At 39.0% G+C, this 72,089-nt stretch overlaps 1 protein-coding gene and 1 long non-coding RNA gene across 2 annotated transcripts; one reads left to right on the top strand and one right to left on the bottom strand.

Annotated features, from left to right (window-relative positions):
• The first annotated feature begins 16,258 nt into the window (after positions 1 to 16,258).
• Positions 16,259 to 18,248, top strand: LOC141648348 (uncharacterized). The gene is made up of 3 exons (XM_074456911.1): positions 16,259 to 16,897; positions 16,999 to 17,142; positions 17,331 to 18,248. Exons 1-3 carry the CDS (start codon positions 16,259 to 16,261, stop codon positions 18,246 to 18,248), a joined length of 1,701 nt encoding a protein of 566 aa, XP_074313012.1.
• Positions 18,249 to 44,490: 26,242 nt separating this feature from the next.
• Positions 44,491 to 67,401, bottom strand: LOC141606255 (uncharacterized). Its single transcript, XR_012526618.1, has 3 exons — positions 66,991 to 67,401; positions 45,297 to 45,352; positions 44,491 to 44,729 (listed from the first exon to the last, which is right to left on the bottom strand). It is a non-coding gene; the product is annotated as an uncharacterized LOC141606255 (long non-coding RNA).
• Positions 67,402 to 72,089: the final 4,688 nt, after the last annotated feature.

Raw genomic sequence — 72,089 nt, 5'->3', positions numbered from 1 at the left:
TTCCGCGATATGGCATAATTGGATTGAGTAAACTAGTTGATAATTGATGTGACAAGGTTAGATTATTAATAGGCTTGGATGATAAAGAATGGTTAAATGTTAGATGAATGCTTAGAGTGATGTGATTAGTAGTTGTATTGTCAAAGTTACAAATGCATGAAAAATTATCTTCTTGAAGTCACAATTGTATGATTAGAAGTAGAAGAAACGTGTTGAAAATATGCATGAAAAAGCTAAAAGTTTAGTCATCTGGTTGCGTAATGGTTGTTATAGAATGTAGTAAAAAGGGTTGAATGAAGTAATATGTTTATAAGTTCGATACGTTGTAATTGTGTAGTAGTAATTAGACCTGGCAAACAGATCGGGTCGTGTCGGGTTCGTGTTCGTGTCACGTGTAAATGGGTCACAATCCCTCCAACCCAAACCCGACCCAATTAAATCTCCTGTCGTGTTCGTGTCGACCCACTTACATAAATGGGTCATAAGGCCTCAACCCTAACCCGTTAATTTCGTGTCGGGTTCGTGTCGTGTTTTCGTGTCACGTCCATATTTTGAAAGTTTAAGTATATTTATGTGATGGAGGATCAAGAAAAATTAGGATTAATTTAGTAAACAGGTCATTCGTGTCGGGTATGCGTTTAGAGAAGTCAACCCTAACCCAACCCAATTAAATATCGTGTCGTGTTCGTGTTGACCCACTTACATAAATGAGTCATTAAGTCTCAACCCAAACCCGTTAATTTCGTGTCGGATTCGTGTCGTGTTTTCGTGTCGTGTCATTGTTTGCCACCTCTAGTAGTAATATGTCGTGAATGAGTATAATAATCTGTGACGATTTCCGAATTTATTTTGGAATCGACACGAGCTGCTATTTTGCAGGAACCGTTACTTAATTCCGTAGTTTTTGACCTCGTTCTTAATCTTGCCCGACCGAGTAGGAGTGTTTACTCCATCGAGTAGATCTCATTCGATCTAGATAGGATGTTATAACGTCGGAAAAGTTGGATTTGCCAGCAGAAACTCGACCGAGTAGCTCCAACTCGATCGAGTAGAGGCCACTCGATCGAGTAACCTACTCGATCGAGTAAGTGAACAGTACCCGGGATACCGCGTGATTCATAACCCTTCTTTTCTTTCTTTCTTCTTCATTCTTCATTTAATCCAAACCCTAACATTCTATATCTCTCTCAAGTGCTCTTACTTTGTGATTTTGTGCTTAAATATTGGTATCTTATTTGCTTAATTCGTTCTCTTTGCTTGCCAATCAATCAAGGTATGAATGTTTATCCTATTTTGATGTTTTTAATTAATTAGAAGCATGTAGGGTGTTGGTAATTGCTGAAAAATCGATTTATATGTGCCAAAACTTGTTTCTAATTGTTGTAATAGGATCTAATTGTTTCAATTTGTTGGTTATTGTTGTTCGTTATGCAAAGATCGAATCAAATTAGGGGTTCATGTGACTCGAAATTTCTAGGGTTTGAGATTTTGAATTGAATTTTGGTTGTCGTTTGTATGAAAAAGGGAGAAAATTGAGTAATATATGTTATACATATCATCTTTAGAGTTGATTTTGATGATTTTCACTCAAAAATTTGCCTTAAAACTACGTCTTAAAAGTGCCCCAACTTGAAATTCGTCTTATATTATTGTGAAATTTGTTTATTTATGAAGTTATGTCGAAGGTATAATTTTCAGAAGTGATAGTAATGATGTTAATTGGTGCCATACATGTCAAAATTTTCACAGCTGTGAGACCGTCTGATAGTAAATTTGAGAGTCTATGCTTATAGTTTCTGGAATGTTGGTTAAAGTGTGTACTTAGTAGCTCTTTTCCATGACCATACATGGTTGTTTTACATATTATCAAGTATATGTGGTTTGTGTATTTAAGTCATGTGTTGAAAACAGATGCCGAGACCAACCATGGGAACCCGTCAGAGTAAGAGGGGGAGGGCTTCTGAGCCCGAGGTAGGAGAGGGGAGTGGACCTACGATCCCAGCAGTACCCGAGTTCCTGTCTGTAGTCTTTGTGGACTTTACACAAAGGGGTAATTTTGTGGCCTTGCAGAAACGAAAGATGAGACCTACCCGTTGTATAGACACAACACTCTTGACTGACTTGGGTATTGAGACCGATGTTAGGCATATCTTCGAGACTTTGGGGACGACTGGGTTATACCGTCTCCGAAAACATTCTTATGCCTTCTTGACCCTTGAATTCATGAGTTCGTTTAAATACGATGCGGTGGAACAAACTGTGGAGTTCCGCCTTATGAACACAAGTTTTCTGTTGATAATGGATATGTTTGCAACACACCTTGGCTTGGCTAAACCCGCCAAGGGAGCCCTCAGAGACATTCCATCTGAGTGTGGGGTTAGTAGTCTCATGCCTTGTCTTACCGGTAAACCAGCTCCTACTTCGAGTAACATATTGATCAACGATGTTCAACATGTCACTTTGAAGATTTTCCTCCGTGCTTTGACATGTTTGCTCTATGAGAGGAACGATATGAGTAAGCTAAACTCACATGAGTTGATGTTGTTGATGTCTTACCTTAACCCCACCCGGTCTCAGCCAGTCACCTTTAGTGCCCCTGCCATGGTGTGTGCCAGTTTAGCCTTGATGGCCTCGTCCGACACCCGATTTCTGAGTTGTGGCGCCATTGCCACTCGTTTGGCAGAGAGGTTGACTACCTTTGAGGCCTCCTCGTCCTATACCCCGATGACTCTTACGGTGCCTACCGTGGACCGAGAGTACTTCCTCGACAGAAATGGTTGAGAACCTTGGAGGGTGGCGGGTTGGCATGGAGAGTGTGGGGTATGAGTTGGATGCGTATACCAACTCCCGAGCACCTTCCCGCTACAGAGCCTTTACCAGCGGCAGTGGTGTCTGCCGATTCTGACGAGGAGGAGGAGGAGCGCCCTGCGAGGCAGTCATACCTCATCGACCCAGATATCCTACATGTGATGCCCGAGCCGAGGAAGGGGGAGCAGGTGAGACCGGAGGATGCCCAGCCTAGAGTGGGGAGGGGACCACGCCGAGTGAGGGAGAGGGTGGCTGAGACTCAGCCAACGCAGCCGGAGCAGCCAATGCCGCCACAGTACCAGTTTCCTGGTTACCCTTCTTTCTATAGCCCTGAGATGAGAGTGAGTGAGCTCACGGAGAGAGTGTCTTCTACCTTGACACTCAGGAACCTTCACGAGATGGCTTATGCACAGGGTATCGGGACCACTGGAGCTCAGCTGGTGTGGTGGAGAGGTGTCGGGGACGAAAGTGGGGTCTTCCACTCTTATGGTGTGGATAGGTCTACGTGGGGAGAGCCTCAGTCGTATCCATATGGTTGTTTGGCGCCTTGGCGCATGGGAGCAGATGCTGGTGTTGGTGGTGATGCGGGTCATGATGCGGCTGGAGCAGGCACATCTGGTGGTGGTGGTGGTGATGAGTTCATGGACGAGCAGCATGGGGAGTGATGATACTCCTTTTCTTCTTCTTTTGTTTCATGGTTTGTAGTGGATATTATTTTTTTTTTTCCGGTAGATACTTTCTTGGATCTTTGGTTTGTACGTTGGCCATAAGGCCGTATTTTGAGTACCTTTAGACTTTTATGCAGGATTATAGGGTCGGGAGAGCATCCCGACTCGTGATTATATAATGGTGTGACTTATATTTAGCTTTTGGGGGATTCCTGACCTGTTGGCTGCTCGATCGAGTGTCCTTCACTCGATCGAGTAAATACAGGTATGGCAGTGGAGAAGTATTCTGATTTCAGCCTACTCGATCGAGTAGCTGATGAGCTGGATCGAGTAAGGTCAGCTTGATCGAGTGCCTGACCAACTTGATCGAGTGTCACTGTTACAAGACCTTTTCGGATTGAGACTTGTTTGGATCATCATATTTTTGGGATGTTTTTTATATTAATCCTTATTGCGGGTGTTTAGTAACATTGTTTAGCTTCATCGATGGTTATATAATTGGGTGTGGTCGTGTTATATATATATATATATATATATATATATATATATATATATATATATATATATATATATATATATATATATATATATATATATATATATAATTGTCATGCTATGTTTACTAGTCGGAACGATAAATCAATTTGCTACAGGTAAGCTAAAGTGTGGTGGTGTTGTCCAAAGTTGACATAATTTCATATATATATGTATCATGTGGGTTATGTTTACGTAATGTCAAGAAAGTGTGGTTGCTGTCATGAGTCGAGTATGCATATTGGTCATTTTGCACAATTCTCGGTGGTATTTGTATAACGTTGTAGTCTATATCAAGCCGAATTGGACAAGTGGAATACGATGGTTATAATGTGGTAGCATAATTAGTATGATCGTATAACAAGTAATTGGTGACTTTGCTGCTAGTTTGTAATACATATCTTGCGGTGTGCTACATAATTTCAGTGGTTTTACGTTTATACGAGTTGTAATTGTGTAATGTCAAAGAGTAGGTTGTGTCAGTGTGAATCAAGCTTGTGTCTTGGTTTGTGAGTAATGTCAAAACGGTATAATATGTATCGGTTTGAGGGACAGGGAAGTTGTTTGATGGTGAACTTTGGGGACGAAGTTCTTTTTAAGAGGGGAAGAGTAATGTCGCAAAGGAAAAATGACGTAATTATAACAATTCTATAGTATTGTTGTGGTATTTTAAAGTATGTGAATGATTGTTTGAATAGCTTTATATGATTGTTATGGTGCAATTGAGTAAGAATTTATAATTGTTGAATAAAATATCATGTTGTATACTTTATTTTCAGTAGTTATTCGTTATGTTGGCTTTAGAATTTGATGTTATTAGCAATAATGGAGTTGCCTGGGGCATTATTGTGTTGTGTGGTTAAAGTAAAAGAGTATAATGAAACATATGTGTTGTATGAAGCAGTAGCATGTGGTGATGAATCGATGGTAGGACCGTTACTTTGTATGTTTCGTAATTAGTAGTCATTGACAAGTAATGGATGAAAGTATAGTCTGATAGTTGTGTTGATGTACGTTTGAATAATAATATGTAGTAAGTGCAAGTGGTAGTCGAGTTAGTCGTTCATGTGGTGGGTATGTGTTCAGTGATTCAAAGGAAAGTTTGTGATTAGTTGAGAGTCGTGTTGCGTATTGTGTGCTAAGGTGGATGATGATGATGTTTGATGAACATACGCAGTGGGATGGTAATTCTAAACAGCTGTGTTGACCTGTGTCGGGTAATCAGTGGTGCTGACCTTGGTTTCCTTGTCGCGTGGTTCAGGAGAGGATGAGTCGAACTTCGGGGACGAAGTTCTTTTTAAGGGGGGAAGACTGTAATACCCGTCCTTTTAGGGACCCGTTGACCGACGTTGACCAACCTTAGACGTTGATCCAGACCTTGGGGACACACCAAGAGGGATGCTTTGTGCCGTGATGAGCCTTGAGCGTGTGGTACTCGATCTAGTCGAGGCTACTCGATCGAGTATCTTGGGTACTCGATCGAGTAGGGGTCACTCGATCGAGTAAGTTAGTTACTCGATCGAGTAGCGTCTTTACAGCGAGGATTTATATATCGTGTTTTGTAAAACCGCAAATCATTTCCGCCTCTCTTCCCTAAACCTAAATGTTGTCTCTTCTTCTTCCCTTCACCATAGTCCCTTCCATTGGAGCCTTTGAGGATGCTTGTGCCATGGGGATGGGTTGCTTGAGTCGGGTAGCGGTCTTGACGCCGGAATACTATGCGTAGGTATGTCATCATCATCATCATTGTCGTTATGTTTTCAGTTAGGGTTGTAGTAATAGTGATAGATGATTGTGCTGTTTGTATAGGTGTATTGCTTGGTTGATTGGTATCATGTGATCGGACGTGGAGTCGCTGCGGTTGGCTAAAGGTAGGTTCGTCTACTCAGTATTGTTGGTTGTCTAGTGTGTCTGTGAATGTGGTTTGGTTGATTAATGTCAGTATGGTGAATTGGTTGAGGTAACTGGTTGTCGTTGTTTGTTGTTGAGTAATTATTGTATTGGATTCTGAGGTGGTGACTATTGGTAGAGTATTGTGATTATTGCATAGCTGTCTGTAATCTTCGGGGTGCGTCCCTGGCTGAGTGGAGTCACTAGCGGGAGTGGCTTCACGCCCTTGATTCGCCGTCTGTGGAACCCGCCACAGAAGGGATGTGCACATTAATTGACATGGGTTTATTGCTCGATTTGAGGAGCGGGGCTTTGGTGGGAACGGCTGCGGTCCCCCACTGGCAGGGCTGGTCCAGTGGACAGTCGGTGATGGTGATTGATTGGCAGTGATGTGGCTTGCGTGTGTTTTGTTGTATTTGTATCGTGTCGGCAGTTGTTGGTGTATTTTCCTTAGTTACTGACCTTGTGTGGTTTTGTCTTCTTGTTTGTTTCTGTTGTGTCTGCCGCGATCCCTTATGGTGAGCAGTCAGTCTTAGCAGGGGATGTCTTGGATGATAGCAGGGACCTTGGCGGGATGAGTCTTTCACGAGTCACGACAAGAAATAGTTCACATAGCTGATTGTAGTTTGAGTTGTCCCTTTTGTATACCTTTAGTTTTGTTAATCATTTATAATAAACTTTAATTGTTCTTTTATCGACATTTGATAATTACTGTCCCCGGGCAACCGAGATGGTAACGCCCTTATATGCTAGGGAAGGTCTTGTTAAGGCTCCTTGGTATATGGGGGTGTTACAACAAGAATGATGACCCTTGTGGAATTTGCGGGTGTATTGGGACTTGATGTATCTCCTACTTGTTCCTCGAAACCTTGGAATAATAGCATAGCACCACTATGGCGAGCCTTGACGGGACGCGATTTTGCAATAATCAAAGAATGCTCGGCCTCTTATATCCAAAGCCCCATCATCCGGCTCACCTACCGACCGGTTCATTACAAGCACTCTCATAGCTCGCCGCGATCCCGCGGTTGTGAAGGAACTTGATCGAATCTTTATGGAGTCTTATTTATAGATACAAGGGAGGAGTGATTATCATTTCAATGCCCCCTTAGTACTTCTTGAGAGATGGGCACAATTCCGGAATGGAGATGATGGTGGTGTGATCCACATTGTCAATGGAGAATTAGTAACAAGACTTGCCAAATTCTTCAATCTCAACTTTAACAACAACAATGAATATGTACCTCTTAAGGGTACTACCAAGATTGATGAAGCACTAATCTTTCGACACCACCATTGGATTACCTTTGAAGGCTTTGAGCGAAGAATAAAGTGGCTCACCAAGGGAAGAACCCCTCTTTTTCTTCTTATGGAAGGATTATCAAGAGTATCACCTGGAAGGGGTCCCCTTTCACAAGTGCCATCCTACCTTGTACCAACTCGTTCAAGCCAAGCAAATCGAATCCCACCTCCCACTCAACCTCAACAAAATGAGCCTCAAGTGAATGAACAAGAAAGGATTGCCATCCCACCTTACCCCTTTCCATATAAATCCTACAATCACCCAAATCCCATTATCCTTCCTAGAGATGACTTTGCAACGGGTCTACTCCAAGATTTACACCGCAAGCAATATGAAGAAAGGGTGGACAATTACTATGCTCTTTACCCTCAATTCCACCGGTTGGCTCATCAAGGGCACATCAATGAAGAGGGAATGCTTCTCTCTTGGGCTCAAATGGAAATTCTCTTTCCCAAATCGGAGCATGCCAATGGTGGAGCACATGGAAATGAAGAAGGAGGAGTGGGGTCTAGTGGTGGCAACACGGTGGAGGTGAATAGCGATGGGGATGAATTTATGGATTTCTATGAGAGCGATGAATCACAAGCACAATGGGATGATAATCTCGGAGGAGAGGACGACGACTAATGAAGATGTTCATTGGCTTCGTGGAGCGGGCATGAGGCACCCACCATGGCCTAGGTGAAGCTCTTCTATTCCCTCTCATTTTTCATGTCAAATATTTCATGCTTTTCTAACTTGGTTTATGATTAATTGTTTCAAACTCTAGAAGTGTCCTTGTAAAAATTAAGGACTATTTTTCCACCTTAGCAACATCAAGGCGATGATAAATTTATTGTTCCCACCTTGAAAATCCAAAATGGCAACTAGACTCATGCATTGCATCCTTGCCTTGTGCATGAACTTCCCTATTTTGACACTAGAAATAGTGTTTTGATTGGTTTGGGGAAGTTCAAACACAAGGAATGGGAGTTAATTCAAATTAGCTCTCCAACCAATAAAATCATGCATCATATAAGATAGATTAGAATGCATCACTTATATATATGTCATATAGTTTGCATATTAGTGTAGAAATCATGCATTTTCATTTAGTTTGCATTGCATAATTTCCTATCGTTTTGGCCATTGATGACAATGCTCATACTAGTGTGGGGATGGGAAATTCTAACTTAACTTTTAAAATAAAAATTGATAAAAATTGAAAACTTTCGAAAAACACAAAAATATGTTCTTTTATTTCATAAAAACAAAAACCATAAAAAATTGAAAATTTGAAAAACCAAAAACATGTTTCTTCCTTAGTAGTGTAGAATTGTATATTGTGTATATACTTGTGTTTGTTTATCCTCCTATCACATTGGATCGACTACGCCACATCCGAGGCATGAGGAATATGAAGACCGCATGGTATGATCTTTCCAATTTCCTTTTTCCTCTCTATGTTAATGACTATGTGGCTTTATTTTTGATGTGACTCATATTTGCGCACATTTGTTCCCTTAATTGAGCCTATTTTGCATATTACTCTAGCGTTCCACAACCATTTCATCCGTCAAATGCCTTCTATTTTGCTTTCCTATTACATTATGTTTGTTTTGTAGGAAAGAAGACAATTAGGCGGAAATTCCCGTCTCTCGTGCTTATTTGGAAGGTCATTGATGATATTGGGTGAAAGAGTATGGAAGGAGAGGCAAGAACTAAAATCAGCAATAGAAGAATAAGAAGCATGTGAAAGGAAGAAGCAAAGCATTCTGAAGGACAATCCGAGCGTCCTAACTTCAAGACGCTCGTCGCCCCCTCAAGCAATCTGAGCATCCCGACGATTGAGCCGCTCGTCTCCCCTGCCCACAATCTGGGCGTCTTCTCCCAGAGACGCACGGATTCCTTGGCAGAACCAACCGTGCTTCAAGACGATCCGAGCATATTGTGGCGGGACTAGCAACGTGATATGCGCATCTCCTTCGAGAGGAGCATTTCCCTACTTAACACTTAGCAATGCTATTTACTAATCTATCCTTACTTAACCTAATGATGCACTACTATATATACCCCATTTGTAATAACCAAGAGGACACACATTAGATAGTAGAAAGCTCTCTTAGATTAGATTTGGAATAGATTAGAATAGATTATCCTTTAATCTTTCCACAAAATCACATATTAATCTTTCCTTAATTATTGTTCAAGCTTATTATTCAAGTTTATTATTGGGAAATTGAAGATTATTGGGTTATTATTGAAGAATTGACAACTCTTCATCATCAATCAAGTTTTCTTCTTTTATTCTTGCTTTATTATTTGGATCATCTCAAGTTTGGTATAATTCCTTTACTCTTTACTCTTTATTGTTTGTTTCCTTAAAGCTCTTATCATGTTTACACTTGTTGTGATGATTGACACCATTAATGACATGTTCCCCATGATAATGGGTGAGTAGTTTCCTTAACTAGGATTAGTGGGTAATTAAGGGAAGTAAACATGGGGAATAATCATGCTTAATCCAATATGTTTCCATAATTAATTTGCTTGCTTGTTGTGATGTCAACCTATGCAAATGTTATGTTTGATGAAATGCTAAGCCTATGAATCCTTGCATTTACAACCATCTCTTATCTATTCAACTTGACTTGTAAGATATAAACCAACTCGAGTCTAGTTAGACCATGCATAGAAGTGATTAGGGGGAAAGTAAGTCGACTTGTAGGTGTTGTACAATCTAATCGATTCGGCTCCGGGACCCAACTCTTCCTAAGAACCGTAAGACATACACCAACTCGGTTCCTTTACAACATTAATTGCTTGCAACTTTGTGAACATGTTTGTATGGTTAACTCCCATGAATCCCCTATGAACCCATGATATCCTAGTAATTTTAATCATTTGTTTACATCCTTCCTTTTATTGCTTGTTTTACTTTATTGCTTGCATTAGTCTAGAATACAACTACAAACCCAAACAAATTGTGACACTAGCATAAATTGAGATAGATAGACTTAGAACCCAAAGCACACCGTCCCATGGACCGGCCTCGACTTAACCACTAACTAGTTGTTTTGTTGAGAATATAAATGTGTTTGAATGGATGTGTGACGACCAACTCTTGTCCATCAATTTTGGTTGATGCGGTACAAACCAATGTGATCTTAGGAGTTGCATGTAATTTATATTGCATACTAGTTGATAGAAGCATATGCATTAGGTTGTATTAATGTTAGTTGCATCATAGCATGTAGTTGCATTTTAGGAAAATTTTTGTGAAAACATCTATTTGGGAAACTTGACAAGCGTATATAAGGCCCTTGTAGATACTTTTTCTTCTTGAGACTTTGCTCATTATAATACCTCTAAAACACCCTAGGATGTGTCATGCTAGTATCGTTTGACCCATGGACTAAGGTCTAGTCAAGAGTACCTTGTGGTGTGATAACTCCTTGGCTACCGTTTATTCCAAGGTGACCCTCTAAACAATGCAACCATCTTCCATTTCTATCACATCTTGTCAATAAAAAGGGAATGGGCACAAAAATTATCGATTTGAGTTCAAGCATTCAAAATGAAAAAACAAGAAGTTTGCACAAATTGCATTAAAGAAAAGAGGAGTACAAAAATAAGAACTCCTATGCTTCAAATAAAAGCACCCTCGTTACAAATTAGGGTGACTTTGAAAATGTTCAAAATTGCAAAAGTTGAAAATTGTCAAGCATCAAATTGCCAAACATCAAAGAAATGGCAAAAGAAATTGTTCTCAAAAATATCAAATGCCACAAGAAAATTGGGGGGAATAACAAAATCAAATGCAAACTCCCATCACGAAACTCAAAATACATTGATCCCTTTTTCCATTGAACCCACTTTTGTGCATGGTAGAGAGGGGACGACCCTTCTTCTTGTCTAGGCAAGAAGGGGCATTCCGCGATCCTACAGTGTTTCTAACACCATAGGGAGACTACTCTTGACGAAAGAATTTAGCGATTGAGGACAAAAGGTACCCTAGCTTGACACAACTTGGAGTTGATTTATTGGTATCCTCCTAGGCATAGTGACTTGAAGAAACCACATCTATAATGGAGTGTATACCCTTAGATTGCTTCCCTTCTAGATAATTTCCGCCACTTAGATGAGGAAAGTGGCTATTCATTTTTGTAGATGCATCCATTACTTGTTTTGTGTGCTTAATGCTTGAATGTATCGCCATTTTGACAAGCCCCGCCTTGCCTTGCAAGAAGGCACCCTACCTCATGGATGTCTTGTTGTGAGTTGAAGGGGCGGAGTGAGACCCGCTAATTGTCTCTTATCGGCTATATTAGTAGGCTAGTTTAAATAAAGGTCATAGTTTTAGTCACCTCTTTACTCGGGACGAGTAAAGGCTCGGTTTGGGGTTGTTTGATGTGACTCATATTTGAGCACATTTAGTCCCCGAATTAACCTCGTTCCCATGCTTTCTAGCATATATTAGAGTCATTTCTTATCTTTAGTTTCCCAATTTGCATATTCTTTGAGGTTTTGTGTCCTTGGTAGGAGAGGATCACTAACCTTGCATTTATGGGGCAAATTGGAGCTAAATGGATCGCATCTAATGACCATGCATCGAAGAGGAGACCGACACTAGAGGCCTAAGCAAATAAATAAAGTGAAATGGGCAATGATGAAAAGATGCTTGCATCCCCAACACGATCCTCGCGGATTATTATGGAGTCAAACAAGAGGAGAACCCTGTGCCACCATCCGAGCGGCCTGAGCTCAAGACGAGCGTCTCAGAGGCAGGATTCGAGCGTCTCAGAGGCAGGATCCGAGCATCTTCTATACGATCCGAGCGGATCTCCTTACAGGACCAGCCATGCTTCAGGAGAGGACGAGCGGATCCTGGTGGGAGTTGCAAGAACGATCCGCGCATGTCGCTCGGGTTGAGCAAGATTGTTAAGTTTTCTTAGGGTCTTAATAGTCATTTAAGCCCTTAGTAACACTAATGCTTGTACTTAATTTTAGTATAAATACCCCATTGTACTACCTAGATTATGATGTCATCTTAATCAACTCTTAATATCATCTTAATCCTCTCTTAATATAGTCTTAATTTAGTTGTAATACACATTTCAATATTAATCATATCTTAATCTTTCATTAAACTCTCAATTGTTCTTAGTTTTATTTGGGTAATTAGAAGATTATTTGGGTTTATTGGAGGATTGACAACCTTCCATCATTCATCAAGTACTTCCATTATTATTTGCTTTATTATTTGGATAATCTCCATAGGTATAATCCCTTTTTACCGTTGCTTAATTATTGTTAATCACATCATTTATTCATCATGTTTTGCTTTGTTAGCATGATTGACAACCTTATTAGCATGTTAAACTTGATCATGAGTGAGTAGTCCTTTAGCTAGGGTTAATGGGGAATTAGGAGAAACAAACATGGGGATTGATCTATGCTTAATCTAATATGTTCTCATAATTAATTTGCTTGCTTGTTGTGGTTTCAACGTATGCACATGTTATGTTTGATAAAATGCTAAACTATAAACCTTGCATTTTTTACTCATCTCTTATCTTTTCAATGAGGCTTGTAAGAGATAAACCAACTCGAGCCTTGTTAGACCATGCATAAAGTTGAATAGGAGGAGACTAAGTCGACTTGTAGGTGTTGTATAGTCTAGACGACTCGGCTCCGGGACCTAAATCTTCCTAGGGATTGTAAGATATACACTAACTCGATCCCATCACAACAATAAGTGCTTGCTTTTAATTGAGAACATGTTTGTATGATCTATTTCCATGAATCCCCTATGAACCCATGACACCCTAGTGCGTGCTTTTAATGAATTGTTTACAAACCCCTTTAATTGATTTACCTTGTTTTCATTAATTTACATTCATCTTGTTGATTAGTTTAGATTACATCTCATCTCAACCCAATTTGTGACACCCTAAGACATAGCTACTTGCAATTGGAATCCTAAATCAATACCCGTCCCTTAAGATCCGACCTTTACTTACCTCTTTACTAAAAGTAGTTTGTGAAGTTATAAATATTGTTTTGGTTGATAGCTTTGACGACGAGACTATTTCACGCCACTTGGTTAACAGACACAATCATGAGACATTTGTAAAAAAAAAAAAATGATCTTTGTTTTCGATGGGATATATAGTTGCATAAAACACAATGAGGTGGAATACTAATATGACTCTTGTATAGCATACCTTTCATTGGGAGGCCGTTAACATAGGTTTTCCACATAAAAAAAATTAAGCTTCAAAAGTTTTGTACCTTAGAAAAAAAAATGCAACTTGTAGCTTATCATTGGAGTTGCTCTAAGTTCAACACCTTTGCGGCTCTTTTGCAATACCATAAATCATTTACAAAGTAAATTGAGCAATAATCCAAAAGCACACCAAAAAATATGAATTGTACCCAATGAGGTAGGAGATCATTTGGGAAATGTGGTAATTAACATGTTAAATAATGAGAAACACGAGATTTAACTTCCTAGAAAAGTTTGTCAAGATTTAGACAAATGAAGGGCGAGATTATATCCAGAAAGGAGCGTTGCAGATTGAAGAGACATGTATCCTAGAAAACCCATGGCAACTGCTCCATTCCATCGGCCTATAAATGAAGGGCCTTTTGGTAATGCTCTCATCCCTGGTGTATCATACAGTCTGACGGCTGTAGCTGCTGATGATACCGATGATATAAACAGCACTGCTAGCAACTGTCATTATTCGTCATCAAGTTCATATTTGTTATTTAGACATGGTGACATCAGTATATGCTATAAATCGTAAGATATATTCTAGTCTAGTAAAATCAGGATCTGATGAAGAAATTCTCTTGTAATTTGTACTCCCTCATAATCTGAGTGTTGGTTACTTGGTTTTCCTTTCAATTTTCATGTTAATTGGGTGTTGGCAGCCTTTTCTTTTTTTGGTAAATTTTGTGTGGTCTAAATTCAATTTCATATGAGTAGGATGTTTCATTTCCTTAATTTTGATGCCTAAAAGAAAGAGGACCAACACTCAGACTAAGAGGGAGTATACTTTTTAGGATTGACCTGACCTAAAAACACAATACAAACTTGATATAAAGTTAGTGAGTTATAACTTATAATTAACACATTGTAAATTTTTAACCTATTTAAATAATTGTGTTGACGCACAGTCGCACACGATACGGAATTTACTTAGACCGATCTAGGGTTGAGGTTTTCCGACAAGAACGTAGCACTATTGACCCCTTTTATTCAAAAGATTCATAATCGATTTTTTAACGTGTGCCTTAAGGATATGCATTAATAACCTATAGTGAATTTTGTAAATAACCCCCAATTATGTTCTAATTTTTACAAATAACCTCCATTTATGTCCGTTTTTACTAATTACCGCCTTAAATACTACTTAAACCCAAAAATTACCACCTAATGTTGATTACGCTCACGACTTTTATAAAACCCGATCTATATACGACATTCCGTCTTAAACTTTTACAATATACCTAAACTACCCTTATTATCTATTAACTCCCTTTCCCCCAAACTAACAGCATACTTCTTCATTTACCCCAAATCCATCATCGATGAAAATCCCCAATTGAAATCGACAAACCCTAATTGAATTTCATTTACTTCCTCTCCCAAATCAAATCGACAAAACTGACTCAACTATCAATTGTTCATCCCTCTCTTTATCACAGGTATTTCTTCTGCGTTTTCCCCAATTTAATACCTAATTTCAATTTCAATTGCATTTTAAATCCAGTAATTTCGGAATTTTTGCTTATTGTTTATGTAGGATGTATGATTCTATTGATAATTTCACATTTGATATTAGATACTACCATGGTGGTAAATTTGAGACTAATAAAAATGGGAAAATTGTTTATGCTGAGGGAATATCAAGTTTACAATTTGGATTTGTGTCTAATAGATTCTCCTATAATGATGTAATGAACACTGGGTCAAAGCTTATGGGTGGTCAGCCTTTTGAAACTTATTTTAAGCTAAAAGGTAAGAGCTTGGCAACTGGGATGCAAAGATTGAATAGTGACAGCCAAATGATAAACTTGTTGAAATCGAGGGATAAAGATAATAAACTTGACATTTATTTCATTGGTGCTAGAAAAGGGTCAGTTACAAAGACCCTTAAGACCAAGAATCCAATTTTTTCTTTGGACAGTGTAACTGATCCTAGTGTTCAAATGATGGACAGCCCTATGTCATTAAGGAGAAGTCCTATGTCTGCAACCAGTCCTAACTCACTTAGGAGGTCACCTAGACTTGCAACCTCGCCTATTTTGGAACCTGTTAGAAGGTTAGAAAAACTACCAACTAGGAGAAAACTGACTGAAATTTATGAGAGGGAAAATGAGGGAAGTAATGGTGATGTGTTGTTGTCTGATAAGCAAAAGGTTAAACAAGTGGTGTCTGAGTTTGAGAATGAAGTTGACGAAGAGTTTGATGAGGACTTTGATGGTGGTAATGGATTTGATGATGGTTATTGGACTGAGGATAGTCAGTTAAGTGAACCTGATATTGGCAATAATGAAGTTGGTGGTGATTTTGTGGAGGATGAAGAGTTGTTCACTGATATAATTGATGAATCACTGATTGATACAGTGAATAAGAACCTTAATCAATCATGTGCAAAAACTAGAGAGACAAGAAACAAGGTTAGAAGTAACATTCTTAATGTTGATGATTTGAATGTTCAGGTAGGAGAGGACACTAATTTAGCTTCTGATGATGACAATAGTGTGGGTGGTTCAGATCAAGAGTCTGACCCTTATGACACATTTAACCCTGATATAGACTTTGGCAAACCCATAGTGCTTAGGGTTGGGTTAAAATTTCCATCAGTGTATGAGTTTAGGAAGGCCATAAGGCAACATGCCATTGAGAATGGCTATGAACCTTACTTTTCTCACAATGAGAGTGCAAGGGTGACTGTATTATAAACACAGATGTAAATGCCCTTGGAATGCTAAGAGGTTAAGGTTGCCTAGGTGTACCTGTGGTTATAAAAGAAAATGTTTATTGAGGTTGCATGCCACCAAAATGGAGGATAATGACATGACTTTTCAGATAAAGACTATGAACTTGGAGCACATATGTGTTTATACAACCCAAAACAGAATGTTTACTGCTGAATTTTTGGCGGATAAATACCTGGAAGTTTGGAGGTCTGACCCACATTGGAGATTGAAGGCTACTCAAGATAGGGTAAAATTAGACCTAGGTGTTGATGTTGGGTATCATAAGTGCTGGGTAGCAAGAGCTAGGGCAAAAATGATAATATGGGGTAACTCTGATGAGCAGTATAGTAGGGTATGGGATTATGCTAAAACCATTATTAAATACAACCCAGGTTCAAGCTCATATGTAATGGTTGATAGGGTTGACAGACCACCTCCAGTGTTTCAAAGGATGTATATTTGTCTTGCTGCTTGTAAGGAAGGGTTTAAAAGTGGGTGTAGGCCTCTTATTGGGGTGGATGGCTGTCATTTAAAAGGAATGTACCCTGGGATGTGTTTGGCGGCAGTGGCTATGGATGGGAATAACAACCTTTTTCCTGTTGCATGGGCTGTTGTGGAGGTGGAGAATGCCGACTCTTGGAAGTGGTTTCTTGATTTGTTGGTGAAAGACATAGGCTTTGAGGAGGGTGAAGGTCTTACAATGATGTCTGATAGGCAAAAGGTAACATTCTTTTCGTTCTTATCCTAAAATTTTATTTTTACTTGGCCATTATTTGTCAACTATTTATCAAATATTAATGAATAAGTACTGAATGATGCCAGGGACTTCTTGATGCAATGAATATAATTGTCCCTAAAGCTGAGATTAGATACTGTGTTAGGCACATTTGGGCAAATTTCAAGCTACAATTTGGTGGCCAAGCATTCAAAGATAGTTTTTGGCAAGCAGCATGGGCCACAACAAAGGTAAGGAAATCATTTCCATGGTTACTATCAACTCACTGTGTATGTCAATTTTTTAAATTGATTGACAACAAATTACTATCAACTCACTGTGTAACACAAACTTTGATTGACAACAAAATGCTTATTAACTTGCTCAGTTTGTCTGCATAGCTACTGCATAGCTACTGAAAAAAATTTCAATGTTGTAGGTTGAGTATTTGGCAGCTCTTGAGGGCATCAAATTTCTTAGTCAGCCTGCCTATGAGTATGTCAAGGCCATTCCACCCAAGCATTGGAGCCGACATGCTTTCAGAACCACTTGCAAGAGTAGCATGATTACCAATAACCTATGTGAATCCTTCAATGCCGTGTTGAAGGATGCAAGAGATAAGCCGATTCTGACTCAAATGGAGTGGATGAGAAGATATATAATGAAGAGACACTATGAAAAAAGGGAAGGGGCTAGCAAGTATGAGAAGCCATTTATGCCATATATTGACAAATGCTTTAAGAGGCTTATAGCTGAGAGGAGGTATTGTCAAATCTACCCATCCATAAACACCAATTTTGAGGTTGACTACAAGGGTGGTTCATTCACAGTCAATTTAATAAATCAAGTGTGTAATTGCAAACACTGGGAGTTGAGTGGAATCCCTTGCGTTCATGCAATGGCTTGTATACTTGAACAAAGACACATTCCTGATGATTATGTTGACCAAGCCTATTCAAAGGACAAATATTTATTAGCCTACACACCTGCAATAGACCCTATGCCTGGGGTAGCACATTGGGAGAAAGCCGACCAAGAGGAGCCTCTCCCACCGCTAATGAGACGCATGTCGGGCAGACCGTCAAAGAAAAAAAGGAGAAAAGAACATGGTGAAGGGTCACAAGTAAAAAGGATCAAGAAGTCCAACAAGTGTAGTAGGTGTGGTACACTAGGACATAACATCAAGGGATGTAAGAATTCTTTGTCTGACCCCATCACAAGAAGCAAAGGTGGTAGACCTTCTAGTAACTCAGAATGGGTGAAGGCTGCAAGGAACAAAAGGGAACAGAGGAAAGCAACCAAGGCTCAACACCGAGAATTTCTAAGTCAAATGAGTGGCAACGGAACTCAACTATGAATGTAATAGGACTTGTTTAATTTGTTAGGTGGTGTGATTTGTAATAGCAGATTCGTGGTGAATTGTACATTTGTCGGTACAATTTGATCATTGCAGCTCTTTTTCACTTAATGAACAACTCTCTTTTTCACTTAATGAACAACTCTCTTTTTCATTTACAATCATACTGCTGTGAACTTTAATGCTTTTTGGAGCTGAGTTAAAGCATTTGGTACTTTCAATGCTATGAATGGCAAAATAAAAGTCACCTGAACGTTGTTGTCATTCAATGCTATGAATGGCCTGTGTTTACTGTTGTGAGGTTCAATGACAAAAAATGTGCAAATGAAATTCTTGTCATTCATTCAAAGTGGATTACACAACAGTTACATTGCTACCCAAAAGTAACTAACCATGCTTACTAATACACAAGAACACATCCACAGACAAACCTAAAAGTAACTAGCCTAGCTTACTAATACACACAAGAACACATCCACAGACAATTGCAATACATAGGATCATCAAACCCTTTGCTTGTTTCTCATTTCTCTTAACCAAATCTATGTAAGCCTTGTCCATATTCTTCTTGGATGCTAATATCTCCATGATTACGTCCTTCTCCCATTGCTTTTCTGCTTCATCAATCCACTTGAAATGTCTGCAACCGCGCATATCGGAATTTGCCTTGTAAAATTTGCATCCCTCAAACCTTCTCCCGTAATTTCTTTGTGTATAAGATGTACAAATAGCAGCTGGGACTCCACACTTGCATTTTCCAACACTATAATTTTCTACCTTAATTCCTGACGCCATTTACAATCACCTGAAATGATAACTACAGAAATCAACTGGAGTTATGAATATTAAAGCCATTTCACAACTGAACATGGCCTGTGTTTACATTATGGAAGACAAATATGCTAACTTAAATTAATTCGTGTCAAATTCTAGCTACATTCTAGACCGTCAAATTCGTGTCAAAGTAGCCACACACGCTCTTCGTTGCAATGACAAGGCAACGAAAATAAGCATAAATGATAACTTAAATTAATTAAAAGAGCCCTAAAAATCAACTAGATTAAATAGTCATCCAATTTCTAGCATTGTAAACCCTAGAAAATAAGCAAAAATTCCGAAATTACTGGATTTAAAATGCAATTGAAATTGAAATTAGGTATTAAATTGGGGAAAACGCAGAAGAAATACCTGTGATAAAGAGAGGGATGAACAATTGATAGTTGAGTCAGGTTTGTCGATTTGATTTGGGAGAGGAAGTAAATGAAATTCAATTAGGGTTTGTCGATTTCAATTGGGGATTTTGAACGATGAAGGATTTGGGGATTTTGAACGATGAAGGTTTTGGGGTAAATGAAGGGGTATGCTGTTAGTTTGGGGGAGAGGGAGTTAATAGGATAATAAGGGTAGTTTAGGTATATTGTAAAAGTTTAAGACAGAATGTCGTATATAGATCGGGTTTTATAAAAGTCGTGAGCGTAATCAACATTAGGTGGTAATTTTTGGGATTAAGTAGTATTTAAGGCAGTAATTAGTAAAAACGGACATAAATGGGGGTTATTTGTAAAAATTAGAACATAAATGGGGGTTATTTACAAAATTCACTAACCTATATTTGATAAGATTCGCATGAGCATCTTGTAAGATTTCCAAATTTAAGTTATTAATGTGTATTTTTAGGGGTACTCATCGGCTGTGACCGAACTGGACCAAAGACCAAATAAAGGTAAAACAATGGACCGTGAACCAGGCTGTATTTACATTGGTCCGGTTCGGCCTGGAGCAAATAAATAGGTGGATTAGACCGGACCAAATCATATGGACTAAATAACATATTGCTTATTGGCTTATTATTTTTACTATGAATTTAATTTGCATATTAGCAACTTAGATTTTAGTTTGTATGGCAGTAGAATATGTCAAATAATAAGATAATATTGACAGATCAAGAGAAATATTTTTTTTTTTGTCAGAAGAGAAATATTTGTTAGTGTACAGTTTTAAATATTAATGTTACATAAGTTTGGTACACGGTTCGGTCCGATTAGGTTTGGCCTATGACCAGACCAAATAAAGTATGGTTTAATCTGATCCGGACAAAATTACATGGTCCGGTCCGAATTTTGGTCTTGACCACCGAATTAAACACGCCTAAACATCTTTAAGGCACACACCATAATAGACCATTGTTATATTTATATTTTGTTGTTGTGTCCAAGAATACAAAATGACTATTTAGTATTCATTTCAAAATAACGACTATATTAATCTTGATAAATTTAAAAAACAAAAATATTATATACCTTTTTTTTTTTTTTTTTTTTTGGCAGCTGTAAAGAAAGAGTTTTACATTATAGTGGTACGGCTCACTAAACCATACCTATAAACTACAACATAAAACACCATAGAACTACTAATAACATAAACTAAAGCATGGTAACAATTGCATTGGTAAACAACGTCGTGTTGATGGCGTACGACGGTAGTCGGGACACGCTCTTCAAACTCAAAATCCACCCCAATCTCTAATGGATGAGCAACGCTGGCCAAAGGAAGACACCCATCTTTGCTTGTCTTGATTGATGTAGCTTCAGAGAAATACCTGCAACAAAACCCAAAAAAGGGTCTCGGAGATTCATCTCCTTGGCTGTGAAAATCTTCCTCAGAAAACCAACGAGCTTCCATAAACTCATTTTTACTCGTCTTAAACAAAACAGCTTCGGAGAAATACCTACAACAAGACCCAAGAAAGCGTCTCGGAGATTCATCTCCTTGGCTGTGATACACCTCATCTGGAAACCAATGAGCCCCTTGACCCAACGAGAGAAAACAAAGTGCACTTACGCCCCAAGGACGTAGAAAGAAAAGGCGGAACACAGACCACAAAAATCTGTCTCCAGAGGAGAGTAAACTCCTACACTTTGTAACACAAACCCCGCTGACCAAAACCCCATAGCCAAGAAAAGCGAGTAAATAGGTGGTAACTAAAGGGGGAAACCACTTGAAAATCCCCCTAACCAAAACCATCTCTGAAGACAACAGAGTGTTAGGCTCAACACAGACCCAATGCAAATTACCAGTCGTCCTAACTAACCCGTGAATAAGAGGACAGGACACCCCAAACCACGAGGATTTTATTAAATGAAAAAACAGAAAACACACAAACCACGAATTAAGAAAACGCGAGACAATTAAATTAACCACAGGGAAATTAGACGACCACATACAGGTTGAAAACCACCGTATCCAACCACTCCAACACCACTGCCACCCCAAACAGAACCTACCCAAAACACCCCTCATCCAAAAGAGACCACACAAAACACAGACCCGCACCCATCACCGACACACAAGCCAACAACTAAAACCACACTCTAGCCTGCCACGACGAAAACCACAGAAACGGACCGAAAAACACAACCTTGCACACACCAACAAACCATCAAAAGGCACCCATTTCACCAAACGAAACCTCCCAGGACCACCGCCTTACATGCAACAAGACAAACCTCGAGACACAAACACAAAAAAACAGGACACGGGATCGATTGGTGGGTCTCCGATAAATTCAATCCAAACAGCAATATTGTCTGGAATCACAACCTTTCTTGTACGGAGTTCATGGCCTTTTATTCCAACGAAGGCCGCCGTGTAAGCCATCACAATCAATGCTATACTGAACAGATAACTGCGCCGTAAAATGCATTATAAGAATACAGTTGTTCTTCCTATAGACATGTCATCTTGGTCTTAAGCAATAAGACTACATTTTATAATCATTGTAAAGAAATATGCGATCACTATTGAAAAACAAGTTATCATTAGCTGTAACACCGACGCCTGAAGAAATCGTAATTGGGTTATGAATGTATATTATTATTGATATCAAGCATTCATATACAAGCTGTGTATATATACTAATCGACCAAAGACTAAACCCTATTGGACTTACCTAAAAACGATCCCATATTTACGGTAACTAAATATACATCGTAACACAATAATATTCCATAATATATTCCTAATATTATTTCCATACTCCCCCTCAAGTTGGAGCAGTCGGCAATCCGATGCCCAATTTGAATTGTAAATACTCGAAGGCTTCTCGTCCAAGGGCTTTAGTAAATAGGTCCGCAATTTGCTCATTACTCCGGACATGAGAGGTTGATATGGTACTATTTTGCAAGTGAGTCCGTATGAAGTGACAGTCGATTTCAATGTGCTTGGTTCTATCATGAAATACAGGATTCTTCGCGATATGTAAGTCCGCTTGATCGTCACAATACATCTCCATCGGTCGCGTATGATCAATCCCAAGTGATGAAAGGAAACTCTTTAACCAAAGCAACTCACTAGTCAGGCATGCCATAGCTCGATATTCCACCTCTGCGGACGACTTCGACACCGTCCCTTACTTCTTAGCTTTCCAGGAGATTGGCGTATTACCCAACGCAACAAAATAACCAGTGAGTGACCGTCGACTTAAAGGACATCTACCCCAATCCGAGTCCGAGTATCCATAGAGCTGTAAAGAAGATCACCTATCCATAATAATACCCTTACTCAGACTCCCTTTCACATATCGCAACACTCGCAAAGCTGCCTCCAAATGCTCCTTTCTCGGCTCATGGACACTCTGGGATAGAATGTGCACCGAATATACTAAATCTGGCCGGGTTATTGTCAAATATATTAGTCGAACCACAATTTTTCTATACTTCATTGGGTCCTTTAGGACATAACCCTTTGCCAAAGCTAAATTATGATTTTGTTGCATAGGAATATCAAGTGGCTTAGCTCCATCCATTCCCGCGTCTGCTATGATTTCCATTGCGTATTTTCGTTGACAAAGGAAAAGTCCTTTTGGTCCCGTTGCTACTTCTATCCCGAGGAAATACTTCAAGCGCCCCAAGTCTTTGATTCCAAAATTGGTATCGAGAAAGTGTTTCAACCGAGTGCAAGCTCCCTCATCATTACTCACGATGATCATGTCATCGCCATAAACAAAAATTCCGATGAAAACTTTGTCCTTATGATACGTGAAAAACGAATAATCGGCTAGAGACTGAACGAAACCATACCTCTTTAATGACTCAGTTAGCTTTTCAAACCAATTTCTCGATGCTTGTTTTAGACCATACAACGATTTTCGAAGTCTACAAACTTGATTTGGAGTATTACATTCAAAACCTTGTGGTAGTCGCATATATACTTCCTCATCCAAATCTCCATGAAGAAAGGCATTATTAACATCCAATTGAGTTATGAACCAATTCTTTACTACGGCAACTGCGAGCAAACATCGTATGCTTGGCATTTTCGCAACTGGTGCGAAAGTCTCATGGTAATCAACCCCTTCTATTTGCGTAAAACCTTGAGCTACTAACCGTGCTTTATATCGTTCTACACTTCCATCTTCCTTGTATTTTACCTTATAAACCCATTTGCACTCAATTGGTCGTTTTCCCTTTGGTAACTCAACAATCGACCATGTAGCATTTGACTCAAGTGCATCAATTTCTTTCGCCATTGCCTTCCTCCACTCGACATTTTTCACTGCCTCATGGTAGTTACGGGGTTCCTTTATCGCATCAATTTTCGCCAAGTATGCCCTATAACAAGAAGAAAAACAACTAGTTGTGACATAGTTAGCTATTGGATAACGGGTACCTTTCTTTGGAGATGATGACTGTGACGGGTGATCTGCTTTCAATTGAGTGTAATACTCAACGATAAACTGATTTTTCCCTTGCTTACGTTCGTTTAAATCGCTCTTCCATTGGTGCACTCGGGGTGCGTTTCCGGTTGAAAAGCGTTCCTTCAATTCCTTCCAAATTTCCATAACTGTGCCAGAGAAGAATATGCTGGGATGAAGTTTGACATCAATCACGTTTCTGAGCCAAGCTTTCACCATCGCATTGCATTGACGCCAAGCCACGGCCTCCAAATCTTCTTCTGTGCCGTCAGCAACAACGGGCTTGTTTACGATGCCCTCGACGAACCCTAGCTTGTTCTTCGCGTCGAGACCATTACGCACCGCATCTGCCCATAAATCATAATTCTCTCCACTGAAAATAATTTGAGTTAAATTTAAACTGGGACTATCAGACGGATGAAGATACAAAGGCGACGATGAAGCGATTTGGTCGATAATTTTCTGACTTCCAACACCTTTATCTTTGTTCCCTCCCCCTGAGTTTGTCATGTTTTATGGAAAAAAAAAATTGAATGTTTTTATGCGGAAAAATTGAACCAGGATCTTAGTTCTCTGATGCCATGAAGAAATCGTAATTGGGTTATGAATGTATATTATTATTGATATCAAGCATTCATATACAAGCTGTGTATATATACTAATCGACCAAAGACTAAACCCTATTGGACTTACCTAAAAACGATCCCATATTTACGGTAACTAAATATACATCGTAACACAATAATATTCCATAATATATTCCTAATATTATTTCCATAGACGCTAGCATTGTGATTACATTTAACCATAACATAGTCACATATAGTCGTCTGAAATTTCAGACGAAAAGTGACCATATGAAACAAGAATTTGCGATAAGAATATATGATAGTGTATGAGAAATATACTAACCATAGTTAGTAGTTAGCAGGCCCGTCTAACCCATGGCGCCCTATGTGCAATGGCACTGAGCCTCAAAATTTTGGGGCCCAAATCTTGCCATTACTCATAGTCATATGATTTAAAAAAAAAAGCAATGAAAGCATAAATGCATAATTGCATAAACCACGGCTGATTCCATTTCCTAAATCTTAAAACAATCTCCTTCCCCAAATAATTAAATTGCATCCCCAAAATAATTAAATTTGCTCTTTAATCTTCCCTTCAAACGATTTATTATAATATTTAAGTATGATTATCTCAATATCAATTCTTCACAAATCACTTCAAATTTATAATTAGAGTGTGATAGTATCAAAACTTTACAGTTACAATAATTTTCAATCGTCTATTAAAATCCAGATTTACACTTGAGTTTCGAAGAGATCGAAATAAGTAATTTTTCTTCTTAATTTTAATGGATTTTATATTTCGATACGGTATTCTGATTATTGAGTAACATCATACAACTAAGCAGTTTTTAGTTTTAATCTGAACGATCTTGATCTAAAAAAGTTTTAATTTGAATTTATCTAATAAAAACTCTTGAGCATATATGATATGTATATGGGGAAATGGTGGAATGAAAAAACTTAAAAGGAGAGGACGAAGTTATTGTTAGAATTGCCTTACTTAAATTGAGTAACTGTTTAGTTTTGGGTGATAATGTCGATTTATTTGGAATCTTTTCATTCTTATTATTGACTTATTGTTTATTTGTTTTCTGAATTTTCAATATTATTGTAAAATTTAATTCATTTGCACCTATTGAAGGTGTGCAGCTATTGAAGGAAGGACAACGAGCAAAGAGTCGGAGATTAGAAAACTTTGTTTTTATCGGTTTTTAATTCACGGAATAAGTTGTAGTTTGCATTAATATTTTATATAAACGTACTTTAAATATGTAAATTTGAGGCTATTTTTTTTTTTTGCACCGGGCCTCCATATTTCTTGAGACGGCCCTGGTAGTTAGTTATAGTTTGTATATAACTAACTAATTGTACATACACTAGATTAATAATACAATTTCCTTTATTTACCTTCTCTCTCTACAAACATCTTTCTACATATTCTCTCTATAACTCAAGCTCTTACTATCAACAATGTCGATCATCACCTCCATTGTTGATAGCTTGATCATGATTCCATGTCTTCACATGGTATTAGAGCAGGACTAGTTCCCGTCTCTTGATCGTCGTGCTTCCGCAATTTCGTTCTTCGTTCAATTTCGCAAAAATCCTAAAAATTAGGTTTTCGTAGATTCTTTCGTTTCTTTGTTCCGAATTTCATCGATTTCTTGATGAAATCGAAATCGTTCATCAAATTCTCACCTTACTTGTCAAATTTTGACAAATTCTTGTTTTCGATCAATTTCTGCATTTTTCCCCAAATTAAAACCCTAAAAATTAGGATCTGTCAATTTGCTTCTATATTCTTCTTGAATTCTTTCAATTCGTTCAACAGTGTTTACGAATACCAATTACTCTGCTATCAATAGTGTTACTGTCTACAAATTCAATTTTTTTCAACAAATTCACAAAATCAATTGTTTTTTTTTCATAATCCTTCACGATGTCACAAAACGTTGAGCCAGAATACAAAAATGCGTATGATGAGCCTTTGTTTCTCTCTCAGTCTGATTACTCAGGCATAAAATTACTTGAAACTATTTTCAATGGTCAGAATTATCAGCATTGGAGCAGAGGTATGCTTCTTGCGCTTGGATCAAAGAACAAGCAAGGTTTTGTTGATGGTACAATATCGAAGCCAGCTGTTAATTCATCAAGAATTAAGCAGTGGAATCGATGTGATGCGATGGTGAGATATCGGATTGTGAATACGATTGCACCTGAAATCAAGGAAGCGTATATCTCTGCAAAGTCAGCTTATTTGTTGTGGACCGAGATTCGCGAAAAGTATGGCCAATCTAATGGACCTTTACTTTTTCAGTTAAAGAAGGAGATTAAGAATATATCACAGGATAATGATTCTGTCGCTGAGTATTTTACTAAACTCAAGAGACGATGGGACGATGTAGATGAGATTGAGGAATTTCCTGATTGTAGTTTTGGCGCCTTAGATAAGTGCACATGTAATATTCTTAAAAATATCATGGAATCAACTTCTTGAGAGAAAGTGATTACCTTCTTGATGGGATTAAATAGTTCTTATGAGCATGTAAGGACTAATATCTTGAGTATGGATCCTATTCCTAATATCAATAAAGCTTACTCAATTCTTCAACAAGTGGAGAGCCAGAAGAACATCTCACATATAGATGGCAGTGTTCTGGCTGCTATGAAGTCCCAAAATGCAAGGTCTGGTGGGAGTCATGGTGCTCAGGGGAACTGGAATAATCAAAGTCCTTGGAATGTTGGTAGTCAGGCTAATCAGAATCCTCAATGTTTAGAAAAAGGAAGGCAACAAGGAAGGGAACAAGTTGTAACACCCTGATTTACAAAGGAGCCTCTAGCGAGACATTCCCTAATAAACCTGGGATCATTTATTCGTTAGGCCCGTTTAGCTCGGTCTCGACTCACTGGCCCGACCTTAATAGTCTCGATGAAGTAACCTAGGACCGGACAAGTCTGACTACTATTCAACTATTGAAGAATATTATAGCAAGAAGGCAACTAAATCCTGGAAGAAAAGCCTGATGGTGAGTGCAGAATAGCCTGGCATGACACCTAGGCTGGCTGGATTAAGAAGAAGAACAAGAAATACAGTTATACAAACTAAATGGCCACGTCCTATTTGTAATACTCCGTATTTATATGTCTTGGGGGTACTCTATCGAGTAGCCCTTACTCTGTCGAGTAAGGGCAAGTTGCGAAGATAAATAGTTTTCGACTGTTGGGCACTCGATCGAGTAGTTGGGGCACTCGATCGAGTAGAATACTCGATCGAGTACCTTGGGTACTCGATCGAGTGTCCGGTTTTACAGGGGAGTTTTCTCGGGTTTTGTTAATTACGCGATTAAGGTATTTAAACCAATTCGTCTTTGTTCTAAATCACTTTTTACAAAACCTAAAACCTGTTTAAGAGAGAAAGCAACTTGTCTTCTTCCTAATCGCGTTCTTGACAATTCCGGAGTTGAGACGGTCGGATCGTATCGTAATTCGTGTCGTTGGATTCCTTGCGTCGAGGGTAAGCTTCTAATATAATTTATATCTTGTTTTGTTAAGAATAGTGAAACCCTAATTTAGGAGTTGAGGGTTTTTATGAATAGTAATTGAATAGTAGTATCTATGTGTTGTATGGTAGGAGGAGAGTTCATAGAGGAGGCGTTTTGAGACATTTGTAGATACCGTCTGCGTGTTGTGCTTTCAGGTAGGATTTCCTACTCATATTAGTCCCATAATGGGATGATTGTTGATGTGTTGAGATTGATTGTTTAATATCGTAATTGTGTTGTGACGGTGGTTGATTGTGATTATTGATTAATATCGTAATTGTGTTGTGACGGTTGTGATTGTTGTCCGGTTCTCGAGATGCGTTCTCGGTGAGTGGAGTCACTTGCGGGAGTGGCTTCACGCCCTAGTTTCGCCCTTCGTGGAACCCGCCACGGAAGGGGATGTGCACATTAATGGGACGGGGTTATCGCTCGTATGATGAGCGGGGCTTAGGTGGGAACGGCTGCGGTCCCCCAGCGCGTGTGGTGGTCCAAAGTGGACGATCGTATTGAGATGATGGGAGTTGGTGGTGTGTGTGTGTGTGTGTGTGTGTTTGTGTGTGATTCAATTTGTCTGTTTATCTTATTGTTGATATATTGAATTGTGTGATTAGTATCGACCCGTTAAATGTTTTAAAAAGCGTGGTGATCCATTCGGGGTGGTGAGCGATTATTGAGCAGGTATGAGACGATGCGTATGGGATAGCCGGGATGAGTCACCACGTTGCAGTTTAGAAGTCTTCCATTTGTGCACGATGTTTGATAGTATTTCGATAGCGAGATAGTTTTGAGAACTTGTATTTCCTTTTATCGTTTTGGTTTTTGGCATGTAATCACTTTAAACGTTAATTATTATTTAAATATGTTTCTTTATTGTCTTATGATAATCATTGCCTCGGGTAACCGAGATGGTAGCATTTCCATGCCTTAAGTGGTCCTGGTAAGGCACTTGGAGTATGGGGGTGTTACAAATGGTATCAGAGCCACGATCCTGAAACCTGTAACCAATGAACTTAATGAACATAGGGAGTCAATTAAAATGAACCCGGGGTAAAAGTTGTAGGAGCTAGTGCAAAGGCTTGGGAGACGTCCTAAAGCCGCAAGGGGTCGCCCTACAACTTTGAACCGGTCACGTGGGAAAGTGTTTGTCGAGTCGTATTTGTGTTTGGTTAACTGGTTTATGAATGTGATGGAATGTGTTAATTGTTGGATGTTGAAGTAGAAAGTTGAGCATGTGAAAGAAAATGGTGATATGAGGAAACTTGTTGATGAGATATATAGAACTGTGGTTGGAATGAGAAACATGATGGATGATTCATGATGTGACATAATAATAACATGCGAATAGAAATGTTGTGTTGTATACGTATATTTTGTCTGCATAGAGTTGTATGATAAGTTTATGTACTTGTCCACGATTGTTCATGGGTATATGTTGTAAGAAGTGTGTAGCTGTAATTGATGGATTAGTTGGAAGAGATTAAGTAAGTAATTGCATAAGAATATGAAATTCATGGGTGGAGCATGTTTATGTGGGTAAATCGTGATTGACAAGTTAAATAACCTATGTGCATGATGGATGTTGTTGCTTGATTTTTGAAAATAGTAACGTATGATTACGAATACTGGTTTTATGAGCTTTGGACTGGTTTTGTTTGCTTGGTTGTTGTTTAAGTCGTTTGGGAAGTAAAAATCAATAGTTGTGTTTTTCGTTTATAAAGAGGTTGTCTTTAAACTGTTATAACTTGAGATGCATAAATGATTTTGATGTGATTCCAATTGGAGATGATAGCTTGTCCTTTTACGATTCTAACGCTAGGTCACACGCCCAAATTGACCAAGTAATGAGTGAGTTATGACTGTTTTACGAAAACTGGACAGTGCTGAGAATTAGGGTACTCGATCGAGTATCTTTGGTACTCGATCGAGTAAGGGGGCACTCGATCGAGTACCTCAGTTACTCGATCGAGTAGCCCTGGTGATTTGTTTTACGTGCTTCTGATCTTGACCTACTCGATCGAGTAAGTCCCTTACTCGATCGAGTGGCCTGTACTCGATCTAGTGACCCCTGTTTTGGGTCATATGCTTATCTTTTGAATTCGTTGCATATTATGTTTAATTCAAAGTTATTATTTGGCTCTTTTATGCATTGTTTTACATGTATATTGGTCTTGACGCGTAAGTTACCCAATCTTGTGGTGTAGTGAGTGGCTTTTGTGGTGAGTATGAGTTCGGTGGGAGGACATGAGTTATATGTGTTGTGATAGATAGTGGAAAAAGAAAAGGAAGATTGGTATGGTGTATAGAGACATAGAGCATGTTTTGTGAGATGAGATGAGTGATATGTTTGTATGTTGAGTAACGTAAAAGTAGGTGAATGTGGGCAAAGGATGATGTGAGTCTAAGGAACGTGAGAATGAAAGGATTGGGAGTAAGGATATGGATAGTGACAACCTGAGAGGTGTAAAGAATTATGGAAGGAGGTCGTTAAGAGCCGTGTGGGTTAAGAATATACATAAAGAAAGTTCGTTTTAAAGGGGTTGAGAAGAGTGGTATATAGTGAACTTTGTGGAGACATGTCACGGGGTGGAGATTTGGCTTTTTAAGAGATGAAACTATTGTGGGTTCTCCTTGGGCAATTAGCGGTATGAAAGGAATTTTGATTTCTAGAGATGTAAGAAGGGAGATGCAATTGTTGAACAAGAACGTTGATTTTATGGATGGATTAGTGGCAAGGGTGATTGATGACATAATAAGAGAATATTTGTGGTAAGAAAGAGTGAGATGATATCGATATGAAATAATTAGATGTGAGTTTTGGAGCAGTGAGAACGTAACTGGATTTCAAAAGAGTTAGCTAGAAGGAATAAGGAGTTGAACTATTAATTGGTATTATTGAGTGTAAAGAGAAAAGAAGGATAAAAGTAAGCTGAGGAAAACATTCACCGGAGTCATGTGATAAAAAGGTAAGGAATCATTGAAATGTGTGATAATGTCACGAGGATGTTAGTTAATGGTTATAGAGAAGTTTTGGGACAACATGATTAGTAATGAGTTTCGAGGAATTGAGGAAAGTAAGAAGTTGGTAGAATATTTGCACGATACGAGATTCTTGGCGGAGAGTTAGATGATGATACAATTAAGGATAGTATTGGGAAGAATATTGAGGTAATTTTGTTGATGGATTCGATGTCTGTTATTTGGGATGTCAACCAAAGATAGGAAAGAAATCGTGATGTTTAGAGATAAGTGTAAGAGGTTTGATGTTCGGACAGTGGTAGTGTTATCGTTTGTGGTGTTGTCACTAGTGGTTAAGAGTGATGGTATATTAGAAAGGTAGCAATTCTAAAAAGGTTGATTTGGTAGGGACCTGATTGTTGTGTATGATTGTAAGAGGGTATAAGATGTGGTTAGATGAGGCGGATGCTAATAGTTGAATAGTAAAGGTATGGTTATATTTGGCAGGAAGTGATGGTTGTGTGAATGGGGGAATATGTTATGAGGGGCATATGAGTTAAACTCGGGCGACAGGTAACCTTTATCGAGGGGTAACTTACGTGATCAGGATTGACTGGTTGGATGTGATTATGGGTCTATGTCATATATATAAATGTTCGTGTGAGGTTGTGACCTCACAAGAAATGGTATGGTGTGATAATTATAAGTTGTTATCTGAATTTTCTGTAATACATGTTGGATACGAGAACGTTGGAATGATATCCAAAAAGGTAATAATTTGACTGATTTGGCATGACTAGTTATGCTTGTCTGTATTCATGATACATGTCAATATGTGATATGGTAAGGGGATGATATCCACGAGGTTAGTATCTGTTTAATTCATAAAATATGTTGTGCTATGATTTAGTAAAGTGGATTTGAGTAAGTTTTTCTTGACTAAAAAGTTATCCCGAGTCGGTGTTTATGGGAGTTGTATGCGGTTGTGATGTCTATCGATGTGGTGTGGTGCCTCGGGTGGTGATCCGGACACGATATTTAGTGTTGTGATGCGGGTATTTTCGCACTACGGTGTGGCTGTTGGTGGCGGTGTTGTGATGCCGTCACCGGTTGTGGTGGATTAGGCGGGAGGATTGTGATTCGAGTTTCGAAAGTACATACCAGTTATACATAGATTGTTGTTTTGGTTGATATTGTTCCCTGCGAGTTTCAGTTTCTGCATGTAGACAGTTGTCTTGCTTATTGATGTTCTCTTTACCAGGTTAAGTTAAGATGAGGTAGAGTATGATAGGAAATAGAGTTGAATATGTTTTCGTTGTTGTCATGGTATAGTGATGTTCTATAGATGGGATACGGTGGGGAGAGGTCGTTACAATAATTATGATCTTGTTCTAGTTAAGGTTTCAGTAGACATGGTAATGGCAAGTGAGTCGTAGAACATGTGTGGTAATGACCCGAAAGATGCAGGTGGTTCATAATCTTTTGTTGAGACAGTGAGTGTAGGGTATTGGGAATTAGTGTCATGTTAAGTTGTGTATGAGTTTTGCGGTAATGGAAGAAAGAACTTGATGATCTAGTGTGCGTGTACATAACGAGTGTGGATCGTGAGTTATGCTTCTGGGAGATAAGTGCCTTACATAGAGAGGTATGTTGTTTTGCAGAAATAATGGAGAGTTAGTATGGTGATTCTACTACGAGTTTTGAGGTATAGGTTAGATGGTGTGACGAATGAGTTGAGGTATGAGGAATGTTTAAGTAAGAGAGCCTTGGATATATGCATGGCGAGTGTTTAGATTGTAAGCGGTTATCTTACACATGTGGTGGTAAAGAGAGTAATGAGATGTATTTAGTATTTAGTATTAGTGAGTTACGAGGACGTAACATTTATCTTAAGAGGAGTAGGATGTGATAAAAGAGATTTTGATGGGTGTGCATATGGTAGTATATTTGAAAGTAGAGTGTTGGTGTAGCATAAGATATGGATTTGTATATGTTGTGGTTGATAGTGATAAAAGGCCATGGCCGTGCTTGTAGTAAGTGTGATGCTTCAGAGTGTGAGGATATTTTATATAGTGTTGTGAGTTGGAGGATGATGTTATGAGTTGAGTAAACTTCGAGGACGAAGTTCCTTTTAAGGGTGGTAGAATGTAACATTCCGTTTGATGTCTATGAGTGTCTTGATATGGGATTTGGTAGGGGATGATATATTACGGAGCTAGCAGCGTTAAAGGATGGTAGTTGGTAGCGTATGGAGTTAGTGTTGAGAGAGATATAATGGAGTTGATACGATATCGTGAGCCATTTTGTGGAGGTAGGAATAGTTAGTGGAGTTGGTGTTACGAGTTCATGTTTGGGTTGGAGTTTTGTTTCGAGTTCTTAGTTACGTTGTTGTGTCTTGATCGAGTTAGCATGTTTGTTTTTATGTAAGGGTTGAACTTCGGGGACGAAGTTCTTTTTAAGGAGGGAAGACTGTAATACTCCGTATTTATATGTCTTGGGGTACTCTATCGAGTAGCCCTTACTATGTCGAGTAAGGGCAAGTTGCGAAGATAAATAGTTTCGACTGTTGGGCACTCGATCGAGTAGTGGGGCACTCGATCGAGTAGGGTACTCGATCGAGTACCTTGGGTACTCGATCGAGTGTCCGGTTTTACGGGGAGTTTTCTCGGGTTTTGTTAATTACGCGATTAAGGTATTTAAACCAATTCGTCTTTGTTCTAAATCACTTTTTACAAAACCTAAAACCTGTTTAAGAGAGAAAGCAACTTGTCTTCTTCCTAATCGCGTTCTTGACAATTCCGGAGTTCGAGACGGTCGGATCGTATCGTAATTCGTGTCGTTGGATTCCTTGCGTCGAGGGTAAGCTTCTAATATAATTTATATCTTGTTTTGTTAAGAATAGTGAAACCCTAATTTAGGAGTTGGGGGTTTTTATGAATAGTAATTGAATAGTAGTATCTATGTGTTGTATGGTAGGAGGAGAGTTCATAGAGGAGGCGTTTTGAGACAGCTGTAGATACCGTCTGCGTGTTGTGCTTTCCGGTAGGATTTCCTACTCGTATTAGTCCCATAATGGGATGATTGTTGATGTGTTGAGATTGATTGTTTAATATCGTAATTGTGTTGTGACGGTGGTTGATTGTGATTATTGATTAATATCGTAATTGTGTTGTGACGGTTGTGATTGTTGTCTCTGGTTCTCGAGATGCGTTCTCGGCTGAGTGGAGTCACTTGCGGGAGTGGCTTCACGCCCTAGTTTCGCCCTTCGTGGAACCCGCCACGGAAGGGGATGTGCACATTAATGGGACAGGGTTATCGCTCGTACGATGAGCGGGGCTTAGGTGGGAACGGCTGCGGTCCCCCCGGCGGGGTGGTCCAAGTGGGGTCGAGTATTGAGATGATGGGAGTTGGTGGTGTGTGTGTGTGTGTGTGTGTGTGTGATTCAAATTGTCTGTTTATCTTATTGTTGATATATTGAATTGTGTGATTAGTATCGACCCGTTAAATGTTTTAAAAGCTGTGGTGATCCATTCGGGGGTGGTGAGCAGTTATTGAGCAGGTATGAGACGATGCGTATGGGATAGCTGGGATGAGTCACCACGTTGCAGTTTAGAAGTCTTCCGCTGTGCCTGATGTTTGATAGTATTTCGATAGCAGATAGTTTTGAGAACTTGTATTTCCTTTTATCAGTTTTGGTTTTTGGCATGTAATCACTTTAAACGTTAATTATTATTTAAATATGTTTCTTTATTGTCTTATGATAATCATTGCCTCGGGTAACCGAGATGGTAGCATTTCCATGCCTTAAGTGGTCCTGGTAAGGCACTTGGAGTATGGGGGTGTTACACTATTCTCAAGGAAGACCAAGTCCAACCATAAGAGCCTATCATCTATGAATCAAGACGGAAAAGAGGAGAAAAAGCTAAGGATTCGTTGAAGGAAGATTAAGTCAAGCGGATTAATAGGGAGCATGCCCTATTAATCCGGCAACAATTCCTACATTTGGGGAGATCGTTGATCATTGTAACGTTAATAATAAGAACGTTAATAGAGAAAGAGGGCTATATATAGCATTTGTAAACAGATAATGTGAGATGAATACTTACTCTTGAATCATTCTACACTTTTTCTATCTTTCTTTGTTCAGAATATATCCGATCTTAAATATAAATTTGTACTCAATTCGTCCATATAATATAAGCAATATTCTCCATACTTAAGTCTTTTTCTTATTATTTATTCTTTAATCTCTACCAAATACGTAGAACTAGATACCCAAATTACTCTCTAATCAGGCCGGATCCGTTCAGGAAAATCCTGCTAAAACAATTGGCGCCCACCGTGGGGCATCTAGTTCTTCAACCAATAAAATTCCCTTTATCATTTTTCATTTAATATTCACACACAAAAATGGTGGAACTTACCGCAGAACAACAATTAGCGGCTGCCCTGGCCAAGATCAAAGAATTGGAGACAATCCAAGAGAAGGACCTAAGCCGGCGAGTAAATCAATAGGTGAAAGAATCTGAGTCTAGCCTGAGGAAAAAATTGGAAAATCAGGCTTCGGGCTCCAAGACCAGATTCGAACCAGGAACCCCATTCTCATCCATTATCAAAAACATTGACTTTTCTAATTTTGGAACCCCGGAGAAGGATACATTATCCGGTACCCCAACCATTCCCAATGATGAAACAAACAAAATCAAGCAAAGCAATAATGATGGCTATGCTTCAGAAATCCAAAAACTCCACAACAAAATAGAAAATATACCTGGAGTGCCGGACCCGTGGTGAAGTAGAAGTTGTGCTTTGCAGATTCACCCTTTGCAGATGAAATTGCAAAGATTGATCTCCCAAGAAATTTCTTGTTCCATCCATGAGAACTTATGATGGAACCTCTGATTCACAAAATCATGTTGCCATATTCAAACAGAAAATGTTGGCTGCCTCAATACCCAGTGAACTCAGGCAAGTCTGCATGTGCAAGGGCTTTGGTACAACCCTGACCGGAGCAGCATTACAGTGGTTCATCAATCTCCCAAATGGAGGTATCAAGAATTTTGCAGAATTAATCAATGCCTTCAATCAACAATTCGCGAGCAGCAGAGATATGGCTAAGAGACCCAAAGAACTGCTTCAGGGGTAAAACAACTTCCCGAAGAATCTCTCAAAGAATTTTCGGCCGATTTGTCAAAGAAAAGGTGGCCATTCCCTGTGTGTGATGAAGAAACAGCGGTGGAAGCCTTTGAGGCAAGGAGTCCTGCTTGTGTGACATCTATGCGCGGACGACCAAGAAAGCATGCCTAACCTTTGTCACTATTCAGTCCATCGCCTTATAGCATGTCAGATTAGAAGAAGATCTCAACTTCAGAACGAACTCATCCGGCGGAAAGCAAGTCTATGGACACACTAACAGGAAAAGCTCCTACCAGAAAGGAGGCAACCCCAGATCAGCACCCTATTCCAGGCCTGAAAGATCTGAAGTCAACATGGCACAAGAACACAAAGGTAACCTTTCTAGCTTACCAACTATTCCTGAATATAACTTCTCTATTAATACTGCAGGATTAATTAAACGCCTGGAAAGCCTGGGAGATACGGTCGGATGGCCCAAGAAATCAGACAATCCCAGGAAAGACCCAACGAGATGGTGTGACTTCCATCAGGACATCGGACACACCACAGAAGAATGCATCCAGCTCAGGAAACAGGTGGCGTATCTCCTCAAGAAAGGCTTCTTGAAGGATTTAATCCAACAGCCAAAGAACAAAGATGAAGGACAAAACAAGAGAGATCCAGAAACAAGAGAGACCCTCCTCCTCCTCCCCCATCTATGAAGTCAAATTCATAAATGGAGGATCGAAATCGTGGTCCGACCAGCTCACCGCCAAAAGAATATCCAGGGAATCGGACTTCAACCTCCTTCCAGGCCCAAGTCATTGCCCGCTATTACCTTTGATGACTCGGACCGGGGAATATCGATCTACACCATGACAAACCTGGTAATCACCATGCAAATTGGCATAGCAAAGGTATCAAGAATCCTGATAGACGGAGGCAGTTCAATCAACCTGGTGATGCTTGACATCCTTAAAGCTATGAAGATAGACGAAGGAAAGATCATCAAGAAATCCAGCGTCTGGTTGGATTCGGTGGAGAAACGAAGAACACCTTGGGAGAAATCACCTGCCAACCTATGTGGAAGGCGTGGCTTCATATGAAAGATTTGGAGTAATGGATTGCCTATCCTCGTATAATGTAATCCTGGGCGGACCATGGATCCACAATGTCAAAGCAATCCCATCAACATACCATCAATGTGTGAAAATTCCAACGAGAATGGGGATAACCACCATCGAGGAGAACAGAGGACGGCTCGGGAATGTTACACTCGGGCTTTGAAACCCTCAAAGTCGGGTAAGTCCCTTGCATAGCAATTAAAGTCACCTGTCAGGGAAAAATATGTAGCACAATCACAGATGGAAACAGGAGAAGTCATATTAGACCCGAATTCCCCGACAGAAAGTACTTGTAGGGTCGGATGCACCCGACTCAATCGGACCAAATCTGGTCGCTTTCTCAAAACTAAAATGTCTTGTTTTGCTTGGTCACATTTTGATATGACTGGTATAGATGCTGATGTTATTACTCATAAGTTAAATATTGACGAATCCTTTAAGCCTGTACAAGAAAAGAGAAGAAAATTCGCTGCAGAGAGGCATGAAATCATCAACCAAGAAGTTGACAAGCTCCTGGACATGGGAATGATCAGGGAAGTAATGTACCCGATCGGCTTGCAAACGTAGTAGTCGTCCAAAAGAAAAATGGCAAATGGAGAGTCTGTGTAGACTACACCGACTTAAACAAAGCCTGCCCAAAAGATCCATTTCCCCTGCCACACATCGATGCAATGGTAGATGCCACTGCGCAGCCACGAAATGTTAACATTCATGGATGCCTCCAGTGGATTCAATCAGATAAAAATGCACCCAGCAGACAGGAAAGCACGACTTTCATCACCGAAAAGAGGTATATATTGTTATCTTGCTATGCCCTTTGGATTAAAAATGCGGTGCAACCTACCAAAGGCTAGTCAACATGATGTTCAAAGACCAGATAGGAGACACCATGGAAGTCTATATAGATGGCATGGTAGTCAAGTCAAAAAAGGCAGAAGACCACGTCAAAGACCTGGAAGTAGCCTTTCAAATACTGGAGAAATTCAATATGAAGCTCAACCCACAAAAATGCCACTTCGGAGTCTCAGCAGGCAAATTCCTGGGCTACATGGTGACAAAAAGAGGAATAGAAGTCAGCCCTAAACAGATCAAAACTATTCTGGAGCTAGAACCACCAAAGGCAGTCAAAGACATACAAAAGCTGACTGGAAGAATAGCGGCCCTGAACAGTTCATTTCAAGATCATCGAGAGAGGTGCAAATAATTCTATAACTTTGTTAAGGAAGAACAAGGACTTTCAATGGACCCCGATCATCGACCGCCTTTGAAGACCTAAAGATAAATCTATCCTCTCATCCCCTGCTGGCAAAACCAATCAAAGATGAGCCCCCGACAAGTATACCATCGATCCACGTAAACTTCTTTGTCGGTGCGGTCTTGGTCAAAAAGAAGAGACGGACAACAAGACACCCGTCTATTATGTAAGTAAAAGTCTATCGGATGCGAGAGATCGGTATGGCCCGCTTGAAAAATATGTTTTAGCTTTAATCATGAGTTGCACAAAATTAAGACCATACTTTGAAAGCCACCCTATAATAGTCAGAACCAATCTTCCTATCAAATCTGTACTTAGGAAGCGTAATTATCCGGACGAATGTGTAAATGGTCGATCTGACTAAGCACATACAACATAACATTTGAACCAAGAACAAGCAATTAAGTCACAAGCACTAGCAGACTTTGTGGCTGATTTTAGTCCGACCCTAGAACCCGACCTAATAAAAGAAGTAAATAAACCGACCGACGAGCAGACGGACCTAGAATGGACCCTATTTGTCGACGGTGCGGCCAACATGAGGGGCACAGGCACGGGGGTAGTACTAAAATCGCCACGGGGGATAAGATAGTACGAGGCTATAAAGTTGTGCATTTGAAGCCACCAACAATGAAGCGAGAATACGAAGCCCTAATATTTGGATTAAAGGTATGTATTGACCTTGGTGTACAAAACCTAAAGGTACGTCTCGATTCCCTCCTTATTTCAAACCAAGTAAATGGGATATATACTGACTAAAGATTCAAAGATGATGCTTTATTTGGATGTTGTTCAAATCTTAAAATCAAAATTTCGCAATTTTAATACCGACCAAATTCCCGGGGACTTGAATACCCGGACCGATGCTCTAGCTTGACCTAGGATCCAACTTGAGTCCCCTAGACTTCGACAAAATACCCATCGTACATTTACTAGAACCTGCAATAAATAAACAAAATGAAAGCTTCCCAATTTATATTGCCAATTCTTAGACAAAACCCTACTATGACTGGCTACAACAGGGAATCCTTCCCCTAAATAAGCAAGATGCCAAAAGCACTAAAAATAAAAGCTGCTTCATATACTATTATTGACAACGTGCTTTTTAAGAAATCGCAGGCCGGGCCGTACCTCAGATGCCTGGAACCACAAGAAGCTAAGCAGATATTATCAGAAATCCATGAAGGATACTGTGGAAATCATAAAGGTGGAAGAAGCCTGGAAAGCAAAGTACTCAGAATAGGTTATTATTGGCGTACCTTGAGAGCCGATTGCCTGGATTTTAGCTCTAAATGCAAAGCTTGTCAGATTCACGGACCATATATCCATCAGCCATCTGAAGAACTACATTCCATATCCGCACCCTGGCCATTTATGAAGTGGGGCATGGATATAGTAGGAAAACTACCTCAAGCACCCGGACAGAAAGTTTTCATGCTAGCAATGACTGATTACTTCTCCAAGTGGATAGAAGCTGAATCATACAGGACAGTCAAGGAGAAGGATGTCATAGCATTCATCAAACACAACATCATATGTAGATATGGCATCCCCTCTGAAATAGTATGCGACAATGGCACGCAATTTGTGGGAAAAAGAACAGCAGCCTTCTGTGCTCAATGGAACATCAATTTGGTAACATCCACAGGGCTGACAGAACCACGCCTAAAACATCCACATGCCAAACCCCCTACTCCCTGGTCTATGGATGTGAAGCAGTAATCCCGACCGAGGTGGACATTCCATCAGCCAGATGTAACCTGAACACAATAACAAGCAATATACCTCTAATGGAGGACAGCCTGGACTTAACAGAAGAGCTAAGAGATGCAGCCAGCATCAGATTAGCAGCATATCAGAAAAGAGTTGCGAAATGCTACAACAAGACTGTCAAAGCCAGGTATTCAGGGTAGGAGACCTTGTCCTCAGGAAAGTCTTCCAAAACACAAAAGAAAAGAATGCTGGCAAATTGGCCCCAACCTGGGAAGGTCCCTATCTGATTGATTCAATAGTCGGCGAGGGAGCTTATAGATTACAAACCCTGGACGGCGAAACGATCCCAAGAGCTTGGAATATTGCACATTTAAAACTATTTCACATATAAAATATATCTCTCAATCCAGGTATAATTTTTCACCTTGACATTCCTTGCCTGGAAACTACATGTATGATACTTGCAAATTATATGAATAAATGCCGTATATGATTTCTTCAAATTATGTGCCCAAGTACTTATCTATGTTCTCATATTTACTTTTACCAAGTAGAATCTTCAATACTTGTTTTTACATATTGCATTTTATTTAAAACAAACGTTAAAGATTGGGGGCCACCCCCACCAAATATCCAACTGATATCCGAATTTCAGTTGCAAAACAGGCCTTTAAATATTGAGCTCCACTTAAACATACAAATCTGGAAAACTCCTTCCTGACTTGTATAACATAGATGGGTCATAAGCCCTCCAGACAGGCAGGGGACGTAAGCCCTCCAGACAGGCAACAACCCCACCCATAACAAACAATAAAAATAAGGATGGCGGATCCAAGACAAAAACGGCCCGATCCGGTCAAAAAAGCGCAGATCCAAGTACACATCCAACATTACAAAAGTACCTTGTCAAAACACAAAAAGAAACAAACACAAACCAAATATTTATTCATCCAAAATAATTGGCCTTACCACACACCTAATAATCATCCATTCCAGGGACATCCCCCCTGGATGGGCCAAAAAAATTGTTTTCCTAAATATTCATTCCAGGGACATTCCCCATGGATAGACCAAAACCTAAAAGAAAAACAAAACTAAGTTATCTTTGAGCCAGTGACCGACTCACAACCATCCGCCATTTCTTGGTCATCAGACTTTGCCTTGGAAGGAGGAGAATTCACTTCTTCTTCTTGACCCATATTGGCCAAATCGGGATACTGAGCGTCCAAAGCTATCTCATCCTGGTCCGGATTCCAATTAGCCCGGTCGGATTCCGGATCCCTCATAGCATCAACCCGGCCTTTCCCGAAGAAGTACTGAGCAGCATCAGCCAACCGTGCCTCCACCAATTCCTTTTCAAAGCAGACAAGCTCCTCATTTTTTCTCAATCGATCTTGCATTACCCGCTTCTCGACCTCCAACTCTTGCCCGACAACCTTCTCAAAGCATTTTTGCGGCCACCTCACAAACTATAGCACCCTAGTTGCCTCTCTAGCTTCCCCAGTGGGATTGAAGTACTACCTCATTACTCCTGGATGTATGCAGGTCACGGTTAAAGTTATCGATTTTTCCTCCAAACTAGTAACCCTGGCCGGCATCCCCGAGCCGACAAGCGTAGCCAACCCGGCATCCAATCCCTACATATATATAAAATCAATCAGCCAAGTACAAGGCAAAACAAAAAGCACATGAACAATTAAAAATATCCCTTTACAACTAACCTCCCTAGCCTGGGAAGCAAGTTCAGCAGCCTTTGTTACAAGAGAAGTCAGAATAGAAACCACTCTGGTAGACGACTCAAGGGTACTAGCAGACAAGAGCTGGCCGCTCATTTTTGCAGAAAACTCATCTATCCGTGCCCGGGCATCATCCATGTCATCAATCCTAGCAGGCACTTGCCTTATACTCCTGATTGGCTGAGCCTGGATAGGCTCTTTCTCTCCCTCCTCCTCTTCCAGGATAACATCTTCCCTCTTCCTTTTTTGAGTCTGGACGACCTCTGGTGACACTACCCTGGGTGGATCTTGAGAAGGCTGGACATCAGAAACCAGGATATCAAGCGTTTTGTCACTCCCACTAGCCTCCTGGCTCTTAGACTGTTCGACAATCCTAGCCACCCCAGCCTTCAAATCCTTTGCATAAAAGCTGGCAAACCTAGCAGAAGACCTAAATACTGAATACATAAAAAATATACGTAAGTATCAGACGAGAAATGACAAGAAGATAACAGTTAACATAAAGACATACGTAAGACGTACGGGAAAGAGCAAAGAGAACTAGGCTTGCCTTTGGGTACTCGACCCCGAGTCACTTGGTCTTCATATCTGGGGCAACAATTCCCCGCCCAAACTAGCTGGCCAGGTCCTCTCTTCCTCGGGAATAGCAAGGAAAGCCTCTATCCGGGAAACAGACTTCCTCATCAAGAGGATCAAAGCTCCAATCAGAGCTGAAAAAACCGTCAAAATTACACGGTAAGAATCAAAATCTATTAATTTCATGTAATATATATTGCAAAATAAAAGTACAGGGAACCTACCACTCTCCAAGGGAGGATATCTCAGATAATCAAAGCCTGATCCCAAAGTCTCAGTCCGGACAAACAGGAAAGTCTTTGCCCAACTTTTATCATCTCCAGAGTCCAGGTTAGTAATTAATGGAGACATTTTCGATTTAATTCTCAAATTAAAACGACCATTAACTGGATTTTTCATATGATAAATTGCCTTGATATCATTAAGGGTAATTGTGAGATTGTGCTTAGCACACAAATTTTCAACAGAATGGATAAGTTTCCAAACCATTGGCATAAACTGAAAAGGTGATACTTCCATTGCACGAATGGTATCAATCATTAAAGGGGTAAAAGGTAACTTACGACCGCTTTGAACGCCCATTCAAAAATACAAAACCAACCAGGTGACACCGATTAGCTCGATGGACAAGATTCAGGGATCCATACCTCAGTCGACTCAGGAATTATTTTCTTCTCCCTTAATATCTTGTCATAATTTGTTTTCAACAAGTTCTCTTCAGGAAAGTAAGGATCCAAAGATTGGAGGGCAGTAAACACAGAGTCCTGGTATTTAAAAGCCACAGCACGAGCAGGAGGTTCAACTTCCATCACCTCTTCCTCCTGAACATCTGTGGGTTCAGGCTCAGCAGCAGCAGCAGTTTTCTGGGATGAAGGACGTTTTTTGGCTCCCATATCTTTTATTGTTTGATTTATTGTGATGAAGTTAAATTATCGAAAAAGTATAAATTAACGAGAACAAGATTCTTTGAGAAATACGGGAGAATTTCAGAGGAAAATTTAGCAAAGAAAGTGGAGGAAAATTGGTGAAGAATAATCTCGTCCCAAATACCGTATTTATAGAGGATGTATAACGGCATGGAAACCCTAGGAATTGCAAAACTGTCAGCATGACATCACTTAGCCGTTGTAGTGTTCAACGGTAAATAGGAGTCTAAGAGTCACTGAATAAATATGATTCTTCTTATTGTTTAAACCTAGAAAGCCGACATCTCACCCTGGCCGGATCCAAAGCATGGGTAAAATGTCAAGTGGCAATTGTTAGGCCCATTTAGCTGGTCCGACTCGGCCTCGACCTTAATAGTCTGACTGAAGTAACCTAGGACCGGACAAGTCTGACTACTATTCAACTATTGAAGAATATTATAGCAAGAAGGCAACTAAATCCTGGAAGAAAAGCCCGATGGTGAGTGCGAGAATAGCCTGGCACGACACCTAGGCGGTTGGATTAAGAAGAAGAACAAGAAATACAGTTATACAAACTAAATGGCCACGTCCTATTCTCAAGGAAGACCAAGTCCAACCATAAGAGCCTATCATCTATGAATCAAGACGGAAAAGAGGAGAAAAAGCTAAGGATTCGTTGAAGGAAGATTAAGTCAAGCGGATTAATAGGGAGCATGCCCTATTAATCCGGCAACAACTCCTACATTTGGGGAGATCGTTGATCATTGTAACGTTAATAATAAGAACGTTAATAGAGAAAGAGGGCTATATATAGCATTTGTAAACAGATAATGTGAGATGAATACTTACTCTTGAATCATTCTACACTTTTTCTATCATTCTTTGTTCAGAATATATCCGATCTTAAATATAAATTTGTACTCAATTCGTCCATATAATATAAGCAATATTCTCCATACTTAAGTCTTTTTCTTATTATTTATTCTTTAATCTCTACCAAATACGTAGAACTAGATACCCAAATTACTCTCTAATCAGGCCGGATCCGTTCAGGAAAATCCTGCTAAAACAGTTACCATCTCGGTTTCCCGAGGTAGTGAATAACAAATTAAACTCCAAGGCAAATTACATAATTTCTTTAACTTAACTTTTTACAAAACCTCATTTACATCAAATTACAAAGAACTAACATAAATAAAAGTGAAAGTCTTCTAAATGATGATCTAGCTACTAAGTTTTCTGATCCAGTGTCTCACGCCCATCAAGCTCCCATCCTATCTCATAAACCTGTCAAGTCTGCTCGCCAATATTTGGGTCATCACAGGTGTTCACGAATACACAGGGTCAACCACGAGGTTGAGTAGGGAATACAATGAAACAACAAAATATGATATGCATGCTCCTCCGTCACCTCCACCTCCATCTCAACTCATATCTCATAACCCGTACAACCCAACCATACCGATCCCCGGTAAACTATATATCGACCGTAGCCGATCGCCACTCGCTTGTTGAGGACACCAGGGCAAGTCTGAGAACCCGCCTGGGCCTTATCACAACAACATCATCACCACACCACGTCACCACAACATCCTCCATCTCCAATGCATATGAATGCTCAAGAAATTAATGCAACACAATATGTATATCATTGAACTGGTAAATCATAGGATCATGCCGGTTACCGAATGTTGTGATAATATACTCAATACGATCAATTCAGTCAAGCACATTCCAGGATATGAATCATAACATGAATCAACAACCACAAATCACGTCAACGTTCACAGTTTGGTCATATGAAACACAAACAAGTCAACACAATTCAACAACAACGATAATAAGTCAAGTGTATTTCCCTACCTTTTCGCAATCCAAGCACACAAGCAATCAATTATGATCCTTCACATATCCATCACCTACATAACATAATTATGTATAATTACCACCTACTCAATCAAATAATCATGCACATAACCTAGAATCATCATAACTTAATAGGAATATCAACTTAAAGAACAAACACGATTTTTCCTGATTTTCCAGCACATGACAGACTCGGAATAAAATACATAACTAATTCCAGAAAAATCAAATTGATACAAGGCCAATTGGATTGGAACCCCATGAGTCTTAGCTACAAATTATATCTAACGTGTTTTTCTCAAATTCCAAACTTATCAAGAGTTTTCAGACTGATTTCCAAAAACTGACAGAAACCGTCGCATAAAAAGTATTGATTCATAAAACGCGTTTAAAACATTATTTTGCAGTAATTCCAAATCCTATTATCATCTAGACTATACAAAGATGATGTATGAAGAAGCCTCATAACTTAATCGGCATAAAAATTAGGGTTTCAAATCATTTTCCACAACCAAATCAGATTCGCGGACTTTTCAGCGACATGTTCATAAATAAATCACCTAGGACAAACCATAAAGAATTTGACTACGAGATTTTATATGCATAAACTAGACATCAAACAAATAGGACTCTCTTTTCAAACTTTTTGAAGACGAACACTTTAAAACAGTATAAACAATGGAATGAAATCGACTTACAAACAGGGAAATCGAATTAGGTTGGAATCGATGAGAAATCTTCAATCAAATGAAAGGCTCGACAATTCTTCTTCCTCTCCCTTTCTCTAGGTTTAGAAATGGTTTTATGAATGATAAAATGAAAAGAGGGGAGAGGGAGAGCGGCTCTTAGATTAGGTTTAGGGTAAATGGTGGTTACATGTTCCGGGTAGGGCAAATGGGTTAAACGGGTATGGTCGTTGGGTAAATGTAGATGGGTAATTCTTGACCCAAAAGACAAAATGTGATGTAGCCCGACTTAACATATACGATATAAACCCGACTTAATAACATTCACGATATTACGATGCAACCAATATAAAATGTATAATACTAATATATAATAATCTCCGTTTAATCGATTATATAAAATACGGGGTATTACAGTCTACCCTCCTTAAAAGAAACTTCGTCCCGAAGTTTACCCTCTCTACCAACCAACGCAAACGAATTATGAAACGCATATACAAAAGTATGTAAGGCACCCACCAAATTGAATATTAAACGCAGTATTACACAAGTGCAGAAATTTCATGACAGATGGTGCACCTTTTGCAACAAGGGTGGCCATACTGTGGAGACTTGCTTTATTCTGCAGCCTGAGATGAAGGCCAGTTATCAAGCAAGGAAAGCAAATTTACAGAAGTATAATTCTCAGAAGTTTGCTGCTAATGCAATGGAGATGTATGCCGATACTCCTATTGATTTTCCTCCAGAAAGTTTAGACATGGGTGCATTAATGGCCGGAGGTTATGGAAAAGGACAGGAGCAACCCAGAGTTGATCCAACACTTGTTTCTGCGATTTATCAGCAAGTGATGCAGGCTATTTCCAATAACCAAGATGGACATCTGAATTACTCATCTGCATCTGTCAACTTTGCAGGTATAATTCTAGCAACTAATGTGATTTCAAATTTTTCTAGTCCAGACCAAGTAGAATGGATTTTAGACACAGGGGCAACTGATCACATGACTGCTCAAAGTCAACTGTTTATTAACTTCAGGTTGCTATCCAAACCCATCTTGATAGGATTAGATGGTAGTACAAAACTGGTAGAGTACACTGGTGATATTCAATTAAACCCAAGGGTGTGTCTTTCTGGATTTTTATTTGTTCCTGATTTGAGATATAATCTGCTATCTATAGGAAAGTTGTCTGTTTGTTCTAGTATGACAACCATATTTGATAACACAAAGTGTATTATACAGGGCCTGGATAAGCAGGTTGTGGCTATATGTCCAAAGGAAGGAGGACTATATAAGCTGAAACAATCTATCCAGCTTCCAGTTGCTTCCTCTGTTAAGAGCGTGCCTAGTATTAATGGAATTACTAGTAGTTTGTCATGTCCTAAATCCTAATAATAGTAGTTTCTTGTGTTCTTCTGATGAAAGGTGTAATGCTCATACTAGGGTTGAGTTGTTTCATGCTAGACTTGGTCATAGTTTCCTTATAAAGATACAACAAATACCTGAAATGAATAAAATGGACTTCAAGAATTATGTGTGTGAAACTTGCATATTAGCCAAGATGCATAGATTGACTTTTAAAAGGGATCATAATAAAGCTGCAAAACCTTTGACCTGATTCACATTGATTTGTGGGGGCCTTATAAGGTAGCTAGTATAACTGGTGCTCATTACTTCTTAACCATAGTTGATGATCACACAAGGGTCACTTAGACTTTTCTGTTAAAAACTAAAGAATTTGTTTCAAATGTCATTGAAAATTTTCTTCTTCATTCAAGTTAACACTCAATATAATGCAGCTGTAAAGATTGTGAGGAGTTATAATGGTACTGAAATAGTTCAGGATACCTGTTCATTATTGTTTGCTAGCAAGGGCATAATACATCAGAAAAGCATTCCTCGTGTACCTCAGCAGAATGGTAGAGTAGAACGGAAACATAGAAACTTAGTTGAGACTGCTAGGGAATATGCTGGGTTACCCAAGAAATTTTTGGGAGAATGTCTACTTGCAGCCACTCATGTAATTAATAAACTTCCTTCAATTGTTCTGGGGTGGAAAACTCCATTTGAAATATTGCTGAACAAAGAGGTTCATTATACTGAATTAAGGGTATTAGGTTGTCTATGTTTTGCTCTTGTCTCTTCTAGATATAGGGACAAATTTGATCCCAAGGCTAGAAGGTGTGTCTTTATTGGATATCCATTTGGTCAAAAGGGCTACAAATTATATGATCTAGAGAATCACAAAATCATTATTAGAAGGGATGTCATTTTCAATGAGACTGTTTTCCCTACAAAACTGCTAAGTCTCTTGACAGTCAATGTAATACTCCGTATTTATGAGTCTTGGGGTACTCTATCGAGTAGGCTTTACTCTGTCGAGTAAGGGAGTTTTGCGAAATAAAATAGTTTCTGACCTGTTGGGTACTCGATCGAGTAACTACGATACTCGATCGAGTAGAGGGGTACTCGATCGAGTACCTGGGCTACTCGATCGAGTAGCCGGTTTATGGGGGTTGTTTTCTCGGGTTTTGTTAATTATGCGATTAAGGTATATAATCTTTTCGTCATTCATTCTAATCACTTTTCTAAAACCTAAATCACTGTGAGAAGAGAAAGCAAACTACGTTCATCACCTTAATCGCATTGTTAACAAATCCCGGAGCTTGGAAGGTCGGATTTCACTTGTCTTTACACCGTTGTAATCCTTGCGTCGAGGGTAAGACCTTTATACCGTTTTTATTATATTTCGTCAAAGTTAGTTAAACCCTAATATTGGGAATTGGGGATTTTTTTGTGTTATGTGCATAGTAGTAATTATGTGCTTGTATAATTAGGAGGAGGATTCGTAGAGGAAGCTTTTTGACTTCAACTGTGAGATCGTCTGACTATTGTGCTTTCCAGGTAGGGTTTCCCTACTCAGTATTACTTACATGTGGTGTGGTGTTGTGCTGTAATTAGTATAATTGGTTGATTCAGACGATGTTGTGATTGTGATTGTGATTGTGATTGTTTGTCTGTGGTTCTCGAGATGCGTTCTCGGCTGAGTGGAGTCACTTGCGGGAGTGACTTCAAGCCCTAGTTTCGCCCTTCGTGGAACCCGCCACGGAAGGGGATGTGCACATTAACGGGACACGGTTATCGCTCGGTATGATGAGCGGGGCTTAGGTGGGAACGGCTGCGGTCCCCCACTGGCAGGGCTGGTCCAGTGGACAGTCGGTGACGGAGATGGAGTGGAGTGCTTGATCGTGTATGATTGTTTGAGTTGTGTTGGTTACTGTATTGTTGATTATATCACTCGTGTAAATAGTACTGACCCCGGATAATGTTTTTAAAACCTGCGGTGATCCATTCGGGGATGGTGAGCAGATATTGAGCAGGTATGACATGAGTACTGGGATAGCTGGGATTGCCACGATCAGATGATAGAAGTCTTCCGCTGTAGCCTAGTAGTTTCATAGACATTTCAGTTAGTTCAGTAAACAGCTGTTTTGAGAACATGTATTAGTATTTGGTTTGGTTTTTGGATTGTAACCTTTCGCTAAAGTATTACTATTTAAATATCGTTTCATTATTGTTTATTTGATTATCATTGCCTCGGGTAACCGAGATGGTAACGTCCTTATACCTGAGTGGTCCTGGTAAGGCACTTGGAGTATGTGGGTGTTACAAAATGGTATCAGAGCGACGATCCTGAAACCTGTAACCAATGAACCCAATGAATATAGGGAGTCAATTAAAATGAACCCGGGGTAAAGGTTGTAGGAGCTAATGCAAAGGCTTGGGAGACGTCCTAAAGTCGCGAACTCGCCCTACAATTTTGAACCGGTCACATGGGGGGGAATATCTGTTAAGTCATATGTGTTGTTTGTTCGCTTGTGTGCGGATGTGATGAGGTGTGTTGTAAATGTTGGATGCTTGAAGTAGAAGTTGAGAATATGAATGAAATTGAAAAGATATATATATATAGAACTGTGTTGGAATGAGAAGCATGTTGAGTGATTACTATGTGGCATTAATAACATGATATAATTTTTTGTTAATCGCATGAGCAGTTGAGTAGCTTGGTATGCATAATTAGGACATGATATCGGTTTATAAGCTGTTTTACATGTTAGAATATGTCATAGCATGCGGGTAGCATATTCGAGTTAGCATGACTCGATCGAGTGGGACTGACTTGATCGGGTGGGTTTTTGAAGTTTTTACGACCAGAATCGAGTTTTAGGGTACTCGATCGAGTAACTAGGGGTACTCGATCGAGTCGGGGGTCACTCGATCGAGTAGTCACTCGATCGAGTAGCCTGGCTACTCGGTCGAGTATGTTAGAGGTCAGAAGGTCTGTTTGTGTTCTGGAGTCGAGGTACTCGATCGAGTAGCCTCTTACTCGATCGAGTAGGTTGGGACACTCGATCGAGTAGCACCTGGGTAGCCTGTTTTCGTGTTTTGAGGTTTAGTACATGTGTTTATGTCTACCCTTTCTTATATATAGCTTCAAGATGCCGCCTAAGAGAAACGCTTACTATGCGAGAGCTGAGACCATGAATACAGATGATATTGTTAAGATGTTGGAGCACCAGGATGCTCTTACTGAGGCCTTAAAGAAAGTGAATAAGGATAAGGAGGTTGATCACTCTAAGATCAGCCTTTACATAGCTAGGTTCAACCCAAAGGAGTACAAAGGGACCGGAGAACCAAACCTTCTTGACAACTGGCATCGTGAAATGGAGAATATCTTGGACCGGTTCATTGTCCCGATGAGATGAGAGTAGAGCAAGCTGCGTTCTATCTGAGAGAGGCAGCTGGTGAGTGGTGGGATAAGGTGAAAGTGAGTGCCAGAGAGATGTATGCTAACCAAGGCTTACCTGCTATACCTTGGGATGAGTTCCGTAGAGCCATGAGAAAAGAGTTTGTGCCAGAGCATGTGAGAAGCAAGCTGAGAGAGGAGTTCGATGGGTTCAAGATGACATCTGACATGTCTGTGGCTGAGTACTATAAGCAGTTTAATGAGAAGTCTAGGTATCGAGGACATGGGATTGAGTGATGAGAATCGCGCCGAGGTTTGAGAGGGGTTGACCACTAGGATCATGGATAAGCTCCCTGTAGGAGTCCTTACTTATGTTAAGGACGCTTATGAGAGAGCTGGGAGGGCTGAGAGGTTAGTGGACATGGCTCAGGAGAGGTCTGGTGTTGAGAAAAGAAAGGCTGAGAGTGAGGGTGGTGGCCAATCTAGTCATAAGAAAGGCAACCACAATCAAGCTAAGGGGTTTTTCTTGGGTCGGGTTTAGTGTTGGGGCTTCCTTCGGGCGTGGCCGTGGGGGTAGGTAGAAAGAATTGGGGTATGACTTGCTTTGGTCGTGGCGGTGTCGGCCACAAGAGCTATGAGTGCACGAGTGTGGGTGGAGCTTTTCGGGGGACGGGTCGGGGAAGTTATTCTCGGGGACCCGGCACGAGTTATGCGAGCAAATGACCAAGTGGGTCATGGTCTAACCGGGGAGCCGAGCTATCGAGTGGAGGTAACCGCAATGGCGGTAATTCTTATTAGAAACCAGCTACAAACAACAACAACAATCGTGGGTCGGGTGCTAAGCCGCCACATCAGCCAAGATCTTGTCCGGGAGGTGGACAGAAGACCGATGGAAAGTGTTCATGATGGACAAGAAAGCGGTGAGGAGGATGCACATGTTATCACTGGTACCTTTCTTGTTAACGGTATTCATACCTTTGTTTTGTTTGATTCGGGGGCTTCCCAGTCGTTTGTATCATCGAGTCATGTTAAAAGGTTGGGTTTGAGAGTATATGAGTCTGTGAGTGAGAAAGTTTTTATACCTTCGGGAGAGTCTGTATCTTGTGGGAGGTTGTTTAGGGATGTGTCTATGATAGTTGGGCAAGTCGACCTACCTGTAGACTTGCTAGAGTTTCCTTTTAACGGTTTTGAGATGATAGTCGGGATGGATTGGCTGGGAAAGTATAAAGCTAAGATAGACTGTCATCAAAAGAAAGTGTCTTTGAGAGGGCCTAAGGGTGTTAGTGTGTCTTATCGTGGGTTTTTAGTCAAACCCAAAGTTAAGTTGATTGCAGCTATCACTTTGAAGTCTTATCTGAGGAAGGGATGTCCTTTGATCTTGTGCCATGTGAGAGATGACCGGATAGAGAGTCCGACAGTTGACGAGATACCAGTGGTGGGAGAGTTTGCCGATGTTTTTCCTGACGAGATTCCGGGGTTGCCACCGAAGAGAGAGATAGATTTTACCGTTGAGTTGAAACCGGGGACGGGGCCAATCTCTAAGGCACCGTACCGGATGGGTCCTAAAGAGATGGAGGAGCTCAGGAAGCAGTTAGATGATCTGATAGAGAAGGGATACATTAGACCTAGTGTATCGCCGTGGGGAGCACCGCCTTCGTGAAGAAGAAGGATGGGAGTTTGAGGTTATGCATAGATTACAGAGAGCTGAACCGAGTGACGGTGAAGAACAAGTATCATTTGCCAAGGATAGATGACCTGTTTGATCAGTTGAGTGGTGCATCAGTCTTTTCCAAGATTGATTTGAGGTCGGGGTACCATCAGGTGAAGATTAGAGAGGTGGACATACCAAAGACAGCTTTCACGTCGAGGTATGGTCATTATGAGTATGTAGTGATGCCGTTTGGGTTATCTAATGCACCGGCCGTGTTTATGGATTTGATGAACAGAATCTTCAGACAGTTTTTTGACAAGTTCGTGGTGGTGTTCATCGATGACATCTTAGTCTACTCTAAGACTAAGGAAGAGCATGAGGAGCATCTGAGGATCGTGTTGCAGACGTTGAGGGACCATGAGTTGTATGCTAAAGTGTCCAAGTATGAGTTCTGGTTGGAGAAAGTTGCTTTTCTGGGGCATGTGATCTCTAAGGAGGGAGTAGCTGTGGATCCGGCAAAGATTGAGGCAGTGACAAAGTGGGAAGCACCAAAGAATGTCGCTGAGATTAGGAGTTTCTTGGGTTTAGCTGGATACTAAAGACGGTTCGTGAAAGATTTCTCCAAGATAGCTAGACCTATGACAACTTTTATGAGGAAAGAGAACAGGTTTCGTTGGGATGAGAGTTGTGAAAAGGCGTTCCAAATATTAAAGGAGCGTTTGACCACAGCTCCTATCTTAGCATTGCCTGAAGGGATTGAGAACTTTGAGGTTTATACAGATGCCTCAAAGAATGGGTTGGGATGTGTGTTGATGCAGAACGCTAAGGTGATTGCCTATGCTTCTAGGCAATTGAAGCCGTATGAGGAGAACTACCCTACACATGATCTAGAGTTGGGTGCGGTGGTGTTTGCTCTCAAGGTTTGGAGACATTACCTTTATGGGGCGACCTTTAAGGTATTTTCTGATCACAAGAGTCTCAAGTACATCTTCACTCAAAAGGAGTTGAACATGAGACAGAGGAGGTGGATGAAGCTGATTGGCGATTATGACATGGATATTATCTACCATGAAGGGAAAGCCAATGTCGTTGCAGATGCTTTGAGTAGGAAGAGTGTACACTCCCTCTGTACAGCTCTATCTTTGATGAGGTTGAGAGATGAGGTGGGGAAGTTTGGGATACATATGATTCGAGAGAGGAGATCTTGTGGGAGATTTGTGGTGCGGCTGATCTTTATGATGATATTCGAGGTAAACAAGCTTTAGATCCTAAGATGGTTGAGTAGAGAGCTGGAGTAGAGAAAGGGACAGTGTCCCTATTTTCTATTCACACAGATGGTAGTTTGAGGTTTGATGGTAGGTGGTGTGTCCCTAATGATGAGGAGCTGAAAAAGACAATCATGACAGAGGCACATTGTACACCATATTCAAGTACATCCAAAGTGCGGAGACAAGCTATACAAGGACTTGAAAAACACGTTTTGGTGGCCTGGGATGAAGAAAGAAACAACTGAGTTTGTGGCCCGTTGTTTGACATGCCAGAGAGTTAAAGGGGAACAGCGACGACCATAAGGCAAGATTCAGTCTTTGGAGGTACCTGAGTGGAAGTGGGAATCCATTTCCATGGATTTTATCGTGGGTTTACCAAAGAGTCAACAGGGTAATAACATGATATGGGTGATAGTGGATCGACTGACCAAGTCAGCTCACTTTGTTCCAATGAAAGATACATGGACTAAAGCACAATTGGCTATGGCTTATCGAAAGAATGTGCTTAAGTTACATGGAGTCCCTAAGGACATAGTGTCTGACAGAGATGCGAGGTTTATATCACGGTTCTGGAAAGAGTTACAGGAATCCTTGGGTACAACTTTGAAGATGAGTACAGCTTTTCATCCTGCGACAGACGGTCACACTGAGAGAACAATCAAAACTCTTGAGGATATGTTATGAGCTTGTGTGATGGACTTTGGTGGTAGCTGGGAACAGAGGTTGGATTTGATAGAGTTTTCTTACAACAACAGCTATCACACTAGCATTGGCATGGCACCGTTTGAGGCTTTGTACGGGAGGAGATGCAGGAGTCCGATTTGTTGGGACGACAGTGCTGAGGCAGTGGTTTTAGGACCAGAGATGGTACATGAGATGGTCGAACAGATTAAGATGATCAGGGAACGGATGAGAGCAGCTCAGGATCGACAAAAGAGTTATGCAGATCTACATCGCCGGGATATAGAGTTTCAGGTTGGGGATAAGGTTCTTCTGAAAGTGTCTCCTATGCGTGGTGTTATGAGATTTGGGAAGAAGGGCAAGCTGAGTCAGAAGTTCATCGGCCCTTATGAGATCTTAGAGCGAGTTGGGGAGGTTGCTTACCGTCTGGCTTTACCTGCTGCTTTAGAGAGAGTGCATAATGTGTTTCATGTATCGCAGCTGCGGAAGTATGTGAGTGACCCATCACATGTGTTAGAGGCAGAGAGCATAGAACTAGATGAGTCTTTATCATATCTTGAGGTACCTAAGCAGATCCTTGACCGGAAGGTTAGGAAGACTAGGAGTGGTGAGACAGTGTTGCTTAAGATCCTTTGGTCTAACCACGAGACAGAGGAAGCTACATGGGAGGCAGAGGAGATCATGAGAGAGCGCTACCCTTTCCTTTTTGATCAGGTATGTTTGGTTACGAGGACGTAACCTTGTTTCTTTTAGGGGGGTAGGAGATGATCGCAAAGAGTTTTAAGAGTTTTTATACCCTTTTTATGTTGTGTCGGTATAGTTGTTGTCGTTGAGTCGGGTTGAGTTTGAGTTAGTAACAAGTTTTTGTGTTGAGTTTGTTCCGTATTTATGAGTCTTGGGGTACTCTATCGAGTAGGCCTTACTCTGTTGAGTAAGGGAGTTTTGCGAAATAAAATAGTTTCTGACCTGTTGGGTACTCGATCGAGTAACTACGATACTCGATCGAGTAGGGGGTACTCGATCGAGTACCTGGGCTACTCGTTCGAGTAGCCGGTTTACGGGGGTTGTTTTCTTGGGTTTTGTTAATTATGCGATTAAGGTATATAATCTTTTCGTCATTCATTCTAATCACTTTTCTAAAACCTAAATCGCTGTGAGAAGAGAAAGCAAACTACGTTCATCACCTTAATCGCATTGTTAACAAATCCCGGAGCTTGGAAGGTCGGATTTCACTTGTCTTTACACCGTTGTAATCCTTGCGTTGAGGGTAAGACCTTTATACCGTTTTTATTATATTTCTTCAAAGTTAGTTAAACCCTAATATTGGGAATTGGGGATTTTGTTGTGTTATGTGCATAGTAGTAATTATGTGCTTGTATAATTAGGAGGAGGATTCGTAGAGGAAGCTTTTTGACTTCAGCTGTGAGATCGTCTGACTATTGTGCTTTCCAGGTAGGGTTTCCCTACTCAGTATTACTTACATGTGGTGTGGTGTTGTGCTGTAATTAGTATAATTGGTTGATTCAGACGATGTTGTGATTGTGATTGTGATTGTGATTGTTTGTCTGTGGTTCTCGAGATGCGTTCTCGGCTGAGTGGAGTCACTTGCGGGAGTGGCTTCACGCCCTAGTTTCGCCCTTCGTGGAACCCGCCACGGAAGGGGATGTGCACATTAATGGGACAGGGTTATCGCTCGGTATGATGAGCGGGGCTTAGGTGGGAAAACATTGCGGTCCCCCCCTGGCGTGGTGGTCCGGTGGACGATCGGTGACGGAGATGGAGTGGAGTGCTTGATCGTGTATGATTGTTTGAGTTGTGTTGGTTACTGTATTGTTGATTATATCACTCGTGTAAATAGTACTGACCCCGGTTAATGTTTTTAAAACCTGCGGTGATCCATTCGGGGATGGTGAGCAGATATTGAGCAGGTATGACATGAGTACTGGGATAGCTGGGATTGCCACGATCAGATGATAGAAGTCTTCCGCTGTAGCCTAGTAGTTTCATAGACATTTCAGTTAGTTCAGTAAACAGCTGTTTTGAGAACATGTATTAGTATTTGGTTTGGTTTTTGGATTGTAACCTTTCGCTAAAGTATTACTATTTAAATATCGTTTCATTATTGTTTATTTGATTATCATTGCCTCGGGTAACCGAGATGGTAACGTCCTTATACCTGAGTGGTCCTGGTAAGGCACTTGGAGTATGGGGTGTTACAGTCAACCCATTCCTCATATCTCTGAATTCCCTACTGAGGATTCCACAAGGATCTCTCCCTTAACAGATCAAGATCCCATTCATACAGTAGAAACTGAGGTCAACACTCACAGTGATCCTCATGAAACTACTACTGGTTCAGATACTTCAATTGCTACTGTCCGCTGATGTCCTCCAATCAGCCTCCTCAATCAAGGAGATCTACTAGGGCAGTGAGACCTTCTAGTGGGTTACAAGATTTCATATGTCCTACTTTAAAACTTGCTGCCACCTCCTTCTCTGTTTTTGATATCACCACCTATCCAGCTGAATTCACAGCTTCTTTGAACAATGTTCTCTCTGTACATGAACCTTCTAATTATCATCAAGCTAAAACTGTTCCCAATTGGGTCCAAGCTATGCAACAAGAATTGAATGCTTTAGAAGTTAATGGTACATGGGATATAACCACCTTACCTACTGGTTTTATGGCTATTGGTTCAAAGTGGGTTTTTAAGGTTAAATTTAGACACGATGGTACTATTGAAAGGTATAAGGCTAGGTTAGTAGCCAAGGGTTACGACCAAGTTGAAGGTAAGGATTTCAAACATATTTTCTCCTCAGTAGCCAAGTTCACTATAGTCAGAGTGTTTCTTTCTGTAGCAGCAACAAGAAATTGGAAGATTTATCAGATTGACATCAACAATGCATTTCTACATGGCTTCCTTGTTGAGGAAGTCTATATGTAGCCTCTTGAAGGGTACTCAAAGACTCAACCTGGATAAGTTTGTAGATTAAAAAGATCCCTTTATGGTCTTAAGCAGGCTTCTAGGCAATGGAATATAGAGCTTTCAAAGCTTCTTCTTTCCCAAGGCTTCATAAAATCCAGGTCTGATTATTCTCTTTTCTTGAGAAAGATGCAGAATTCTTTTACTGTTGTCCTAGTCTATGTTGATGATCTTTTGATCACTGGTTCTGATGTTCAATATGTTACTCAACTCAATAAAGTTATACATACAACTTTTACAATAAAGGACTTAGAGGAGATCAGATACTTCCTAGGTCTTGAAATTACTAGATCTTCAGAAGGGATTTTATTAAATCAAAGGAAATATGTGAAAGACTTACTAAATGATGATGGGATTAGTAATTGTAAACCAGCTCCCTTTCCACTCCCAAGAGGATTAAAGCTTTCCACTGATGAAGGTACTCTATTACCAGAACCTGAGATTTACAGGAAGTTAGTTGGGAAGCTATTGTATCTTAACATGACAAGGCCAGAGTTGTCCTACTCTACTCAACACCTTAGTTAATTTCTGAGTGCTCCCAGGGATACACACTTACAAGCTGCCACACATGTTTTAAGATATCTTCAAGGCACAAGTGATACAAGTGATAATGACCTGACATTAATCAGCTTTTGTGATGCTGACTGGGGAGCATGTCAGATCAGCTGCAGATCTGAATACAGGGCCATGTCATATATTGTAGGGTAGATTGCCTTGTTACAAGGATTATTGGGTGATTTTGATGTACATGTTTCACTGCCAACATAACTCTTTTGTGATAACAAGTCTGCCCAATATACTGCAGCTAATCCAGTTTTTTACGAACGTACCAAACACTTAAACATTGATTGCCATTATGTCCGTGAGAAGGTGCATGAAGGGATTATAGCTACTGTCCATCTAAAGTCTAGTTTGCAATTAGCTGGTGTTCTCACCAAGCCTTTGGGTCATGATCAACATTTTTTTTTGTCATCCAAGTTGGGTTTGTTGTTTGATCCTCATTTAGCAAATCCACCTTGAAGGGGGGATGTGAAATATACTAACCATAGTTAGCTTATCATGATGTATACTAACCATAGTTGTAGTTAGTTATAGTTTGTATATAACTAACTAATTGTACATACACTAAATTAATAATACATTTTCCTTTATTTACCTTCTCTTTCTACAAATATCTTTCTACATATTCTCTCTATAACTCAAGCTCTTACTATCAACAATGTTGATCATCACCTCCATTGTTGATAGCTTGATCATGATTTCATGACTTCACAGTGTACAAAAAAAAAGAGTATATGATAATACTCAAGAGAGTGTAAAAGTAATAGGGACTACTTCGTATTTGCCCTGTAATATTGTTATACAATAATTCTTGTGTTAGGCAATGGTATAATAAATTAGTTTAAAATCAACTTACAATTTTTACGTAAACACCATCCCATAACTTTTCTGAATAATTAGTTTAAAATCAACGTTTTGGGATTGGTATATTTGTCTTTAACGGATTGTTTTACATTGTTTTATACAAGTCCTGTTGGATTTATATCCAGAATCCAATTAAGGTAATCAGGCGATTTATATTCTATGTAACCGTAAAGTTTTGCAAGAAGTTTCTTACGGAGGGAGTCTTAAAAGTGTGTAAGGACTCGTGTAGAATTAAACGGGCCATTAGGTCACACACAAAATGAATACGATGTTTTCAATTAACAGTCGGGCTGAAATTTGGAAATAAGGCTCTAATTAGCTTAGGCCCAGCTGCGATTAAGGTTAGAGTTTGATTAGGAAACTGAGTCATTACTTCCCTATATATACAGATATATGAGACTCAATTTTATTCATCTTATTCCTCAGTGAGTTATAATAAACCCTCACTTCGTACTATCATACAAATCGCGCCTCCTATTCATTCGTGTGGATATTAGTGGAGACACTACAATTGGAGTGCTTTTGATTATTTATAGCAGTTGGGTTATGTGAAACCCTAGAATTCCTCCATTGATGAGCTTAAGAATCTTGAATTATAGAGCGAAACACAAGAGCTAAATGAAAGAGATTTTATTATGTTTTGAGAGAGAATTAAAATGAATAATTAATTAGGAAATGTGTGCTTTCTACTTATATACAAGCTCTAACTAACCACACAACTAACAATGACATGTCATCAATCCGTGTGAGACTAGCTTGACCAATAGTAGCATTCCACTCCCCCTTCAAGCTAGACTAAGTTAGATGTTGCATTCCAAATCTTGCTGCTAAGAACCTGTGCCGCTAACCTCCCAAGGGCTTGGTCATTATATCATCTAACTGCATACTTGATCTTACATGCTTGGGAGTCATCAAACCTTCCTGAATCATTTCCCTTACAAAATGACCATCAATGTCAAGATGCTTAGTTCTTTCTTGAAAAATTGGATTAATTGCTATGTGTTTTGTGGCATTGTTATCAAAAAATAGATCAACTGGTTTAGGAACATTCACATCCAGATCTTGCAGAAACCTTTCAATCCAAACAAGTGAATAACTTCACTGGCAGTATAGGACATACTCCCATATTCTTCTTCTACAGTACTCTTACTCAAAGTCCTTTGTTTTTCATGAAATCATGCTTTTACAAAGTAAACACGAAAACCAGTAAGAGATTTGCAGCTAAAAACACATTGTCTCCAGTCAACATCACTGTATGTTGTGAAGACAGAATCTGGATTGGATGGATCGAACATGCCAACACATTTACAAAATGATTTAAGAATTTCACCACATGTAGTGCTACCTGCAAATGTGAAAGCCTAGGTTGGCTCAAGAATTGACTCAAGTGTTGTTCTGAATATGAAATGTCAGGGCTTGTTAAATTGAGGTACAAGAGTATTCTTGCCAACCTTCTATACCTTTCTGGATCAGGTAAAAGCTCCCCCTGATCAACGGACATATAGTTCCAAACCTCTGGGCATTGGTGACAAAGTTTTAGTACAATTTTCCATTCCCAGATCCTTGATAATGTTAGTGATATACTCCTTTGATTTAGCAGATTTCCAGTGTCATTTATAGCTACTTCTAAACCTATAAAATATCTTATCATTCCAATATCCTTAATGGTAAAAGTTTTGTCAAAACTGTGCTTAATCTGAGTAATTTCTACTTCATTGTCACCTGTGATCAACAAATCATCAACATAAACCATAGTGACTATGAAGCTCCTAGTCTCATTTGATCTCCTTGTAAACAAGGAATAATCCTTCTTAGAGTGCATGAAGCCTAGGCTTTGTAAATGTTTAGTTAATTGTATATTCTATTGTCTAGAAGCCTACTTGAAGCCATAAAGTGATCTCTTGAGTTTACACAATTGCCCTGACTTAACCTTATATCTTTTGGTGATGTGGTTTCATGTAGACTTCTTGATAAAGATAGCCATGCAAGAATGCATTATTGATGTCAAACTGATACTATAACCACCCCTTCATAGATGCAACAACCATTAACGTCCTAATGGTTGCAAACTTCGCAATAGGGGAAAAAGTATATTTATAGTCTTTGTATTTGACTTGGCTGAAACCTTTCACCCCTTCATAGATGCAACAACCATTAACGTCGTAGCTGTTGCAAACATGGCAACAGAGGAAAAGTATGTTTATAGTTCTTGACTTGGTTGAAACCTTTTGTAACCAGTCTGGCCTTAAACTTTTGTACACTACCACCATGCTTATTTTTTGATCTTAAACACCAAGCCAATGGCCTTCTTGTCTTTTGGAAGATCAGTTAAGATCCATGTATCATTTTCTTCAAGTGCTATTAATTCCTTATTCATGGCATAAACCCATCTCTCATCTTGGTGTGTTTCGTTCAGTAATGTCTAGTACCGTATTTGTGTATTGTCAAGGGATCGGGATCCTTGCTTTCATTTAAGTTGATATTTGTATAAAAGCTTTCTTAAAGTTTTTAAAACCTCGTATTTTTGCAGTAACAATTGTGTTAACTTTATTGTATAACTGCTTGGGTTCACAAAGGAACCATTATTATGTGAGCTTCCAAGAAGCTAATTTTGCATTTAAAGGTTGACATTGGAGTAGAAATTTGTATTTTGTCTATGGCCTATCAAACGGATAAGTGGCTAAAGAAATTGATCTACAAGTTTCATTTCTTAGAGAGGCCGAGTTACCCATGTTTATGACAATGATATTACTTTGGATAAATTTTATAGCCATGTGACTTATGGTGATGGTCGCACCGAGATGTTATTATAGCGTAGTATATAAAGTATCAAAAATGGGTTGTGGTCAGTTGTCTTGTGAGATCTCAATGTCTAGTTGATCAGTTTGTATAAAAATGTTAATTAGGGACTTGATTCATAAGTCGATATCGGGATGTTTTAAGCCTATATAAATCTTTGGTGGCGTGTAGGACACCCAATCCCCCTCCAACATGATGTTAGTGGCTGAATTCAATGTGAAAACCTATTATCAGAGATTGGAACACATTGTTTATATATATTGTCTCGAAAGTGTGTGCTCGGACATGCATGATAAGTTAGGGTAAAGTTTATCTTCTTTGTGGATCTTTTGAAAAAAGTGCTTTGCAGGGCACGATTGAAGAGTCCACCTATGTGAGTGTGAAGTGTAACAGCTTCTTAAAGCTCAAGCTTGGCTTTGTAAGCGCTCATAAATGAATAGGGACACTAGGTCATGCAAAATAGTGTCGGTAATAAACTTATGGAGTTGTCTTGAACTTGTATGCATGTGTTCTATCTTCTTGTATTCAAATGACTTGACGGGTTCAATCCTAGAGACACCATGATACTTGAATGCAGAATGTGTAGTTCACTAAGGTGAAAATTTAATCCACGTAACAATTTCACTTTATGTACGAGTCTGGTTCATTTTGTTGTTAATGAATCACGGATTACATTTAAATGAGGGAGGAATGTTGGTGATTTAAGTGAATCATTGGATTCATTTGTGTATTGTCGGGATTCAACTGAAGTCAAGTGAACCCCGGTCGCAAGAATGTGGGTAAGGGAATGTGTAGTGCACGCTCACATAAACGATTATCGAGTTTGCGAATTTTGGACAAGTTGAATTTCATTATTACGTTGGTTAAAACTTGTCCAAGGAAAATAACTAAAACGGTGCATATATATACATCTATATATAAGAAAACATATAAGATTTTATGACTTTGATAATACAAAACAAATACAAAACTTCATTTGTATTCTCTCGATTCTATTTGCCTAGAACGAGAGAGAATCGATAGTCTTAACCTGCGAGAGATTTCGTGACACCCAAGGTAAAACTAAGTGTGGAAGTACTTTTTAAGAAAAGCGATTCATGATACTATAGTTGTCCAAGTTTATCATTTGCCATTGACGATCGACGAAATGTCAACTACCATGTTTATATCCAACAAAAACCATGTTTAATCTTGATCAATATCTTATGCGAATGACTTAATAGTGCAGGGATTGCCTTCAAACAAACTTAACAACTACGTAATTAGATTCTACCATTAATTTGTTGGAAAATATTTTATGATTTAAGAATTTATCAATAAGTTTTATTATTTGATTAAAAATTAAATATTGTGTAATTAAGTTATTTTAACACCATTGTTTATAATGATTTATTGCTTGGTTTATACCATATGTTATTATGTATTTTAATGAGATTAATTGATTGATATGCAACGTTTTATTTGGTGGAGCATTGGTACTACTTTGGATGCTCTCACCATTAACTATCATTCAATGTGTGTTTAAATATTTGACTAATTTAATTGTGGTCATTGGTTGCTTGTCTAGCCATTTAAGAGTGTTGATGTTTATGATCATGGTTAATATATAATGTCCCTCATGATGGGTGTGGTGAGATACTTTTTTACGGAAGAATATATAAGAGACAAGCAACCAACCATAATATTATGATTGAGTTTTGTATCACCACGATTTTCTTTTATCTTTAGAAATATTCTTAAAATTATTATTGAGCATCGGGTGGTCGTCGGTTCGGGGGCTCCTCTTGCTGCTACCGAAGGAGTTCAACGGGTTGTCGTATCTTGGGAGAGGAACGCACTATTTGGTAACCAGTGCAGTGGAGGCGTTATCTCTCTTAGGAAAGCGCCTAGCGCGATTCGACCCAGGCTACATCTTTCTTCTCTACTCTATTTTATATTATTGTCTTTTACATATTTGTATTTATTATATTTATGTTGTAATATTATTTACGGTAATATATAGTGCTCCACTTTTCTAACAATCTAAGAGAGATAATGATGCCATTATCGTAAATAATATTACTCCGTACATTTTTATTAGGGACCAACATAATAAGTAGTTGGATGTCATTTTGCAAGAATGTAGGATCATGTTATACGTAGAGTAATCGCATGAAATTTGTGTAGTTGTTGAGGTTGTTAATGGCTTGGTCTACTTAGTGTGTGTTTGTTTTTTATTGGTTTTCATATTCTTGATTTGTTTCGCATGAAATTTTTGTTAAGTATTGTATTGTGTTATATTTTGTTAATTCTGAAGTGTGCGTTATGATTAAAGAGTACATGTAAAATTGTATAATATGAGTGGTTGATAATTTGATTTGTTTTACTTTTGTGAATTGATATTTGACATATTGTTAATCGGTGTTACTCGGTATAATTGCATAAGTGACAAATCTTGTTTTTGTTAATTCTAGTAGTTTGATCGACGAATAATTATCTATATTGTGGTGAAGCATACGCAATTCATTAGCCAGATACATTGATTTGGTAATCTTTTCGATTTTAGTATGGACTTGGTAAATGTGGGGGTTGTTTTCGATCTATAAGTTTGTATTCTTCTCCATCCTAGTGGTAATTAATTGGATCGAGTTTTGGTGCAAACATTTCATTTTTGTGAAAAATTATAATTTTTTTTTTTTTTTTTTTTTTTTTTTTGGGTGATGAGAATTATATTATGGACAATTTACGTTTATGATTACCCAAAGAGATGATGTTTTTATTTTTAAAAGTTGATGACCGTATTTATGTGCGTGTCTTTATAATTATATACGGAGTATTATGCTATGCATTTTGTAACGTCGAGTCGTGAGCTTATTATTTCATTATGGTTATGACGTGTTAATGGGTGATTGTTAACTTGTCTATATTGTATTAGTTTTACAGCAATCACAAATGTGTTGTTTTTCTTTGGATGTTTGGCGTGATTACGTTTAATTCTATAAGTTAATTTGCTTTAATGTTAAAAGGTTTCATTATCTCAAGATGAGATGTTATAACAATGGATGAGATGTACATTCGTTGCGGTATTGAATTTGTTTGTATCATGGTTTGTTGGCTTTTAGTGTGTTTCAGTATGGCAAATGTTAATCTTATGGCCGGCTTTAATAAGATGTGGCTTAATGAACTCTTATTATATATTATTATCAATTATCAATGCACTTTATAGTGTGTAATGTTTGTTTCAACATTTATCTTCTCACCATATTTATTTGGTTACCTTTAACATGTGGATTGTGAACATTTGTGTTAATAATTGGCTAAAAGAGTTTTCTAATATCACACTATTCACTCATTATTATTTATTACAGAGTATATATATTTTACTAATTGTGTGTTTTTCCTTCTTTATTTGAAAGGCATATTGAACGATCGAGTTGAATAATTATTTGTGAGATCAAAGGCCAAAATGACTATTTATTTTTATATGGTGGAAGTCCCGTTATCATGGCTATATTTATTTTTATATGTTGGAGATGCGGTAGCATGGAGAATTGCATTGTGGACGGTTATTATTATACAATATTATTTTGGATTCCACAAGCATGGAAGCGGAATGATCGAAGAGTTATTGTGATATATTCTATATTCTTATATTGTCCGAGCCGCCTATATGCTTCCTATTCATTTATTATATGGTGAAAGATTTTTAGCTAAAAGCTAAAATCACAAAGTTGTGATGAGAAAGTGAGATATTTGATATTTGAGACGTGCTCTTTGAGCACGTGATGAGAAAGAGATAGTTGATAGTTGGGACGTGGTCTTTGAGACACGTGATTTCTCATATGAGGTTTTGTCTTTGAATATATATTCTCAAAGTGATATCACGGATCCATTTATGAAAAAGCTGGCCAGCAAGTACGTACTTGAATTATGAGAATTGAATCGTCGAGGGGAATGAGACTTATTGCCCATGTGGTAGCCATCGCAGTGGAAACCCGTCTTCAAAGATTGGAGATCCCATGAAAGAAGTTCAACGGGTAATAACGAAGCTGTGGGTGGGCTAATTAAGGAGAGCACCATTTATTTGGCGGAAATTTTATTTTGGTCCGCGTCTCATTCCTATGGCGAAGTGTGATATTGTGTTTATGAGGTGCTCTCATTGTTTTTGGTTGTGACGGTTTGAGGTTGAGCATTGGCTCTTAATGAATCCGAAGGCATAATTTTTTGCGGGGTGGATGTCACACCTACCCTTGGAGGATTCACCTAGTGAGTGTTTGTAGTGTGGTCGCTACTATGGGACGTGGGCAACTCCCTAGATGCACTCATGACACAAGATACCTGCGCATGACCATTAACGCGCACCACTGATAGAACCTGACCGATTGCCCGTGCCGTGTGTGTGGTGAGTCCAAGCTTGATCTAAGGGACCTAGTTCAAAGTATTTATACTACTATGGTTCTTTCGAGTGCAAGCTCACTTACACTAAGTGTTGGTTCAAACCCGAAAGGTACTTACACCTATTACGCGGTATCGTATGCTCACTATTATTATTTTTATAAAATGATATTTTTTTCTTTTGGATTTATAAATCTTATTTAATTTATTTATTATTTTAAAATGTTTTTCAATTCTTAAATCATGTGGGGGATTGTTGGAAAATATTTTATGATTTAAGAATTTATCAATAAGTTTTATTATTTGATTAAAAATTAAATATTGTGTAATTAAGTTATTTTAACACCATTGTTTATAATGATTTATTGCTTGGTTTATACCATATGTTATTATGTATTTTAATGAGATTAATTGATTGATATGCAACGTTTTATTTGGTGGAGCATTGGTACTACTTTGGATGCTCTCACCATTAACTATCATTCAATGTGTGTTTAAATATTTGACTAATTTAATTGTGGTCATTGGTTGCTTGTCTAGCCATTTAAGAGTGTTGATGTTTATGATCATGGTTAATATATAATGTCCCTCATGATGGGTGTGGTGAGATACTTTTTTACGGAAGAATATATAAGAGACAAGCAACCAACCATAATATTATGATTGAGTTTTGTATCACCACGATTTTCTTTTATCTTTAGAAATATTCTTAAAATTATTATTGAGCATCGGGTGGTCGTCGGTTCGGGGGCTCCTCTTGCTGCTACCGAAGGAGTTCAACGGGTTGTCGTATCTTGGGAGAGGAACGCACTATTTGGTAACCAGTGCAGTGAAGGCGTTATCTCTCTTAGGAAAGCGCCTAGCGCGATTCGACCCAGGCTACATCTTTCTTCTCTACTCTATTTTATATTATTGTCTTTTACATATTTGTATTTATTATATTTATGTTGTAATATTATTTACGGTAATATATAGTGCTCCACTTTTCTAACATAATTTAATAATTTAAAGTCAATGCTTTCTAAATGTACAGGGAAATGAATGTTTGACAAATATTTTCTTGCTAAATTAGTGTTACCTTAATTGCGAAGAGTTCTTGAAGCCGCGGAATTGAACCACAAGCACGAAACTTAGAAAAGAAAAGAGCAAAGCCACAGCCCTCAAAATCAAAGCCAAAGCTCCTTTTTTCATCCAATCCTCCTTTTCCCAATTTTGAATTTCCGATAATCCTCGGAAATTCGACTCCACCCTCACTTGTCCCGCCTCGGAATCGACCCCTGGTGGTGGTGGAAGCTGCCCGTCCTGTTGCCACTCCGGAATTGAACCTGCACCTACATGTGCCATTTTTTACTGCTCGTATAATTTATTAACCAACAAAGAATTATAATTTAGATTGCCAAGTGTAGGATAATTTTCATTTATTACAATTTGCATCTTATTTATATGATCGATTATTAAGTGACCGGGTATTTTAGTTTGATAGAGTCCAGGAAGGAAAACAAACTGAAGGGTGTCACGAAATGTTTGAAGGGTCTCATATGGTAATGTGAGTGCTTCTAACGTTGTACAACTTGCTTGTCGGGCAAATGAATAAGCCTACAAAATACTCCCACAATATCGATCATTTGTTTACCTATTTTATTTTGAAGAGTCTCAGTCAATTGTTTATCTTTTTATTTAATAATGCTTGAACAATTTGATTATCCACGCTCAATTTAGTCCATTTTTTATCTAATAATTGACCCCTCATTCTTTCCTTGGTTTCATGCCAAAACCAAAGATAAACAAATGATAAAAAAACGAAGACTATACTTTAAATCAAGTTTGTAAAGGGATGTATTTCCAATCAATGAGTATCATCCTGTATAGTCATAGACACGGTAGATAGGCAGGGACGAAGCTAGGATGAAATATTGACCGGGTTTGATTTGATCAATTGTGTTGATGTTTGTCCTCATTTATTATAGATCGTGACACCATTTTTTAGCACCGTCGATAAATATTTCTCCCCACTATTTATTTTTTATATTTTTTGTGAGCGATATTTTAATCATAAGACCAACAAATGATGAAAATGATTGTTTAAAAAAAAAAATACTCCGTAGTAGTTAAGGGATAGAGCATAAATGCGCAGTATGTATTATTTCCTCCGTCCGGGTCATTTGTTTACCTTTTTTTTTTATAGAAAAAGACCAAATATAATACGAGTAGTAGTCAAAAGATGGAATGTCATATTCGAGGGAAACAAAAATGTTAAAAAAACTTAAGAAATGAGGAGCTATGTAGTGTTGACCTCGCGATCTCTTATGGACTCTTAAGTCATAAATGTATCAGTAATTGACCAGTTATAGAGAATTGACTAATTCTCTACTTGCACGCTATATATTCCTACAGAGCTTACCTGGGCCATGGCCCATTCGGCCCAGGCGTAGCTCAGTCTCTATAGACAAGTCATATAAATTAATATAATGCTCTGATAAGCTAAATTATAATCCCTTTATATTTCTGTTTTCTTCCCGTTTGACTGCATGGGCTTTCAATGCCATACTTTGAGGGTGTTTTTAGTACATTTATATGTGAATTAATTTGTTAGAAATAAAATTTGTTTGATGGAAATAAAGGTTGAAAGACATTTAAATGGTGAATACAAATATATTAGTATTATGTGCCAATTTTTTTTTATAGTTTTAAGATTTTTAAGGTGAAAACATTGACATTATGAGTAAAAAGTCAAATGGGATGAAAAGGCAAAAAATGGAGGCATGTTTATTCAGGGAGTTTTAGGAACAATTTTTGTGCGATTCACTTTAGATTTATTTTGGTCACTCAATTGTATTTTGAAGAGTTTAGGATTCCATATTTCAAGAATTAAACTCTAAGCCGATTTGCCTCGATCAAGAGTACGAGATTTTGATATAAATTAAAGAGATTAGAATTCCATGTATCTAAGAGGGGGTGGAGGTGAATTAGATACTATTTAAAATTTTTAACTTAATCTTTATTATTTTAAAGTAAGTTGATTAACAATATGAGAAACAAGTGAATACATCAAATAAATTGAGTATTTAGAATGAAGGGTATCACGTTGTTGAAGAGTATTGCAGAAATCAGGATAATACAGTTGTTCTGAGTGTTTCTTATTTGTCTTAGCAAATGAAGTTCAGGCTACAGACCAGAAGTTACAGTATTCAGGATTGTTGTTAAAGGAAAACGCAAATAAAGAACAAGTAAACTAGTTGCAGCGGAATCAAAAGTAACAAGAGATCAACACAATGATTTTGATTTGGTTCGGCCAACGCTTTAAGGGCCCACGTCCAGTCTTCTTTTTATTGATTAGTTAAGTGATCTACTCCGACTACTTAAAACCCTTACAATAAAAAGGACCAACAACCTACTCCGGTTGCGACAAGAGTTCAAAGACTACTCCGTCTAAGAACACGACACTCTAACTTAGAATGTTTACAAGATCAAGTTTCCTCAAACTGATTCAAGAAGAATTGAGAAGGACAACTTATTGATCAAACGATTCTAGGTAAGAGAACATGATACTTAAAGTAATAGGAGAACAAACTGTTGTCACTTGAAGACTTAGAAATATTTTGCAAATGAAAGAAATGCTTTGAGTTCTTTAAAAACAATTTTGCAAAACACTTAGAAATTCTCAGAAAAAAAAGTCTTAAAAAATGAAGGAAAAGATTGCTCCTTTATAGAGAGGCAAACTAGGGTTTTGAAGGTCAAACCTTTTGGTAGAAAACAAATGTTTTGACCTTTCCAAGTTTGCACACAAAGGAGCATTCTTCCAAAGGTGAAAGAAGAAAAGAGGTTTTGTAAACATCCTAAAAGGTCTTTGTAAATCAGTCACAAAGCAAAGTTAACAATCAAATGAGGATATTTTAGAAAATCAATTTTGGAAAGAAACAAATTCTACTTTCCAAAAATTATGATAAAATGATTTGCCAATTTGAGTAAAACCCTTTTAAAAGATACCATTGGGATATTCTTTTATAAATAAAAAACCTTTCCTTAAATTCAAAATATCAGAAATGTAAATTTCACAAATAGAAGTTTGTATTTGAAACCTTGAGTATTTTTGAAACCAAAGACTCTCTTCAAGTGACACGAACTAGTGCAACAGTATTACTTACTGTTACCTTGATAAGCAGACCGTTGTTGAACAACAGTCTTGCTTACTGTTGTACTAGTAAGTAGACCGTTGCTTAGTACCATACTCCCTTACCTTTACATAAGTGACTCTATTATAACACAAGTCTTGGGTAGCTTCATCAACACTTCTTGACCTTGAACATTTGATTAATTCTTGATTAGGGGGTTGGACTTAATCCTGAAATGGAACACTCTGAAACACAATTATAATGGGCATGTCATCATCAACAATTAGGTTATAACAAATTCCCCCTTTGATGATGACAAGCCCCATAAAATGAATTGTTCTTAATGAGTTCTCTCTCAAATGGTCAGTCCACACATCATGTAGGTAAAAAAAAAATAGCAAGGTAAACTTATGAGACTAACAAATCCTAGAGCAAAATTTCTAGCATACTTAGGGCACCACTAATCAAGAGATTAATTAAAGTGCAAGTAATAAGAACATGAATTTTCCCTTTTCCCCCTCTTGACATCATCAAACAGATAAAATACTATCCCGGGACACAGAATAACCATGCATGATACGTTACGGAAAAGATAACAAAATTTGCAATAAAATAACAAAGTCAACATAAACGAAGTTTAAACAGAGGTTCAAACAAAGCTCGTCAAGACTAAGCAAAGCTTAACAAGTACACCACCATATCAATAGGAAGAGGGGGGGGGGGGGGGTGCAAAAACAAAAGGGTGGTCGGTTATTTTGATAAGGGGAAGGGATAAGTTCACTGATTTGAGTTTTGGATACCATCCAAGTCATCATCCATATCTTCATCCGAGGCATCCACATTATCCGCATCACGATCATCCGGTTTCCCTTGAAGCAGGGTGGACATAATGGCCACGTCTCCTTTGAGGAGATCAAGGGTGGTATTTATAAACTCCATATCAGCTTTGAAGTTTTGGAGACAAGCCACATCCTCCTTAAGACTAGCCAAAGCATCAAGTACCTCCGAATTATCCACAACCTCAGTCATGGTCCCTCCTTTGCTTGAGGACCCTTCCTCGGCAGCCTTACCCTTTTTGTTGGTGATACTCTATAACCGACCTTTGTTAGTTTTCAGCAACATCTTACCCAAATTTTCAACGGGCATGTGATCAAACATCCCTTCAGATCCCACACTCTCTTTCACAAGCATTCCCCTTAGACCGAAGCATCACAGAAATCCACATCCCGTATGGTAGACGAATTGGTGTGGTGTAGTTGGGGTCTTGGATTTTTGCTTCAATCATAGCAAACCGTTTGAACATTAGGCTAGGTGGTAAATCAGTTACTGTTGAGCAACTGATAATTTCGCAAGATCATTTGATGGATAGATGGTACGGCATAGTAGGTTGTACAACAATTTAGGGAAAGCAAAGGAGTTTATCCGAGAAAATGGGTTCACATCTGGGGTTCAGGGGTGGACAGTTTTGGCGATTTCAGAAGGGGAGGCATATTCAAGAACGGGCCATGTTTTGCCAGCGGGGGTAAGATCGTACCGTTGATGGGGGTAAGTTCAGAACTTTGGCCAATTGAACTTGAGAAAGAGAGAGCGACTTACCATTTACTTTGGCGCTCAAGGTTTTGAGGCTGGGAAGGATATGAACCGTGGCGTAGAATTGGATTACCTCACTTGCGAAAATCGGTTCCTCCATTTGAATAAGATTTTCCCAACCTTGAGCCACAATGGCTTCCTAAAAGGTAGAGAAGGCTTTATTAGAGGTAAGCCAAGAGGATGGATATACCCGAGAGGTATGAATGGTCTCCTTGAAGATCAATCTTTCACAAGTTTTCTTAATTTCGAAAGTCAGTGCGCTATTCACAATCTGTTTCTTGACGAGGATGAGATCCCACTTACCCGATAGAGAAACAAGATCTTTGAGAGATAGATACCCTCTGTAGATACCCAGTATCTGCTGAGACTCCAACAAACACCCGATGATTATCGAACTACAACATGTTTTGGGATCGCAGCGTTTGATCGACAATTTGTGTACAACTTTACGTCGGAAAACTTAAAACTATTTCGA

This window comes from Silene latifolia, chromosome 1, assembly GCF_048544455.1.
Source record: "Silene latifolia isolate original U9 population chromosome 1, ASM4854445v1, whole genome shotgun sequence".
Taxonomy (NCBI): domain Eukaryota; kingdom Viridiplantae; phylum Streptophyta; class Magnoliopsida; order Caryophyllales; family Caryophyllaceae; genus Silene; species Silene latifolia.
The sequence above is the reverse complement of the archived record's forward strand: the minus strand, read 5'-3'. Positions and strand labels throughout refer to the sequence as shown.

Excerpts from the sequence above, each read along its gene's own strand:
- LOC141648348 (XM_074456911.1), top strand. The coding sequence starts at position 16,259 with ATGGAGGATAATGACATGACTTTTCAGATAAAGACTATGAACTTGGAG. Across the intron at positions 16,898-16,998 it reads TGATGTCTGATAGGCAAAAG|GGACTTCTTGATGCAATGAA; the intron begins GTAACATTCTTT and ends GAATGATGCCAG. Across the intron at positions 17,143-17,330 it reads CAGCATGGGCCACAACAAAG|GTTGAGTATTTGGCAGCTCT; the intron begins GTAAGGAAATCA and ends TCAATGTTGTAG.